We start from the raw sequence: 72,089 nt of genomic DNA on the forward strand, positions 1-72,089 counted from the left end.
TGCTGTGTGTTGATTTGGACCACACGGAGATTAAGACAGTACATGCTATACCATACTACTTGGCTCATATCAAAATTAGATCCATTAAAATACATGATGGAATCAACGGCTCTAAATGGTAGAATGGCGAAATGGCAAATTTTGCTTTCAGAGTTCGATATAGTCTATGTAAGTCAAAAGGCTATCAAAAGAAATGTGGTGGCAGACTTCTTGGCCAGTAGAGCTTTGGAGGATTACGAGCTATTGAATTTTGATTTTCCAAATGAAGAGCTAATGTGTATAGCGGCAACTGAAGATTCTCCATGGAAGCTAAATTTTGATGGGGCTTCTAATGCAGTCGGAAATGGAATTGGGGCAGTCTTGGTATCCCCGAATGGTGACCATTACCCATTCACGTGCAAGTTGGATTTTGACTATACAAATAATATGGCTGAATAAGAAGCATGCATCATGGGGCTCCAAGGAGCCATAGAAAGAGGCATAAAAACCCTAGAAGTATATGGAGATTCTGCGTTGGTAATCTATCAGCTAAGAGGTGAATGGGAGACAAGAGACCCTAAGTTGATCAATTATCGAATGGTAGTTTTGGGGTTACTAAGAGAGTTCGATGACATCACCTTCAACTATCTCCCACGAGATGAGAATCAGATGGCAGATGCTTTAGCAACCTTGGCTTCAAAGACTAAGGCAAACAAAGAGGAAGAGATAAGACCAATTCAAATGAGTGTCTATGAATTTCCAGCTAGCTGTTGTAACCTTGAAGATAAAGAAAAGGATGACAATCCTTGGTATCAGGATATATTGCGATATGTAAGAGATCGTAAATATCCAGCACAGGAATCCGAAAACGACAAGCGAACCCTGAGAAGATTAGCTTGTGACTATGTTTTGGACGGGGATGTTCTATACAAGAGAAGGAAAGACCAAGTACTTTTGAGATGTGTCGATGCTGTGGAAGCCAAGCTAATTCTAGAAGAGGTTCATGAAGGTGTATGTGGTATGCATGCAAATCGGTTAATGATGGCAAGACAAATCATGAGGTTTGGCTATTACTGGGCCACTATGGAAGGAGACTGTATCAACTATGCCAAAAAATGCCATAAGTGTCAGATTTATGGGGACAAAATTCATGTACCACCCTCACCTTTACATGCCATGACATCTCCATGGCCATTTTCCATGTGGGGCGTGGATCTCATCAGACCAATATCGCCTAGAGCTTCGAATGGACATCGGTTTATTTTCGTAGTAATTGACTACTTTACAAAATGGGTAGAGGCTACTTCTTACGCAAATGTTACCAAGTCAGCTGTAAGTCAATTTTTGAAGAAGGAAATCATTTGTCGGTATGGAATGCCTGAGAGAATCATATCCGACAACGCATTGAATTTGAACAACAAAATGATAGCAGAGGTTTGCGACCAGTTCAAAATCAAGCATCACAACTCTTCACCCTATCATCCAAAGATGAATGGGGTAGTCGAGGCTGCCAATAAGAACATTAAGAAAATAGTGGGAAAGATGACTGAGACTTATAGGGATTGGCATGAAAAGCTACCGTTTTCACTCTTGGCTTATCGAACGTCCGTTAGAACTTCTACTGGGGCAACTCCATTCTCGTTAGTTTACGGGATGGAAGCAGTTTTACCTATTGAAGTGGAAATACCTTCCCTCCGAATTTTAATACAGATAAGGTTAGATGAAGCTGAATGGGTTCAGTCTCGATATGACCAGCTAAACTTGATTCAGGAAAAGAGGCTGAAGGCTATCCGACATGGTCAGATGTACCAGAAGCGTATGATACGAGCTTATGATAAAAAGGTTCGTCTAAGGGAATTCCATGAGGGGGACCTTGTGCTAAAGAAAATCCTTCCCATTCAGAAGGACTTTAGAGGAAAATAGATGCCAAATTGGGAGGGGCCATACATCGTGAAGAAGGCTTTTTCTGGTGGTACATTGATTTTGACAGAAATGGATGGAAAAAACCTACCCAATCTGGTGCACTCAGACTTAGTCAAAAAGTACTTTGTCTAAAAGCGAAAAGAATCCAAGGTGAAAACCCTCAAAGGGCGCCTTGAATTTTGAAAAAAAAAAATGATGGAGAGGCCAAGGTGAAAACCCACAAAGGGCACTTTGTGACCAAAGGGATTTTGAGTTGAAAACCCAAAAGGGCAGCTCAAATTCTGAAGGGTATACAGCAACCTTTCTATATTTGACTTGACAGAGAGTGAGGCACAGTGTACATTGGGGCATCAACAAAGTACTTTGGATCTTTTAAACACATGTCGAACTCAAGAAAGGCTTCGGGGAACTAATGTATAGATGCTCAAGCGGCGATATTTAGAGCATCTGATTTTTATCCTGTTTGCTATCTTTAGATTCTATTTCTTCTTAAAGATATGCTATTAGACTTATTTCCTTTGTACTATTAACAATTCGAATCCAATTATTCTCAAAGATTTACTCATCTCTCGATATTTTTAAAGTATGTTGCATTAAAATAATGATAGATGAACTAAAATATTTTCACAAACGAAGTTTTGCACATTACTTTGGAATTTCTAGATAATACAAGAAACTAAAACAGGACAATTGTTATAGAAATTCACGTAAGTAAGGAATGAAGGAACTCGAGGGATTTCTTTCTTCCAGTTCAAAAGAAATAGATGATTCAATTCTTACAGACATGCTCAGTACATCATAGCATTGGAGGAAGGCTTACAAGCTGAGTAAGAATAAAGTTTTGAGAAAGAGAAATGAAAGAATGAATAATGACACCTGAGATAGGGGTCATATTCACATCACTTTGCGTCATAACATGTTAAGGGCATTCGACTCATTTCATTCATAGCATACTTAGGCATAGGCACATACTCATCTTACAGGTCATGAAGATCAAAGATTTCAACATGGCAGCCCTATGATTATGGGAAATAAATTGAAGACAGCAGATCTAGACTTCAGACATTTATGTTGAAGCAGATCCACGATGATTTGGTATTCTTGTGTTTACAAGAAACAAGTCGAGGACATAGCAGATTTGACTCTCAGACGTTCTCAAAGATAGCAAATCTAACCTTCAGATGTTTATACTAAAGCAGATCCAAGATGATTTGGTATTCTTGTGTTTACAAGAAACAAATCGAGGACATAGCAAATTTGACTCTCAGACGTTCTCAAATATAGCAGATCTAACCTTCATATGTTTATACTGAAGCAGATCCAAGATGATTTGGTATTCTTGTGTTTACAAGAAACAAATCGAGGACATAGCAGATTTGACTCTCAGACGTTCTCAAATATAGTAGATCTAACCTTCAGATGTTTATACTGAAGCAGATCCAAGATGATTTGGTATTCTTGTATTTACAAGGAACAAATCGAGGACATAGCAGATTTGACTCTCAGACGTTCTCAAATACAATAGATCTAACCTTCAGATGTTTATACTGAAGCAGATCCAAGATGATTTGGTATTCTTGTGTTTACAAGGAACAAATCGAGGACATTGCAGATATGACTCTCAAATGTTCTCAAACAGACTCAAGATGATTTGACATCCTTACAAATCGAAGAAGCAGAATTAGTGTCTCTATGTTCGGCAGAAAGCAGATTGAAGATCATAGAACCGATCAAATTTGGGTCTTTCTATGAGTCTTTGCTTGATTCCTGTTACACAACAATAAGCAAAAAGGGGCAATTGTAATATCCCAAATTTGACCGGGTTTAAATAAAGAAAAATTAGATAAATAAATAAACATTTATTAAAAAGTCCATTGAAAGTCCAGGCCTACTGTCACTACCCAAAGCCCAAATACAAAAACCCATATCCGGGTATAACCCAATAGCTAAAACAATACCTAATACCCCTAAGCTAAACCCAAACCCAAATAAGACCCGTTACACCCAGCAGCCCGTCAGACTCATTATCCCTGCTAGTCTAAGTCAGACCTAACCCATTACATTACAAACCTTGACCCAAAACAAAAAAGCCCAAAAGGCCTAACAGACTTAAGAGAAACAGGGAAAAACCTAGGGTTTCATGAATACTGTGGCGCCGCAAACATTTTTGGAAGCTTCGGGGAGTGTCTAGCAACCCCCAAATCAAGGCCACTGTTTAATGAGTTGTCCCAAAGGGCTTCACTGCTCATCAACGCCCCGATCATCGGTCGTCCTTTGGTCTGGCCCCAAATTATGTCATGAATGTCATGACCATCACCAAGGCTCCATCAGCGCCGTGATCAGTGCACGCGTCTACACCAGTATGGTCACTGCCGATCCCTCGCTCGATTGCCTGCAAGAAAAGGAAACAAACAGCAGATACGCAAAAAAGCAGAGTAGAAAATGGCAATGAAATCACAGCACATCAGTCAAAGATACAAGAAATTAGAGATTTCTTTCCTTATGTAACAAATCAGTAGGCTATAAAAAGCCTTTGTAACCCTTGTAACGATTACACAGATACGGAAATAAAAAACGAATACAAACAGTTTCAAAGGTGATAATCGAGTGACTTGTTCTCTAATTTTTTTTTTGCCCATATATACGAACTGTTTAGCAAAATACTAAGGGTATTTGAAAAGGAGAAGAACTACCTGTTTTGGATCTTGAGAGACGAGGATTTTTAAACCCTTCGATCTTCATATACAGTGGCCCTTAGGGCGGCGCGTGGGTGCGTGGACCGGCGCGTGGCGTACGAAGACCAGAACCGGAGCTCCCTTCCTCTCTCTCTTTCAGAGAGAATTTTTTAGTTTTTTTTTTTAAAATCGGGGTTCAAATGAATTTTAAGCTGAGAAGGTAGCTTACACAGCTTGAATGAAACGGCGTCGTTCTGCGACCCCCAAGATCCGCGTGTTGACCCGATTACCCGGGGAGGATCCGCACATTTTTTAAAATTGGGTTAATTTCCCAATCGGTCCTTCTACGTTTACAATTAAACTTTATTTAATTTATGATTTGGCCCTATTATTTTATTTTAGTTTTAATTAGGCCCTGACAGTTGTTAAATTATATTTTGAGAAACGTGGCCGTTTTGGGAATAGGGTATTTTGCCCAATGAGTCCCTCTAATTTTACGCGCGTTCTAAATAGGGCCTCAATTCAGTTTTGTTTCTTTGAAATTCGCCTTGTAATTTTGTTAAACTTTAAATTTAGTCCTATATTTATTATTCTATATATATATTTTATTATTTGCTTTATTTTAATTTTACTTTTATATTATATATTATAAAATTATTTTATTATAAGTATTATTTTAATTATATATTATTATTACTTATTATGTATTATTTTTCTTAAATATTCTTTTACATCTCTTTTATATATTATTATATTTTCACATATATTATATTTATTAATTATATATATATTGTTTTATATGTTACTTTATATTATATCTATTATTTTTCTTATATGTTTATATTACATTTTATTATATAATCTTTATTATGTTTTATTTTTATGTTATTTATTGTTTTTTTATATATATCATTTATCGCAAATTATATTATTTATGTTTATATTATATATATATTATTTTAAAATGTATATTATTATTATTAAATCATATTTTTAACTCACATTATATGCACATTTCATTTTTTTATATTTATTGAATATATATATTATTTCATTTTAAACTAATATTGTTATATTATGAAATCTCTTACATACTTTCAAACCAATATATTATTATATAATTATTATTCTTTTATTCTTGTTACTATGTTATTATATTATATATTATATACTATTTTAAAATGGTTATGAAACGTCTTGTTTTTTAATTGTATGTATATTTTGCTAGCAATCAATTACTTTTTTTATTAGTTCTTCTATATGTTTTATATTGTATGTATCATGTATGTGTTAAGTTTATTTTATTATAATTATATGCAAATTGACACTATTGGTATATCATACATTATTTGATTATGTTTTTATGTCATGCATCATTTAAATATTATTCCGTATGTTTATATACTTTGTTTATTCATTTTCAATACATGCTATACATATATCTTTGTTTGCATTCTTTTTCTTTATATATATTATTCTTTTTATCGTAGTATTCATTTTTTATCTACCTAGTACACTAATATATTATTATGATTTATAATGTAGTACACTTCTCCATACATCATCTTTAAAAAGACAAGGCTCCAAAATTTTCAAAAAAATATAAAGGCAATGCTTGGTGTTTGGAAATTTCGAAAAAGTAGTGCCCTAACTTATTGGGTTGCAACTTTCCTCGGTAAGTTAGAATAGTCAAGTACCCTTCTAAGTTTTTAAGATTTTCAAAATACGAGCAACTGTCTTGGAATTTCAAAGCGTTGTGTCCTAACTTATTAGATGTGGCGATTTGTCGTTTCGAGATAGGGATTTCCAAAAGGTTAACTTAGTGTCAATGTTTTGATACGAGTTCACCCAAATTTTCAAAATCAAAGAATTTTAAAGAGGATTACATCTTAAAATTTTTTTAAATTTCCGACATTAAAGACATTTGATAATCAATTAGGTACCAATTTTTGGGCGTTACGAGGGTGCTAATCCTTCCTCGTATGTAACCGACTCCCGATCCCGTTCTTTTATTTCGTGGACCAAAACTAATGATTTTAAAACAAAATGTTTTAAAGGTGATCCAATCACACCTAAAAAGATTGGTGGCGACTACCGTTTTCGTTTTTAAAATCGATTCCCATTTTCCAAGACTCGATATAGAAAATGGTTTCGACACTGAAAATTCAGTTTTCAAAATTAAAATTTTTGAAATTTTCATTGTGAGGATTAAGTAATCACTTAGTATTTTTCCGTAAAGAATTAAATGGTTTTTAACGTATGTTTGTCTTGGTTTTGGAAATGATCTACCTAGTACAATAATATATTATTATGATTTATAATGTAGTACACTTCTCCATACATCATCTTTAAAAAGACAAGGCTCCAAAATTTTCAAAAAAATATAAAGGCAATGCTTGGTGAAAAAGTAGTGCCCTAACTTATTGGGTTTTAACTTTCCTCGTTAAGTTCGAATAGTCAAGTACCCTTCTAAGTTTTTAAGATTTTCAAAATACGAGCAACTGTCTTGGAATTTCAAAGCGTTGTGTCCTAACTTATTGGATGTGGCGATTTGTCGTTTCGAGATAGGGATTTCCAAAAGGTTAACTTAGTGTCAATGTTTTGATATGAGTGCACCCAAATTTTCAAAATCAAAGAATTTTAAAGAGGATTACATCTTAAAATTTTTTAAATTTCCGACATTAAAGACATTTGATAATCAATTAGGTACCAATTTTTGGGCGTTACGAGGGTGCTAAACCTTCCTCGTACGTAACCGACTCCCAAACCCGTTCTTTTATTCCGTGGACCAAAACTAATGATTTTAAAACAAAACGTTTTAAAGGTGATCCAATCACACCTAAAAAGATTGGTGGCGACTCCCGTTTTTGTTTTTAAAATCGATTCCCATTTTCCAAGACTCGATTTAGAAAATGGTTTCGACAGCTTGGCGACTCCACTGGGGACTAATAAGAGAGTCAAGCCGTGTAACTGATTATCTCTTGTCTTAATGTCGAAAATTAAAAAAATTTTAAAATTTAATCCTCTTTGCATTACATATGTTTGTATTATTGCATGTGTTCAGATACGCATTGCATTTGCATGACCGTTGTGGTCACACCCTTAAGTGGGAGTGAGAAGCTATGCCTTCGTGAGGTTTTCGCCTGCAAGGTGATAGTGGATCACTTTGGGATACATCCGTACCTATGGTTTCGTGAGATTTTCATCTCCGTGTAGCCATAGGGAAATGTATTCCCTTGAACTGAACTCGATTCAAATAAGCCTATAATGGGTGAGGATTGAGGAATCTGCTGGTTCAGGTACCTCAAACTTTAGAACCAACCTCATATAGAAAAAAACCGTAAGAGCCCAACTTAGTTAGAGTTAAACTTTAGATACTACCCTTATAAATTATTGTTGAGATTTATTGATATCATGTGAAACTGACTATTTCTTTTCTTTTGTTTACATGACATTTTGCATTTTCAAAGGTATCGATTCACGGTCGGTGTCTAAATTAGAGAGTTTTATTATAGAGAACGGACTTCTTGATAGAGTGGAGGGCAACGCCAACGTCCATAGATGGTCTGAGCAAACTCAGTTAGAAAAGGGAGATAGTATAGCTGTAGGATATGTGTCGGAGCTGTCAGGATATACTCGCATCAGTGTTACGCAGAATAATCTCCAAGAGCTTAAGGAGATTTGGGATCAATGGGGCAACGAGACTAAACAGTTATTCTACGGTAATTACGGAGACTTACCTTACTTGCTCGATGTTCAAATAGATGAGCACTTGTTCCGAGCCCTCGCTCAGTTTTGGAATCCAGCGTACAGTTGCTTTACTTTCTGGGAGGTAGATTTGGTGCCTACCGTATAGAGTACAACGCCTACATTCGTTGTCCTGTGTTCCGTGAAGATAGAATCTATTCTAGAGCTGTTAATGTCCCTACTTTTTGGAAGAAAATGATGGCTATTACAGGGATGAGCAAGCAGTGGATTACTGCCAGAATTAAAAGGGCAAGTGCAAGTGCATTTCATGGGATGCTTTGAAGGATCTGATTTTGACACACCCTGATGAAGCAAAGAGGGTAGATGTTTTTGCCTTAAGTTTGTACGGATTGATGGTGTTCCCTAGGGCTTTGGGATATGTGGATGAGGTAACCACGAATCTTTTCCATAGACTCAGTAAGAGAGTCACCTCTGTCCTTGCAATATTGGCAGAGACATTCAGGTCCTTAGGCGCATGTAGGAAAGCTGGCGCAGACAGGTTTGTTGGTTGTGCGCAATTGCTTCTAGCTTGGTTCTATAGTCATTTTCGGTTGATAGATAAGGTCGTTTGTCGGGTTTTCTTCGAGGATTACTCACCGTTAAAGGACATAGTCGCTTCAATTAGGAGAGTTGATGTTCCAGAGGAGAATTGGATTGCACTACTTCAAAATCTTCAGTCGAAAGATGTTGAGTGGAGAGCTCCGTGGATGATTCCTGGTGAGATTCTTTACCGTTGCGGTAGTTTCAATTGCGTCCCTTTATTGGGAATTTGGGGTGCCATTGGTTATGCCACTTTGCTCGCGTTAAGGCAATTCCATTTGAGGCAGTTCGTGCTAGCAACTCATGGGCTAACTCAAAGTGAGTTCGCATATAGAGGAGCCGATTACAAGAAAAAGGTCGGTGAGATCTCTAGCGCTTGGAACAAGACGTGCCGATTGAAAGGAGTAGCTATTGGCCCTGCTACGACTCCAGAATATGTTGAATGGAGAGGAAGAAGGACCAATGATAACATTCCTGAGCCAAATATGGAAGGAGCTCAACTGATGGAGGAATATCTGCAAGTGATGCCCTCGGAGTTAGAAATTATGAAGCAAGAATTTGGGAGGAAAAATTTGGAGCTCGAGAAAAGGATAGCAAAGCTTGAAGAAGAAAAGATGTACTTGAGTTTAGATATTGATGTCCAGAAGATAGAGGTCAAAAAAGAAAGAAAGGAAAAGAGGAAGATTGAAGAGGATAGAGATGACTTGAAGGAACACTACAAAAAGGCACAGGTATCCTTGAGAAGAGCGAAAATAGAAGGGTCTTCAGATCAATTACAGAAAGAGGTCCAAGAAGGAAAGGCTAGAGCTGAGTACTGGGAGAAGAAGTTTCAGGAGATGCAATCGCGGAATTTGGCATTAGAAGAAGAGAATAAAGGGTTGAAGTCTAAAGTAACTGAGCTTGGAAGATACCTTCGTTGGCATCGCAACCATGATTTTAAAAGAGCTAAAGAGTAAAATTGAAGATTTGGAAGCAGCATTGCAAGAAGTAAACTTCAGATCGAGCAACTCGAGACGCAAGGAGATTATCTAAAGGGAGAGCTTCATCAGTCTAGAGGGCAGATTAGAGAAAGGGATCATGTCATGGAAGAAGCCATAGCTCAGATTCGAGAGGTTGCTGAATATGTGCAAGACTTGGTTGTATGAGCCGATGTATTGAGTATGATGTGTGGGTCGTCATCAGACATAGGAAGAGAGTTAGCCCTTTTATTAGATAGAGTTAAAACTTTGGGCATTAAGGTGAAAGCGTACTTGTAATCCATTTATATGTAAAGATATTCTTTTTCTAAATAAAGTTTTCTAAATGAGATTGAATCGAGATTGATGCCTTTGTTGCATTCATACATTTGCATCACATCATATCATATGCATTCAAGGTTATAGAAAGACCCTAATTAGTTAAAATTTCTTTATAAAGGTAGAAAAGAAAACTGGAAATTACACATCCTTATGGCACTCGTACTAAAACTAAGAACATGGATCAAAGGTTTGAGCAGTTGCAAAAGGATATGAAAGACCAGTTGCAAGAGTAGTTGGCTAAGATGCAGAATGAGATGAAGGAGCGAATGATGGAAGCTCAAAGGAATATAATGGCCGAAATGGCTCAGTTTCTGAGGGCCACTGATAAAGGAAAGGCTCCTATGGTCATCACTGAAGAGGAAAATGAGGGTCTTCCTCCAGGTTTTACACCGCCGCATGTATCATTGCAAACTGAAGCACCTCCTAGAAGGCCATCTACTACTGTGAGGCCTCAGCATGGGCCAATTGAGGCTGGTGTCCATGTGAATTTTTCAGTTGGTTCAGGGCTTAATATGGGTGACAATCTTACTAATCCTCTTGTTCCCGATCTAGATATGGTGGAAAGAGAGGATTTGAAGGCCGAAGCTACAAGGCAATTGGATGAACGCTACAGATGGTTAGAAGAAAAGTTCAAGGCTTTGGAGGGCACTGGTAATAATCATGGGGTTGATACCAAGGACTTAAGTCTGGTCCCAAACCTAGTGTTACCTCACAAATTCAAAATGCCAGAAATTGAAAAGTACAATGGCACTACTTGTCTAGAGGCCCATATCATAATGTTTTGCAGAAGAATGACGAGGTATGTAAACAATGATCAGCTGTTGATCCATGGTTTTCAAGATAGTTTGATAGGAGCGCCAGCCAGATGGTACAATCAGTTGAGCCGGTTTAGAATAAGTTCATGGAGGGATCTTGCACAAGCCTTCATGCAACAGTACAATCATGTAACAGACATGACCCCTGACAGGATCACCCTGCAAAACATGGAGAAGAAGCCTAATGAGAATTTTAGGCAATATGCACAGAGGTGGAGAGAGGTAGCGATGCAGGTTCAACCTCCACTGTTAGAGAAGGAGACCACTATGTTCTTTATTAATACTCTGAAAGCCCCATTTATTACTCATATGATTGGAAGCACTACTAAAAGTTTTGCGGACATAGTTATGGCACGAGAGATGATAGAGAATGCCATAAGAAGGGGAAGAATTGAAGGGGAAGTAGTCAAAAGATCAGCCTCAAGAAGAAAAGACAATGAGGTAAACAATACAGGTGGTTTTAATTCAAAAGCAGTCACAGTTAGCCAGCCCAAAGTAGCCACAGTTGGGTAACAAGACTCTCAAAAGCAGGAATCCAACACTAGGCATGAAAGGATGCAATTTACACCTATACCTGTGACGTATAGGAAACTCTATCAAAATCTATATGATGCTCATGCTATATCCCCTTTCCATTTAAAACCATTACAACCTCCGTATCCTAAATGGTATGATGCAAATGCCGATGTGAGTATCATCTTTGGAATATCGGGCACTCAATCGAGAATTGTCTTGGATTCAAGAAAGTCAGAGAGAGGTTGATCAAGAATGGGGTTTTGAAATTTGAGAGTACCTCAAATCGAGAATCTTTTGCGAACCATGACAATCGGGGTAAATGCCATTGGTGAAGCTGGTGAAAAAGGAAAAGGAAAATGTTGATGAGATAAGGACGCCTATGAGGGTAATCTGGGAGGAGATGATGAAGAGAGGTATGTTGACCTCTAAAATATGAAAGAAAGAACGTGGGACTACGGTGAGTGTCGTGAAGATTGCGAGAATTCAAGGCCTTGGTGCAAGGCTTCATAGATAGCAAAGAGCTGCTGTGTTTATGAAGGTAGCTCTCGTGAAAAGCAAGTATGTGTGCTGGAAAATGAACAGCAAAGAACTAGCAGACCAATGATCATTATCTCCCTGCCAGGGGATAATGAAATGGGGACACCAGCAGTGCCCAAGGTTATTATCCATACATCTACTCCTTTCCCTTACAAGGATAGCAAGAAAGTACCATGGAGTTATGAATGTAGTGTGACGATGCCGGGAGAAGGAAATATAGCCAGTGCATCTAAAGATGTACGAGATGAGGGTTCCTATACGCGGAGTGGGAAGCGTTATGATATGGGGGACGTTAGAGTAGAGCCCATAAAATCCAAGAATATTGAAGTCGAGAAAAAGAGTGAAGTACCTGTTAACGAGCCAGTGAAGGAGGAGGAAGCTAAGGAATTTCTAAAGTTCCTTAAGCATAGTGAGTACATTGTGGTCGAGCAGTTGCGTAAGCAACCAGCACGCATATTGGTTTTAGCCTTACTGCTAAGCTCTGAAGTGCATCGAGATGCGTTGTTGAAAGTACTCAACGAGACATACGTCACTCATGATATATCTGCCAATAAGTTGGACCGGTTGATAAATAACATCAGTGTTGATAATTTCATCTACTTCAATGATGATGAAATTCCACCTGGGGGCATAGGGTCAACTAAGGCTTTGCACATCACCACTCGTTGTAAAGGATACACGCTTCCAAGTGTACTCGTTGATAATGGGTCCGCTTTGAACGTCCTTCTATTATCTACATTGAACAGATTACCCATCGACAGTTTGCACATGAAGACATGTCATAATGTGGTAAGAGCCTTTGACGGAACTGAAAGGAAAGTAATGGGACGAATTGACATCCCTCTGGAGATTGGACCAGATACGTATGAAGTGGACTTCCTGGTAATGGATATCAAGCCCTCCTATAATTGTTTGTTGGGGAGGCCATGGATACACTCGGCAGGAGCGGTGCCATCTTCACTACACCAAAAATTGAAATTGGTGACAGATGGATGCTTGATAACCATCAATGTAGAAGAGGACATCATAGCAGCCGTCACTAGTAAACCTCCTTATGTGGAGACAAACGAGGAGGCTATCAAGTGTTGTTTTCATTCTTTGGAAATTGTTAATGCTACCTTCATTTCGAAGGGAAGCAAGGTGTCGGTTCCCAAAATGTCTGGAGCTAAAAGGATGGCCCTGCAAATGATAATGGGAAAGGGGGCATCACTGGGAAAAGGACTAGGAAAACAGTTGCAAGGAGGGATTCAAATCCCAAAATTGACGGAGAAAAAGGATCGCTTTGGTTTGGGTTTCAAGCCAGGCCATAAACACAAGGGACAGGAGATGGAAAAGCGTCGAGCAAGAAAGAAGGTGCGTTTGAACGGAGGAGAAGTAGAGTGGGAACCGATGACATTCCCACCTATATCCAAAACCTTTAAGTCGAGGGTTGCTAGTAGAAAAAGTCATCAAATCAATGGTTTACATAGTGAGTGGTTGGGACAGGAAAACCTTGAGGGTACTCACCCTTACGAACCGGGGAGCTCTCTAAACAATTGGACTGCGGAGGATCTTCCTGTAATCTTTAGAAATTTTTCAGAGTAATTCTCGAAACATGTTTATTACACTAGGGCCTAGGAGTAGTAAGATTACATTTGTGAAAATAGGCTTATGTTCATCTATTATTATTCAAATAAAACATAACTTTTACCAATTTAAAAGAGTATTGTCACATTTTTATCAACCAATATTCCTGTAAATTCTAACAATTCTTATTCTTTTATTCATAACACATAAACGATCATTCTCAAATTCATTCATTATTTGTATATTCTTTCATAACCCTCACAGGTCTCTAGATATCAATGATATGAGCGCTAATACTGCCGCTCCTGATTTCTCTTGTGAGCAAGACATGTGTTTAGTGGAGCCTCAGGATTTTGAAGAGGTTCAAGATTGTGACGTATCCCTCGATCTGTTAAGAATGGTAAAACAGGAGGAGAAACAAATCATGCCACATGAAAAAGAGGCAATAGAGAATATAGCCCTAGAGGAAGGGAAGGAGGTGAAAATTGGAACACTGATCGCTAATGACACAAGGCGTAGCTTGATTGAGTTGCTTCAGGAATTCAAGGATAACTTTGCATGGTCTTATCAGGATATGCCCGGATTGAGTACTGACATTGTAGTACATCGTCTTCCAATAAGACAAGAATGTAGACCGGTCTAACAAAAGTTGGGAAGGATGCGGCCAGACATTGTCCTGAAAATAAAAGATGAGGTCAAGAAGCAGTTTGATGCAGGATTTTTGCAAGAAGTGAAATACTCTGAATGGGTAGCTAATATTGTACCTGTCCCTAAGAAAGACGAGAAGGTACGAATGTGCATTGATTACAGAGATCTAAACAAAGCAAGCCCAAAGGATAATTTTCCTCTGCAACAAAAACACTTTAGTAGACAACACAGCGAGATATTCGTTGTTCTCCTTCATGGATGGCTTCTCAGGATACAATCAGATAAAGATGCATCCAGAGGATATGGATAAAACTACTTTCATAACATTGTGGGGCACCTTTTGCTATAAAGTAATGCCGTTTGGGTTGAAGAATGCAGGGGGCAACATATCAATGAGCCATGGTAAACTTGTTTCACGACATGATGCATAAGGACATTGAGGTATACGTTGATGATATGATCGCCAAGTCGTGAATAGAAAAAGAACACATTGAGGTCTTGAGAGGATTGTTCTTAAAGTTGAGAAAATTTCAGTTGAAGCTCAATCCAGCAAAGTGCACCTTTGGAGCCAGATCGGGGAAGTTATTTGGCTTCGTAGTCAGTGAAAAGGGAATTGAAGTTGACTCGGACAAGGTCAGAGCCATACGGGAGTTGCCTCCACCACGTACTCAAAAAGAAGTTTGAGGATTCCTAGGAAGGTTGAATTACATTGCTCGGTTCATTTCACAATTGACTGAGAAATGTGATCCTATCTTTCGTCTCCTCAGAAAGCACAATCAAGGTGCTTGGGATGAATAATGCCAGAATGCTTTCGAGAAAGTCAAGCAGTATTTGTTGAAAGCTCAAGTGTTATCTCCGCCTAGTCTAGATAAACCGTTAATACTGTACTTGTCAGTGTTCAGCAATTCTATGGGATGTGTGCTTGGTCCGCATGACGAGTCGGGGAAAAAGGAAAAGGCAATTTATTATCTCAGTAAGAAATTCACTGACTGTGAAATAAGATATTCGCCAATCGAAAAGCTGTGCTGTGCGTTGATTTGGACCACACGGAGATTAAGACAGTACATGCTATACCATACTACTTGGATCATATCAAAATTAGATCCATTAAAATACATGATGGAATCAACGGCTCTAAATGGTAGAATGGCGAGATGGCAAATTTTGCTTTCAGAGTTCGATATAGTCTATGTAAGTCAAAAGGCTATCAAAGGAAGTGCGGTGGCAGACTTATTGGCCAGTAGAGCTTTGGAGGATTACGAGCCATTGAATTTTGATTTTCCAAATGAAGAGCTAATGTGTATAGCGGCAACTGAAGATTCTCCATGGAAGCTAAATTTTGATGGGGCTTCTAATGCAGTCGGAAATGGAATTGAGGCAGTCTTGGTATCCCCGAATGGCGACCATTACCCATTCACGTGCAAGTTGGATTTTGACTGTACAAATAATATGGCTGAATATAAAGCATGCATCATAGGGCTCCAAGCAGCCATAGAAAGAGGCATAAAAACCCTAGAAGTATATGAAGATTCTGCGTTGGTAATCTATCAGCTAAGAGGTGAATGGGAGACAAGAGACCCTAAGTTGATCAATTATTGAATGGTAATTTTGGGGTTACTAAGAGAGTTCAATGACATCACCTTCAACTATCTCCCACGAGATGAGAATCAGATGGCAGATGCTTTAGCAACCTTGGCTTCAATGATTAAGGCAAACAAAAAGGAAGAGATAAGACCAATTCAAATGAGTGTCTATGAATTTCTAGCTAGTTGTTGTAACCTTGAAGATGAAGAAAAGGATGACAATTCTTGGTATCAGGATATATTGCGATATGTAAGAGATCGAAAATATCCAGCACAGGCATCAGAAAATGACAAGCGAACCTTGAGAAGATTAGCTTGTGACTTTGTTTTGGACGGGGATGTTCTATACAAGAGAAGGAAAGACCAAGTACTTTTGAGATGTGTCGATGCTGTGGAAGCCAAGCTAATTTTAGAAGAGGTTCATGAAGGTGTATGTGGTACGCATGCAAATAGGTTCACGATGGCAAGACAAATCATGAGGTTTGGCTATTACTGGGCCACTATGGAAGGAGACTGTATCAACTATGCCAAAAAATGCCAGAAGTGTCAGATTTATGGGGACAAAATTCATGTACCACCCTCACCTTTACATGTCATGACATCTCCATGGCCATTTTCCATGTGGGGCATGGATGTCATCGGACCAATATCGCCGAAAGCTTCGAATGGACATCGGTTTATTTTCGTAGTAATTGACTACTTTACAAAATGGGTAGAGGCTGCTTCTTACACAAATGTTACCAAGTCAGCTGTAAGTCAATTTTTGAAGAAGGAAATCATTTGTCGGTATGGAATGCCTGAGAGGATCATATCCGACAACGCATTGAATTTGAACAACAAAATGTTAGCAGAGGTTTGCGACCAATTCAAAATCAAGCATCACAACTCTTCACCCTATAATACAAAGATGAATGGGGCAGTGGAGGCTGCCAATAAGAACATTAAGAAAATAGTGGGAAAGATGACTGAGACTTATAGGGATTGGCATGAAAAGCTACCGTTTGCACTCCTGGCTTATCGAACGTCCGTTAGAACTTCTACTGGGGCAACTCCATTCTCATTAGTTTACGGGATGGAAGCAATTTTACCTATTGAAGTGGAAATACCTTCTCTCCGAATTTTAACAGAGATAAGGTTAGATGAAGCTGAATGGGTTCAATCTCGATATGACCAGCTAAACTTGATTCAGGAAAAGAGGCTGAAGGCTATCCGACATGGTCAAATGTACCAGAAGAGTATGATACGAGCTTATGATAAAAAGGTTCGTCCAAGGGAATTCTGTGAGGGGGACCTTGTGCTAAAGAAAATCCTTCCCATTCAGAAGGACTTTAGAGGAAAATGGATGCCAAATTGGGAGGGGCCATACGTCGTGAAGAAGGCTTTTTCTGGTGGTGCTTTGATTTTGACAGAAATGGATGGAAAAAGCCTACCCAATCTGGTGAACTCAGACTCAGTCAAAAAGTACTTTGTCTAAAAGCGAAAAGAATCCAAGGTGAAAACCCGCAAAGGGCACCTTGAATTTTGAAAAACAAATAATGGAGAGGCCAAGCTGAAAACCCACAAAGGGCACTTTGTGACTAAAGGGATTTTGAGTTGAAAACCTGAAAGGGCAGCTCAAATTTTGAAGGGTATACAGCAACCTTGCTATATTTGACTTGACAGAGAGTGAGGCACAGTGTACATTGGGGCATCAACAAAGTACTTTGGATCTTTTAAACACATGTCGAACTCAAGCAAGGCTTCGGGGAACTAATGTATAGATGCTCAAGCGGCGATATTTAGAGCATCTGATTTTTATCCTGTTTGCAATCTTTAGATTCTATTTCTTCTTAAAGATATGCTATTAGACTTATTTCCTTTGTACTATTAACAATTCGAATCCAATTATTCTCAAAGATTTACTCATCTCTCAATATTTTTAAAGTATGTTGCATTAAAATAATGATAGATGAACTAAAATATTTTCACAAACGAAGTTTTGCACATTACTTTGGAATTTCTAGATAATACAAGAAACTAAAACAGGACAATTGTTCAAGAAATTCACGTAAGTGAGGAATGAAGGAACTCGAGGGATTTCTTTCTTCCAGTTCAAAAGAAATGGATGATTCAATTCTTACAGACATCCTCAGTAGATCATAGCATTGGAGGAAGGCTTACAAGCTGAGTAAGAATAAAGTTTTGAGAAAGAGAAATGAAGGAATGAATAATGTGACACCCCTAATTTGACCCTAGTCGGAAAGTGGTTTCGGGACCACAAAACCGAGCCACAAAAATAATTAATTGTTATATTTTATGCTTATTATTTATGAATAAGTATGTGTGAAAATTTCATGCTTTAATTTTGTCATTTGGATGTGAAATAAATAAAAAGCGGCTTATGTGAAAAATCTTGAAAATGTCATAGGTTAATTGGTAGTGGCTAAAAATTGCATGGTTTGAAGCATGAGGGACTTGCATGTCAAACATTCCTTTTTCTTGGTAGTGGACGGCAAGGATGGGCATGAATGACACATTTTGGCATTTTGTATGTTATATTTTAGTTAAATAATATCAAATAGTTTTATAATAAATCAAGTTATTATATGTCATAAATTATAAGAGGAATTAAATAATTAAAAGGGTGAGAAAAAAAAAAACAAAGTTGGGTCTTTTCTTCTCCTCCATTGCCGTAGCCTAAAGGGAGGGAGGAGAAAGTTTGGTTGCTTTGATTTTTGGCTTAGAAGATGGCTAGAATGAGGTATGTATTGAATGATTCTTGAAAATCTATGCATGTTTGAGATGATTAGTTCAAACTCTACTTATCCCATAGATTAAACTTAGAATTTTGAGGTTTGAGATTCGGTCAATAAGCTTGAAACTCATAGTAGTTTGTTTTGGTAAGCTTGGTATACGGATGATAGATGTGTTTTGGTTTTGGTTTGATAATGATGTTAATGATGGTGATTTTCGGTCATGCATTAACTTAAATTGTAAGTATGATTTATGGTATAATTTGTGTGATGGAATGGTCTTGAGATTTGGCTTGATTAAATGGGTAAAATGCTAAGTGTTTTAAAGATGATGTAATGGTTATTTCGGTTTATGTGAAGTAAATATAGATGATGGTTATAAGCTGTTTTATGATTTGATAATGGTGATTAAATCTTGTAGTTAAGTGTTTAGATATATATATATATATTAATAATGAATTTAGTTGTACTTGCTATGTGAGAAATGTGCAATGCTATAGGTATTTGATTATTAGATATGGTTATTTTAAGTTGATTTGTAATGGTATGATTGCATTGATGAATTGGTTTGGAAATGGTGGGAAGAATTGGCTATTATGCTTGATACTAATGCCGAATATGAGAATGTTGTACTTGAAAAATGTAGGTGAACATGACAAGTGTATTCGGCTTAGGGCATAAAGGATATGAAAATTTGGTATTTATTTTTGATTGTGTGTGTATGACCATGGATAATTGGCTGCACAAATATTATGAATACATAATGTATGTTAAATTTATTAAGCTACAAAACATTATACATGATCGGCCAATGTAAATTATTTGAGTAAAGTATATATTGATGGTACATTTCGGCTAGTATAAAATGTATATGGATGTCGTATGACTATGTTTAATTTGGGAAGTAAATTGTTTGATTTAGCTCAAGAGCCTAGAGGATCAAAGTTGGATAAGGGAAAGGAAAAAGTGATCGAATAGCCGTCGTAATCGTTTGGCAACTTCCGAGGTAAGTTTTAAGTGATTAAACGTTGAGTAAATTCAATCATAATAGGACATAATGAGTTGATTTAATAAGATATGATGAGGCCATGATATGTCTTAAACTCAAATGGTAAGTTCATAAGTGTTTGGACTTGGAAATTTAAGAGCAAATTGTAATAACTTGCTTAGGACCGCAGCAGTAACGTGATTTTAGAAAATCACTATAAATTGTTAGTGTGGAATTATAGGCCGAATAAAATATGTAATCAAAGCTTAATTAGTCTAGTTTCTTATAAAAGAGACCGTGTAAGCAAAGAAATTTCCTATAAAGAGATATTTAAATTTGTGTGAGATAGTGTCAGAATGACTCCGAAATCCCCTGTTCTGTTTTTAGAAAATCATTATAATTTGTACAAAAATGGTTATAAGATAAAATTTATATTCTTAGACTCCTTAATGAGTCTAGTTTCAAATGAAATCAAATATAAAATATTTTGAATTCTGTACAATGAGAAATTTGATTCGTAGTAAAGAGTGGTCAGATTAGTCAAACAGTGAAACAGGGGAAATTTTAAGAAAAATCTGGTATTGATTGGCCAAACCTAAAATTCTGAAAATTTTATGGATGGAAGATATATGAGTCTATATTCAGGGAAAATTAACGACAATTGATTTTGAGTTTTTTAGCTCCAGTTATAAATAATTTAGTGACTATTGCTCAGGAAAACAGCTTGTAGTGAATATGTGAATTTGTTGTAAACATTGATGAAACTATTTGAGTTGCTTATGAGCTATTGCTGAAATTGATGTACAAGATAAATATATATGTGTGTGGTAAAGCCGAATGGCTAATGTGAAATATGTATGAGATATGTATATGTGGTAAAGCCGAATGGCTAGTGTGAAATATGTATGAGATATGTATATGTGGTAAAGTCGAATGGCTAGTGTGAAATATGTATGAGATATGTATGCGTGGTAAAGCCGAATGGCTAGTGTGAAATATGTATGAGATATGTATGCGTGGTAAAGCCGAATGGCTAGTGTGAAATATGTATGAGATACGTATGCGTGGTAAAGCCGAATGGCTAGTGTGAAATATGTATGAGATATGTATGAGTGGTAAAGCCGAATGGCTAGTGTGAAATATGTATGAGATATGTAATATGTATGAGATATGTATGCGTGGTAAAGCCGAATGGCTAGTGTGAAATATGTATGAGATATGTATGCGTGGTAAAGCCGAATGGCTAGTGTGAAATATGTATGAGATATGTATACGTGGTAAAGCCGAATGGCTAGTGTGAAATATGTATGAGATATGTATACGTGGTAAAGCCGAATGGCTAGTGTGAAATATGTATGAGATATGTATACGTGGTAAAGCCGAATGGCTAATGCGAAATATGTATGAGATATGTATATGTGGTAAAGTCGAATGGCTAGTGATTCGGCTAGTGTGAAATATGTAGGAGATGTGTGTATATTGTGGCCGAATGACCAAATGTGAAAGGTGTGTATTATTAGATATTTGATGAGGCAAATGAATTACAAATATGACAGTCGATGTGAATGTTGTAACATGTGAATAAATATACATGAAACTTGGAAATATATTCCGGGTAAGACCCGATGACTACGTGTGGAGATTTTGTCCGGGTAAGACCCGATGACTACGTGTGGAGATTATGTCCGGGTAAGACCCGATGACTACGTGTGGAGATTTTGTCCGGGTAAGACCCGATAACTACGTGTGGGGACTGTTCGAGCTAAAGGTTTCACTGAAGATTTGAGTAAAGCATAAGATTATACGACTTCACAGTAACAATTGGTAATAAATACGTTCAATGCGTTAAGCTGGTCAGGTATGTATTTTGAGATTATATTTAAGCTTGATTTGGACTAAATCACAAGGTCGTTATGTGATGCATATGTGAGTAAAGCAATAAAACTGTTCTATGATTATTGTGCGTTTGGTCAATGTGGAAAGTTAGGTGAAAATATGTAATGTACCTATGTTTATAAGAGATCACTATCAAGTGAGAATTTATCTGCCTATTATATATGATGAGATGGGCATATTCGGTAAAGGGATGGTATGCCCGAAGGAAGAGTGAAATAAAAATACGAACAACTATGTTATAATTTGATTGTTATCTATTGACACTGCTTAAATCTTACTAAGCATTGTAATGCTTACTCCGTTTACTTTGTTTCCTCTGTTTTATAGATCTCATCTGGAAGCTACAGGCTCGGGATCGTCGACAACTAGTCACACTATCACTATCCACCGCTTATTCTTGTTATGTTTTGAATTATTTTATGGCATGTAAAGAATAGACCAATTGGTCAAGAATATTTTGGTTAATGTATATAAGCTATGCGAAAATGGCATCTTTTGAATGTGTACTTATAGCAGTTAAATTGTATCCCTGACTGTCTTTAGTATTTACCTAAAGGAACGTTCTTAAAAATATATATATATATATTCAAAATTTTTACTGTTCGGATATGAGTTTCAAGTCCGGTAATGCCCCTTTACCTATTTCGGCGACGGATACGGGATAGGGGTGTTACAAATAATGACACCTGAGATAAGGGTCATATTCACAGCACTTTGCGTCATAACATGTTAAGGGCATTCGACTCATTTCAATCATAGCATAGTTAGGCATAAGCACATACTCATCTTACAGGTCATGAAGATCAAAGATTTCAACATGGCAGCCCTATGATTATGGGAAATAAAATGAAGACAACAGATCTAGACTTCAGACATTTATGTTGAAGCAGATCCAAAATGATTTGGTATTCTTGTGTTTACAAGAAACAAGTCGAGGACATAGCAGATTTGACTCTCAGATGTTCTCAAAGATAGCAGATCTAACCTTCAGATGTTTATACTAAAGCAGATCCAAGATGATTTGGTATTCTTGTGTTTACAAGAAACAAATCGAGGACATAGCAGATTTGACTCTCAGACGTTCTCAAATATAGTAGATCTAACCTTCAGATGTTTATACTGAAGCAGATCCAAGATGATTTGGTATTCTTGTGTTTACAAGAAACAAATCGAGGACATAGCAGATTTGACTCTCGACGTTCTCAAATATAGCGATCTAACCTTCAGATGTTTATACTGAAGCAGATCCAAGATGATTTGGTATTCTTGTATTTACAAGGAACAAATCGAGGACATAGCAGATTTGACTCTCAGACGTTCTCAAATACAACAGATCTAACCTTTAGATTTTTATACTGAAGCAGATCCAAGATGATTTGGTATTCTTGTGTTTACAAGGAACAAATCGAGGATATTGCAGTTATGACTCTCAAATGTTCTTAAATAGACTCAAGATGATTTGACATCCTTACAAATCGAAGAAGCAGAATTAGTGTCTCTATGTTCGGCGGAAAGCAGATTGAAGATCATAGAACCAATCAATTTTGGGTCTTTCTATGAGTCTTTGCTTGATTCCTGTTACACAACAATAAGCAAAGAGGGGCAGCTGTAATAGCCTAAATTTGACCGGGTTTAAATAAAGAAAAATTAGATAAATAAATAAACATTTATTAAAAAGTCTATTGAAAGTCCAGGCCTACTGTTGCTACCCAAAGCCCAAATACAAAAACCCATATCCGGGTATAACCCAATAGCTAAAACAATACCTAATACCCCTAAGCTAAACCCAAACCCAAATAAGACCCGTTACACCCAGCAGCCCGTCAGACTCATTATCCCTGCTAGTCTAAGTCAGACCTAACCCATTACATTACAAACCTTGACCCAAAACAAAACAGCCCAAAAGGCCCAACAGACTTAAGAGAAACAGGGAAAACCCTAGGGTTTCCTGAATACTGTGGCGCCGCAAACATTTTTGGAAGCTTCGAGGAGTGTCAAGCAACCCCCAAATCGAGGCCACTGTTTAATGAGTTGTCCCAAAGGGCTTCAATGCTTATCAACGCCCCGATCATCGGTCGTCCTTTGGTCTGGCCCCAAATTACGTCATGAATGTCATGACCATCACCAAGGCTCCATCGGCCGTGATCGATTACGCAGCGTCTACACCAAATATGGTCACTGCCAGATCCCTCGCTCGATTGCCTGCAAGAAAAGGAAACAAACAGCAGATACGCGAAAAAGCAGAGCAGAAAATGGCAAGGAAATCACAGCACATCAGTCAAAGATCCAAGAAATCAGAGATTTCTTTCCTTATGTAACAAATCAGTAGGCTATAAAATGCCTTTGTAACCCTTGCAAAGATTACACAGATACGGAAATAAAAAACAAATACAAACAGTTTCAAAGGTGATAATCGAGTGACTTGTTCTCTATTTTTTTTTTTTGCCCATATATATGAACTGTTTAGCAAAATACTAAGGGTATTTGAAAAGGAGAAGAACTACCTGTTTTGGATCTTGAGAGACGAGGATTTTTAAACCCTCCGATCTTCATATACAGTGGCCCTTAGGGCGGCGCGTGGGTGCGTGGGCGCGTGGACCGGCGCGTGGCGTACGAAGGCCAGAACCAGAGCTCCCTTCCTCTCTCTCTTCCAGAGAGAATTTTTTAGTTTTTTTTTTTAAAATTAGGGTTCAAATGAATTTTAAACTGAGAAGGTAGCTTATATAGCTTGAACGAAACGGCGTCGTTCTGCGACCCCCAGGATCCACGTGTTGACCCGATTACCGGGGGAGGATCCGCGCATTTTTTAAAATTGGGTTAATTTCCCAATCGGTCCTTCTACGTTTACAATTAAACTTTATTTCATTTATGATTTGGCCCTATTATTTTATTTTAGTTTTAATTAGGCCTTGACAGTTGTTAAATTATATTATGAGAAACGTGGCCGTTTTGGGAATAGGGTATTTTGCCCAGTGAGTCCCTCTAATTTTACGCGCGTTCTAAATAGGGCCTCAATTCAGTTTTGTTTCTTTGAAATTCGCCTTGTAATTTTGTTAAACTTTAAATTTAGTCCTATATTTATTATTCTATATATATATATTTTATTATTTGCTTTATTTTAATTTTACTTTTATATTATATATTATAAAATTATTTTATTATAAGTATTATTTTAATTATATATTATTATTACTTATTATGTATTATTTTTCTTAAATATTACTTTACATCTCTTTTATATATTATTATATTTTCACATATATTATATTTATTAATTATATATATTGTTTTATATGTTACTTTATATTATATCTATTATTTTTCTTATATGTTTATATTACATTTTATTATATAATCTTTATTATGTTTTATTTTTTGTTATTTATTTTTTTATATATATCATGTATATAAATTATATTATTTATGTTTATATTATATATTATTTTAAAATGTATATTATTATTATTAAATCATATTTTTAACTCACATTATATGCATATTTCATTTTTTTATATTTATTGACTATACATATATTATTTCATTTTAAACTAATATTGTTATATTATGAAATCTCTTACATACTTTCAAACCAATATATTATTATATAATTATTATTCTTTTATTCTTGTTACTATGTTATTATATTATATATTATATACTATTTTAAAATGGTTATGAAACGTCTTGTTTTTTAATTGTATGTATATTTTGTTAGCAATCAATTACTTTTTTTATTAGTTCTTCTATATGTTTTATATTGTATGTATCATGTATGTGTTAAGTTTATTTTATTATAATTATATGCAAATTGACACTATTGGTATATCATACATTATTTGATTATGTTTTTATGTCATGCATCATTTAAATATTATTCCGTATGTTTATATACTTTGTTTATTCATTTTCAATACATGCTATACATATATCTTTGTTTGCATTCTTTTTGCTTTATATATATTATTCTTTTTATTGTAGTATTCATTTTTATCTACCTAGTACACTAATATATTATTATGATTTATAATATAGTACACTTCTCCATACATTATCTTTAAAAAGACAAGGCTCCAAAATTTTCAAAAAAATATAAAGGCAATGCTTGGTGTTTGGAAATTTCGAAAAAGTAGTGCCCTAACTTATTGGGTTGCAACTTTCCTCGTTAAGTTCGAATAGTCAAGTACCCTTCTAAGTTTTTAAGATTTTCAAAATACGAGCAACTGTCTTGGAATTTCAAAGCGTTGTGTCCTAACTTATTAGATGTGGCGATTTGTCGTTTCGAGATAGGGATTTCCAAAAGGTTAACTTAGTGCCAATGTTTTGATACGAGTGAACCCAAATTTTCAAAATCAAAGAATTTTAAAGAGGATTACATCTTAAAATTTTTTAAATTTCCGACATTAAAGACATTTGATAATCAATTAGGTACCAATTTTTGGGAGTTACGAGGGTGCTAATCCTTCCTCGTACGTAACCGACTCCCGATCCCGTTCTTTTATTCCGTGGACCAAAACTAATGATTTTAAAACAAAATGTTTTAAAGGTGATCCAATCACACCTAAAAAGATTGGTGGCGACTCCTGTTTTCGTTTTTTAAATCGATTCCCATTTTCCAAGACTCGATTTAGAAAATGGTTTCGACACTGAAAATTCAGTTTTCAAAATTAAAATTTTTGAAATTTTCGTTGTGAGGATTAAGTAATCACTTAGTGTTTTTCCATAAAGAATTAAATGGTTTTTAACGTATGTTTGCCTTGGTTTTGGAAATGATCTACCAACATTAGTACTTTTTTGAAAAAACACATGATTTCGAATTCAAATTTTGGGTCCGAGATAAAATATTCCAAACTTAAGTTTTACTAAACATTTGTGAGAGTTTTGTTTGAATTTTATATTTTCGAAGCGCACACTAAGTTTGATTGAATTGGAAGTTTTTAAATAAGTTAATATAATTTCTCAAGATCCGATCGTAACGTATAGGCCGAGTTTGGGGTGTTACAGTCGATACCAAAAAAAATATATTTTTTAATTTTAGGCCAATCAACAGGCAATAATTGCATGATGATGGGAGTTGGCACCGATTGACACGTAGATTTTAGATCATTTTCATTATTGTTTTTAAATTGGATTATTTTCATAAATATTTATATTTTCTGGGTTAGTTGAGTAAAGAGTCCTAAATTTTTCTTTCCCATACACTGCCAAGTGCCAAGCATGATGTCGGTAATTTGAAAAGCAAAATGCATTGTTTGTTAGGTAGGTTTAGCTTGTTCCCACAAAAATAAAAGCATTAGGTACAAATTAAGATATGGTTTCCTTGTTGATGATGGTAGACCCATATGTATGTGATTTCTCTTTTTGAAGCCATCAAAATTGAAAATAGTATATGTTGTGATAACAATACTAACAAAATTTGACAAGATATTGGGTTATAGAGGGTCCATTTCCAGCTCACTTGCATGGTTGACAACCATGAAACTTTGGTCAAAGAGATTATTTCACACCTTTTTTAGTCTCTGTTTTCTTTTCAAATGTTAACCTCAACCAACTTTTACACAAAACTTCATTTTCTATTTTAATCATTACTATTAACATTAAACACTCTAGTTTAAATGAAGGAAAAAATCAATTTTCACACATTAAAGGGTATAATTGGCGATTGCTCTCAGCACACCAATAAAGGGTTCCTCCTTTCATTCATATTCATCATTTCAATTTTTAAACTAAACTTATCTCAAATCATACTCACTTTAGTTAAAAAAAAAAAGTCATACACAAATTTCGGGATATTCAAATAGTTAGGTAATACCCGTAGTTAACTATAATTAATGAGAATTTTAATTTCAATTGCTTCAATAAGTTAATTGAATTAAACAAAATTTGTACATATTTTTTCAAACAAATTTAAAATATGACAAAGGAAATATAAAGATAATGTTACTTTTCTTTGTTTTAATTCAAATATAAAGGATAATTTTATACATAATTAGTTCTAATTTTATGTTTTAATATTCTAAATTTCAAAATAATTACCATGCATGCTAAACAAACCTAAAATCGAAATTCTATACCACAATTCAAATAAAATAATATAGGTCCAAAAATAATTGAAATTTTACATAGTAAATCTAAAATATTTTTTAATAAATAGATCAATCCGAGCCGAGTCCTCCATATGTCGAATCTGCGTTCTAATTTGGTGGGTTTTCTGTAAAGATAGAAATAAGAAGGGTAATGAGCTTACGAAGCTTAGTGTGAGTTCAATCATAAGAAAATCAGTGCAAACAATAGACAAATCGTACAAAATATCAAGTCATAGAATGATCACAATTGAATAGTATTTTATAATTTCGATATTTTGAATAAACTTATCATTAGGGGTGAGAAAAATTCGATTCGATTCGAAAAACTCAATAAAAAATTCAAAATTTGAATTAAATAGTTCGAGTTATTTGAGTTAATCAAGTTATTCGGGTCAACTCGAATAAAAAATTAAGCTTTTCGGTTTAACTCATTACATAATTCGAGTTATTCGAAAATCCGAATAAGAAACGACAAAACTATGTAGTTTTGATAAATGTTTACCTTTTCTAAAGTTAAAAGGCAAAACAATTATATTGTTTTTGTAGTTAAATAATCTTGTAGTTCATCTACTAGTTCATTAATCGGTCTATGAAAAATGCAACATTGACTATAAATAATAAGATTCGTTAACTCGACCTGACTTGAATCAAAAATTTTGACTCAATTCAAAAAAAATTCAAATCAAGTTTGGTTGCTAAAATAGAATTTGTCAACTCGATTAACTTGAATTTTTTTTACTCAGTTCGGCTCGACTCGATTGAATACTCACCCCTACTTATCACTATAATATCTCAATATTCACGTCTATGCAAATGCTTATGAATCCAGTGCAATTGCAATGTCCTACCCCACTGGTACACACCACAGTAGGAGTTCCCCATAATTCCTCTATCTTCACACCACATTGTGGATAAACCACTGTTCGTTGCAGACGAACTGCTAAAGATAATAATATTGGTGGATAGACCATCTGTCTATTAAGATAAAAGTTGCTAATACGTTGTGGATGAACCACTAGTCGTGCAGATAAACTGACGACTAAAAATATTGCTGGATGAACCATCCATGGGTGCAGATAAAAGTTGCTTAATACATTGTGGATGAACTACTAGTCGAGCAGATGACTGTTGACTAAAATACGTTGTAGATGAACCACTAGTCGAGTAGATAAACTGCTGACTAAAATACATTGTGGATAAACTGCCAACTACTTCCTCTGTTCAAATCGTCCCACCCCAGTGCAACATGACATGCTATAACAGATCAATACGATAGCAATGACATGCTTATAACAAATATATATACATTAGCAATTATCATGCTTATAATGGATCATGACCATAGCAATAAACTTGCTTAACATGTATTTGGTTTAATGGTAGCAGTAGGCATGTATGTCATGCAATCAGTAACGCTGTGGTATGAAAAACATTGTTAGATAATCAAAATTACAGTCACAGTAAACATGTAATATTTTCATACCATGTATATATAGTAATAATTCAGTCAATTAGATTCATATATGGGTTCCATTATTTATATTTTCAAGGACTTAGTTGAATAAAATAAAGTACTAAAATAGTTCGGGGTCTATTTAGGGGCTAAACTAAACAATTCATAAAATTCTAGGCAAAACTATAAAAATAGGGGACACACGGCCGTGTGGCCAGGCCGTGTGAGAGGCTATAGGCCATGTGGAAGGGTTACATGGCCATGTGTGTAACGCCCCAATTTTCGGGAATTCTATGAATGTTGGCATAGGTTTAATTATGTTAGTGGGCCTCTAGAAGGCCCAAGCTTAAGATAGAACCTGGCAATTTTAGTTAATTTTTGTTCCATAAGAAAAAGGGGGTGAAATTATGAAATAGGACCTATGTGAAAATGTTTGAAAATGCTATAGGCTAAATTGAAGTGGCAAAATAAATAGGAGTGCAAAATAGGAGGATTTGCATGACAAACCTCCCATTTTACATGAAGTGGCCAGCCATCATGTTGTTGTAGACAATATGAGCACTTGATATCCATAATTCATGGTACAAATTGATAATGGGTTAGGTAAATGTTCCATGATAATGGATTAAGTAAATATTCCATGATAATGGGTTAGGTAAATGTTCTATGATAATGGTTTAGGTAAATGTTCCATGATGGGCATTTCATGTCTTTTGTATTAAAGAATTAAATGGATGAAATATGAAGTTTTATTAAAAGAAAAAGGGGTGAAAAGAACAAAGTTTTTTCCATCTTTGTTCATCATAGCCGAAAGTTAGAGAAGAGAAAGGAGAGGAGAAAGCTCTTGAATGTTCGGTCACTTGGGGAAGAAAATTGAAGGTAAGTTCATGGTAGTTTGCTTCTATCTTGATGTTCATGAGTTCTTCTTAATTCTACCTTAACTCTTGAAGCATATTTTGGTTTTTGGGTGTGTTGTGAGCATTTGGTCATGAATTAAAATGAATGAAATGGTTGTTGTTTCATGTTCTTTTGATGAAAAATGGAAGATAGGTGAAGTTGAGCCACAAATGATCATGCATGTGCCTTAGATGCTAAGGGGAAAAATCGGCCAACATGTTGTGCTTTAAAATGATGAAATGGAGATTATACTTAAGTAAAATCATAGATATGTGATGATTGATTGGTGATATACATGTTTAAATAACAAGCATGCAAGTTAGGTGTGAAAGAGTGTTTTGGTAATAAATCTGCTTGGGACAGCAGCAGTAACATGACTTTGATAAATTGTGGGAGATGAGTTAGAAGCTGCATAAATTATGTAATTAAAAATTAATGAGTCTAGTTTCAAATGGAATAAACTAGAACATATTTTGAATTCTGTACAATGAGAAATTTGATTTGTAATGAAGAGTGGTCAGATTAGTCAAACAGTGAAACATGGGAAACTTTAAGAAAAATCTGGTATTGATTGGCCAAACCAAAAATTCTGAAAATTTTATGGATAGAAGATATATGAGTCTATTTTCAGGGAAAATTAATTGCACTTGATTTGGAGTTTCGTAGCTCCAGTTATAAATAATTTAGTGACTGTTGCTCGGGAAGACAGCTTGCGGTGAAATTATGATTATGTGGTAAACATTGACAAAAATTTGTTAATGAGTTGCTTATTGATTTCTTATAAGCTTACTATGATCTGTAGGTGTGGTTGGCGAATATTGTAAGGGGTTAATCGTAGTTTGTATTTGAATAGTTAGATTAATGTGTTAGTAATCCAATTGTAGGCGGTTCGTGTGTGGATCTCAATCGACATATCGTCATGCAAATGTGTGTAATGACACCCTCTCATAGACTAGATTGGCAAAAGCCGAAAAGCGAAATGCCGAAAAGTCGGTATTTTGGGAATTCTGATGTCTGAATGCTCATAAGGTAGTTGGGTTTGTATATTTGGTAATCTAAAGTAATAAACTGCAGTATGCGCGATTTCGTACATTTTGATAATTTGGGCTTAATGGGCCAAAGATCGGGTTCATGGGCCAACGGGCCCAATTCGGTAAGTATGCACGGTAAGTGTTCTGATAGTACGTAAATAGTTAGGATATGCATGAAAACCCTAAAAGTAGCTAAATTACTATAATACCCTATGTATGGAAAATTACTGTTATACCCCTAGGTGTAAAATTACCGTTATACCCCTAGGGTTAATTTTGACTGAAAAGCATGACGATCTGATTCTGTATGATGTATGCCATGAGTATATATCTGTTGCATGGGGACATGGGTTATATTATGGAGGAAGCATCCTGGTGGTTATGCCACAATTATCTGATCTGGTGGCTCTGCCACATGTATCTGTTCTGGTGGCTATGCCACGATTATCTGATCTGGTGGCTCTGCCAAATATATCTGTTCTGGTGGCTTTGCCACAATATCTATATCTAGTGACTTCGTCACTATATCTGGCAGCCTCGCTGTGATTTCTGTGGTGTGTAGCGGTTGGGTGGGTCGAGTAGTCTCCCCACATGGTGTAAAGGCTGATGCGGGGTGTTATGGATGGATCTGGTTGGGTTTCGCATAAACATGTAATATTTGTTCTGCTCGTTACATTATGGGCCTATGGGCTTTATTCGAATTTACATTGCGGCTAAGGCCAACTTATTCATTTACGTGGTTTGAGTGATATAGGCTATGGTTGGGTTAATTTACACATGAGTTTCCCCAAACTCACCCTTTTATTTCCATCCACGCATGTAATCCCCAACCATAGTGGGCTTGGGTCGTGAGGGAATTGGAGTGGCCACCGCTTCGAAAGTTTGATTTTCTTCTGATGAACTGGACATCCTTTTATTTACGTTTGAAGTTTTGGGTTTTAAAATGTAATAAGGCCGTGTAATTATTTTTGATGGTTTTAATATGTATTACTAAGATAGGTATTACTTATTTTAACTGTTGAAATTGGATAGCTTTAGGGAGCATTTTCAAAAACAACAATTGATTTCAAAATAACACGACAACAAGCAAAGCTTCCGCAATGAAAGTATTTTCCAAAATTAATCACTTTTCCTAAAAATGACTTAATCAAATCGGTTTCCTAGGAATATCCATGACGTTAAGGCGTGGCAATGGCGGTATGCATGTCTAGGATTGGATCCGAAGGGAGCTTGGTACTTAAGCAGTCCGATGGACTCACCACCTCTTTTCTTGTTTCCTACCTGGTGCACAGCTTCCATTCACTTTAACCTATAATGAAATTATCTTTTAAAACACTAAGTAAGTTTTTCTGGATCAACAATATAAAATGTTTTGAACGCTTCGATGTGGCATGTCGAATCCGGTCATAACGTCTGGGCCGGGTTTGTGGTGTTACAATGTGGCTAGGCCTTGTAACAGAGTGTTGCCAGGCCTAATAACATACTATGGTTGTGTGACAATTGCAAAATTAACCCACAGGAGGGACACAGTTGTGTGAGATTTGAACCAGCCCAGGGTTTGCAGGGCACATGGTCATGTGAGGGGTCGCATGGTCCACCCGTGTGGTCCACACGCCTATGAGGGTAACCAGGTGGCCCTAATCCTAGACATGGTTTACCCCAATTCACTTGTAAAAGAAAACACACCTTTCTCTGGGAGTCCAATCGACGTTCCTTACGATCAAATATGGTCTAATACCCCTAAAACAAGTTTGATTTTTGGCAAGGATTAAGGATGCTATTTGACGATAATTCTAACATCATTTAGAATTCAAGAAATGGGGTTGGTTTGATAAGAGAAAGAAAATAATCAATAGTTCAAGGATGCAAATATGCTATAATTAAGAGAGAAAAGAGGAAGAAATAAATAGAGGATGAAAAGGACTTTTACTAAAATTATAAAAAAAAAGATAGTTATTCTAGTCAAACTAGGATTAGGAAAGACTAAATTGCTAGGATTTGTAAACCCTAGGGGTAGCAAGGGTAATTTACCTAAAATTTGGGAAGAATTAAAAGGAATAGAAAGGGAAATGTGTGGCTCAAACTTGGGTAAATGGGAAGGGAACTAGCGTTTTAACCAGTAGCTCAAAGCCTATTTCTAGTTCAATTTTTTCGTCTAATAGTATTTATTTTAGTATGGTTTTTATCATAAGTTGCTGAAAATAAAATGAAAAGAAATGGGAGGAATGGGATTTGAACCTAGGACTTTTAAGATGGATGCAATATCACATAACCATTCATCCTCTGTCTTATTTTTTGTCTATCCATTATGATTAACTCCCTAGATTTTGGGGCGTGACAATTCCAAAAGTAACCTTCCCAACCTGGCCTAGACTTTAGCCTCAATTCGAAAGATTACATTAGCCACCTTAATGGCCCAATAAGCTATCAGAGTTTTTAAAATAGTCATATTAAAAATTTTTTTTATCTAAGAAGAAAACTTAGCCCATTTACAGAAAACTTATGAGTTAACAAACCGATTTACTTTATTTTTTTCTTATAACGGTGACAAATTTCGAAAACTTAGTTAATTTCCAAGTTATCTATTATTCAAAATTTACTTATAATTTAGCAACAGAAAGATGAAATTCAACTTAGTTTAAATTAAGTAAAATCAGGATTATTTTATGCATAATTAATTCTAATTTTGTGTTTCAATATTCTAAATTCATAGTAACTACCATGCATGTTAAACAAACCCAAAATCAAGGTCCCATGCCACAAATAAAATAAAATAATACAAATCGCAGAATAACAAAAATTTCAAATACTAAATCTAAAATACTTTTCAATAAAAAGATTCATTCGAGAAAAGTCCTCCATATGCCGAGTCTATGCCCTAACCTAGTTGGTTGCTTATAAATATGGAAATAATATGGGTGGGAGTGAGCTTACGAAGCTTAATGTGAGTTCAATCACAAGAAAACCAATGCAAAAAATAGAAAATCGTACATAGTATAACTCATAGAATGATCACAATTGAACAGCAATTTAGAATTTTGGTATTTCGAATCAACAACAATTTAGAATTTTGGTATTTCGAATCAACTCATCACCATAATATCCCAATATTCATGTCTATGTGAATGCTTATGAGTGCAATACAATTCCAATTTATCAAAAAAGGTCCTACCCCACTGGTATACACCATAGTAGGAGTTCCCTAAAAGTCCTCTACCTTTACACCATATTATGGATAAACCACTGATTGTTGTAGATGAACTGCTAACGATAAGAATATTGGTGGATGAACCATCTGTATATGAAGATAAAAGTTGCTAATACGTTGTGGATGAACCACTGGTCATGCAGATAAACTGCTGACTAAAGATATTGGTGGATGAACCATACATGGGTGCAGATAAAAGATCTTAATATGTTATGGATGAACCAATGGTCGAGCAGATAATTGACGATAAAAGTACATTGTGGATAAACCATTGGTCGAGTAGATAAACTATCGACTAAAATACTTTATGGATAAACCATTGGTGAAGCAAATAAATTGTTGACTACTTCTTCCATTAAAATCTTCCCACCCCATGCAATACAACATGACAAGCTATAACAAATCAATATGGCAACAATGACATGCTTATAAAAATATATATACACAGTAGTAATTATCATGTTTATGATGGAGCATGACAGTAGTAATAAACTTGCTTAACATGTATTTGGTTTAACAATAGCAGTAGGCATATATGTCATGCAATCAGTAACACTGTGGTATGGAAAACATTGTTAGATAATCAGAATTACAGTGACAGTAAACATGTACTATTTTCATATCATGCATATATAGTAATAATTCAGTCAATTAGATTCATGGATTCTGTTACTCATATTATCAGGGACTCAATTGAATGAAATAAAGCACTGAAATAGTTCGGGGTCTATTTAGGCACTAAACTGAACAATTCATAAAATTCTAGGTAAAACTGTAAAATAGGCAACAAATTACCATGTGGCTAGGCCGTGTGAGAGGCTATAGGCCACGAGGAAGGGTTACATGGCTATGTGGCCAAGCCGTGTAACAAACTATAGTCGTCTGGCAATTGCAAAATTAACTTATAGGAGGGACATGACCGTGTGGAAGGTTCTTGGTCGTGTGAGATTCAAACTAGTTTAGGGTTTGTAGGGCACATGACCATGTGGCTGTGGCCCTTATCCTGTCTTTGGGAGTTTAATCAACATTTCTCCCAATCAAATATGATCTGATGCATCTAAAATAGGTATGAATTTTGGCAATGATAAAGTACGCTATTTGACGATAACATCGTCAAGAAATAAACAAGTGGGGTTGGTTTGATACGAGAAAGAAAATGATCAATAGTTCAAGGATAAAAATATGGTGCAATTATAAGAGAAAAGAGAAGGACAAGAAAAAATGAATAAATAAATAAATGATGAAGAGGAGTTTTACTAAAATTATGAAAAAAATAGTTATTCTAATCAAACTAGGAGTAGAAAGGACTAAGTTTCTAGGGTTTCTAAACCATAGGGGTGGCAAGTGTAATTTACATAAAACTTGGGCTGAATTAAAAAGGAAATGCAAAGGGAAGGGTGTGGCTCAAACTTGGGTAAATGGGAAGGGAACTAGCATTTTAACCATTAGGCCTAAAGCCTATCTCTTATTTTGTTTTTACCCCTAATAGTATTTCTTTTAGTGTGGTTTTTATCTTATGTTGCTTAAAACAAAAGGAAAAGAAATTGGAGGAATGAGGTTTGAGCTTAGGACATCTAGGATGGATGCAATATCACTTAACCATTCAACCTATGTCTTATTTCTTGTCTATCCATTTTGATTAACCCCCTATATTTTAGGGTGTGACTATTCTCTCTTCCTTAAAAAATTTTGTCCTCGAAATTTCCCTTTTAACACATCAATTGTTTAACCACAAATTTCGTTATTCCTCTTTTCAAAACAACCACCACGCTTTCGCTACGCAACTCTAATTTCCATTCAGTTCCATGCAATACTTCTTCTTAAACATCCTATGACCTTACTATGATAATATCAGTAGGGGTTCTCTCTAGCCCGTTTTCTAATTTAACAAGCATATTACGAGCAACTTATGGATAGGTTGGTTTATGTCTATTAGGGTAAAATATCTGTGATGACATAGGACATATCTTTATCTCATGATCTCTAACTATTTAAACAAAGGAAGGTTGTCTAGCCTCAGTTCAGTTTGCACCAGTTGCTATGGTATTTATAGCCTTATTTTGACCTCTACCCTTTGCACTAATTAACATGATCTCCAATTTTGAACCTAATTTTGGGGTGAAGGTTGCGCCTGCTCAATCCGCTGAGGGCAATCCTTAAATTTTTACTCCACCGACCCGCACTTAAGACAAACACCCAATTTCTTCCAACACTCACCCTAGGGACATTTTTCACAGTACGAACAGTGAGGAATCCAACCCCTAGAGTCAGTCACACTAAACTCTTGTTGCAGTCTGCCCTCTTTGGCTCGTTTCATAGGATGGGAATTCAACCCCTTGGAACCGGAGTCTCTCTTAGCCGAGACTTTACTTTTCTCCCATCTTTCTCATTATAACTGTTTGATCTCTTCCATGATTTTGGATTTCTCCACTAGGGTCTAAAAAACTCATTCTTGGTGTTGATCAACCTATATCTTGAGATCCTAATACAATCCTTTTTCGAACCTTATGCACTTACCCTACTTTGTGGTAACCATTCTTTGGGCATAGAGATTGAGCCTCAGAAATTCAGTCTCGTATTCTGACACGGTCCTATCTCCCTGCTTTAACTCAATAACCTCGAGTCTGTGAGCTTCCACATATCTAATACCCACATACATCTTTGGAAAGGCTTCTTGGAAATATTCACAGGTCTAACATTTAACTTGTGTGCACCATTTACAACAGATTGCCACCAACGATAGACTTCTTCTTTAAGCAAGGACACATTTCCCTTTAGTTTTTTTTCTAGAGTATAATCAAGATCCTCTAGAATCCTTTCTGTCAACTCCATCCATTACTCAACCATAATAGGCATTGTTCCAGGAACACCTTTAAATATTTTCACCCCATTCGATTGGAGCCTCTCTGTAATAGATCCATGGCTCCCTAATCCAGTTTGGGCTCAATAACCCTTTGCAAAACCCTCAGTATTGCTTGCGACACTGCATTGTCTCAATTCATATAGCTTCTACCACCATTGGCGATAGAATTTTCTATGTACTCCTCCTTATGGATTGGGTTTTCTCCCTGAAAAATGGGTGGCTCTATAGGTGAGGCCCTACAAGGCCTACCTCTATAACGTCTACCTCAAGTGTTTATAGTGCACTTTTGAAAATCTTAGATCTAAAGTGTATCTACAATTTTCAAACAAAAAGTTTAGGCATTAGCTACTTCTTAAGTATTTATAGTCCAACGATCACAATTTACAGTTTATCTTAAATTTTGAGAGTCAGAGTAACTAGAGTAGGATCGACATTGGAGTCTTGGATTTAATTTCTTGATGAAAATCATTTTTTTTCAAAAACTTGCGGCATGGGTTTCCTAAAATACCTTTTTTTACTACATGCAGACTCATTCAAAAATTCATAGTCTGAGTTTAATAAACCTATGCACTGATACCGTCAAATGTAACCTCCCCAACCCAATCTAACCGTTCGGCCCAATTTTGAAAGATCACATTGGCCATCAAAATGGCTCAGTAAGCTATCAGAGTTTTTAAAATAGTCATATTAAAACATTTATTTATCTTAGAAGAAAACTTAGCCCATTTATAGAAAACTCACGAGTTAACCAAACCTATTTAGTTTTTCTTTCTTGTAATAGTTACAACTTTCAAAAACTTAGTTAATTTACAAGTTCTTTATTATTCAAAACTTACTTATAATCCAGTTGCAGAAAGGTAAAATTCAACTTAGTTTTAATTAAATAAAATCACAATAATTTTATGCATAATTAATTCTAATTTCATGTTTTAATATCATAAATTCAAAATAACCACCATGCATGCTAAACAAACCCAAAATTGAGGTCTTATGCCATAATTCAAATAAAATAATACAAGTCCCAAAATAATAGAAATTTTAAATAGTAAATCTAAAATACTTTTTAATAAAAAGATCAATCCTAGCCGAGTCCTTCGTATGCCAAGTCAGCGTCCTAACATGGTAGGTTGTCTGTAAAGATGGAAGTAAGAGGGGGATGAGCTTACGAAGCTCAGTGTGAGTTCAATCACAAGAAAGCCAGTGCAAACAGTAGACAAATTGTACAAAATATCAACTAATAGAATTATCACAATTGAATAGAAGTTTAGAATTTCAGTATTTCAAATCAACTCATAACAATAATATCTCAATATTTATATCTATGCAAATGCTTATGAATGCAGTCCAATTTCAATTTATGAGAAAAGGTTCTATCCCACCACTACACACCATAGTTATTCATCAAGTGAAATTAAAAGGAGAGTTAAACATGCATTAGAACCACATAGTAAAATTTCGAAACAAATCACGTAGGTATCGATACTATATCAAAGGTATTGATATTTCTCTCAAATAGTATCGATATTACTTGGAAAATTGATACCAAAATAGAATTTTGTTTCTCACTTAAAATCAAAATCTTAGAAATTATCAGCACATTTCATTAAGTATCGATTATTTTACCTCAAGTATTGATACTCGTGAAATGGTATCAATACCAAATTATGTTACTGACTTCCTGCACTTTCACAAATCATGAAGGTATCATTTTTAAATCTTGATTATCAATACCACTACTCTAAACAGCAAAAACACAACATATAAAAGCATATAGTCCATTCCAACTTAAGTCCATTTATCATGCATATCCGACTTTATCAAATAAACATCAAAATGGTTGTAATATCAATTCAAACATAAAAAATGTGTTCGAGCAAGAAATCACTATATCACGATCTAAGTCCATGAATTCTAAAAGTAAATAAGCTATGAAAACATCAAAAATATCATGGAAATAATTAAGTAATAATTCTACCTATTGCCTTTATTTTCCAAAACATAAACAAATAAATAAACACCTACGAAATAATGCAAGTCTTGCTTGGATCACTCTCTTGGAACCACACCACTCACACCGAAACACATCCAGTCTGCAAGGGTTTAAAAAAGAGTGGGTGAGCTTTACAAGCTTGGTGAATGTCAGAGTATCCATAATGTATACACAACATCAAAGGTTAAGCAAGAGCATACTATAACACATTCACAATCATATTCTAACCAAGTTCCAATAACATATTCATGCTTTATTAAATCATAAAACTAGCAACGTATACATGCTTTGATAACTAACAAGTCTAGCTTATATATTCACATGCATTCACAAGTTAAATGAAAATGAGAGAAGATACTAACATTTTCATGAAATTTAAATAAACTCATTTAGCATATTATGCACATGTTCATGCATCCATCTCACATCGTATTATCACAGTATATAAGATCACATTGATAATTTGGCACTTGATCTATGAAACATTAAAGTGGACTCTACCACCACACACCGGATAAAAAATATCCAACACACCAAATGACTCAAAGAGTCGAACATATCCTAAAACTGTAGCATATAGCTCGCACACTCCATCACACCAAACATATCCCGATGAATGGAGCTTAGGTCACATTCCCTTATCTCTCTAAAACTATCCTAGGCCTTTACACCCTAAAAATACAACATATATGGGTGACTACTCACAATTCTATGGCATGCCAACTATATCTAATGGTCTCAAAGTTCACAAGGCAAAATATGTGCAATTAATACACATAATTACTTACCATTTTTTGCATTTTATCACTACATAATTACATTATAAGCACAACATAATCATTGTCATATGGCACATATAACATGCCCACAATCAACTTTTTCACAATAGCCATCATAATATTATTTCACATATCATAATATCACATTTTAATCCACAATTTCACATCACACATTCACATATTAAATCAAGAGTATGAGAAAGCTTACACTCAGAATTTAGAGTTGGGGTTTAGGCTACTTTTAAATTCCTAATTAATGCAATGAATCATTTCTAAAAGCAGTGATTCAAAACACTCATCAATTACGCTTTTGGCGAGATGTCGAAATCTCAAACTAGCCTTTCCTTAACTCGTAGAAAGTCCTAACGAATCTAAAGCTTCAGAAAAATAAATCATACAACAACACAACCAACATTTAGCTAAAGACTCATTTCAAACAATCAAAACACAAGCCTAAGCTAAATTCTCTTGTAACCGAAACCTTCGACATAGAAAACTTTAAACTCAATTATCTTGGTCTATACTTAATCTTTTTGCCTAAAACTGATTCCGTTCATCTAATTATTCATGATATCAAATTTTTTTTGACATGTTATGGTAATTTTCATGAAAATTCATTTAATCCTTATAAATCCTTAACAAAAATTTAAAGTAAGTTTAGAAACCTTTTAATTACATCAAAATTAATTGAAAAACACTTTGAAACCATATTTTTACCCAAAATCTTGAAATCCACCATTAACGACTCAATTTTTGGCTTTTATTCAAAACATGTGATTCAATGGCTAAAAACTTAGTTTAAAAGATTAGATAACATCTAAAACTAATAGAAAGATGAATGGTTACCCTCAATGGAAGAAAAATGAGCTTTTGATTAAAAATTGAAAAAACCCACAAGAATAATAATGGAGAAATCTATGGTGTTCTTAGATGTTTTTCTTAGGATTCTATAGAGATTTATGACTTAGAGAATGATAGAAATCAAAGGAATTAAGTTTGCAAAACAAAATTGAATGATTAGGGAGCAAGGAACGACACAAACAAAATAATGGGAAAAACTATCGTGAAACTTGTAGGTGGCAGAAGATATTAGGTTGATTTTACAATTTTAGGCTATTTTCCCTTTTAGTACTCCTAGTTTTAACCTCTATTTCAAAACAACCCTTAATACAAAATTGAGAGTCTTTTCAATTTTATTTTCAAAAATTGATTTGATTTTCTAAAAGCGATAGACGAAACCATCTTTGAGTTACTATGCTACAAAATTTCCAAGCACACTAGAGCTAAAATTCCTAAATTACCCTCGAAACTTCTAAGTACGATTTTGAGGTGTGATAGGTTGTCTTATTAAAAACTCTATTAGCTTTAGAATTAGTGGAATATCTATAAAAAATGCCTTTATCACTTTTGACATCAAATTTTCCTATATTATCTTTTTCATTGTTTAAAACAAAACATTTGAAACCAAAAGGATGAAAATAGCTAATGTTAGGCTTTCTTCTTTTGAAAGTTCATACAGTGTTTTCTTTAAAATAGGTCTAACCATAGGTCTATTGATAATATAACAAGAAGTGTTTATGGCTTTTGCCCAAAAATATCTTAATGTTGTTTTCCCATAACATGGTCCTAGCCATTTCCTCTAGGGTCCTACTTTTCCACTCAAAAACTCCATGTTGTAGAGGGGTTCTAGGTCTCAAAACGTTGTGGCTAATGCCATGTTCATTACAAAATTTTTCAAAGCCATTCAAATTATTTTCTGTGGTCACTTGTTGCATTTGAATTGAATATCCCACTTGATTTTGAATCCTTTTACAAAAAATAATGATATTTTTCTAAAGTTTCATCTTCTGAAAATAAGAAGAAAACCCATATATATCTAGAATAATCATCAATAATAGCAAAGCTAAGCTAATTTTCCTAGTTGGTCTAAAAAGATCAATATGAATAAGTTGAATTAGTCTAGATGTAAAGACTATATTCTTATATTTAAAAAATGCTCCCCTATGTTTACCGTTTGCACATGCATCACGTACTTGATCAAGTTTAATTGAAAATTTGGGCAAACCAATAACAATATCATTTTTTTTTTAAGCTTGGAAATAAAACTCATTCTTGCATACCCTAATCTTCTATGTCATAACCAACAAGCATTTTCATTACTAGCTATAAAACAAATATTTAAGGAATTTAAATCATGCAAATGCACTATAAGAATATTACTTATCCTAAGAATCATATTATTTTAAAAAAATCTATGTAATGCCCTAAAAATTTAAGTTTTGTTTGTTAAATTCTGATATAATTAAATCTCTATATATGTGGCTAAGTGCTCTGTTTATGTGTTGGAGGTCAATGGTTCAAACCTCACTTTTGAAAATTTTTTTATTTTGTTTGACTTGGCCCTTATCCTTGAACATTTGACTTAATTTTATTTATGTGTTAATCTTTATCAAGAATGAGCCTAATGGTTTGATGGTTAAGTTTTTGTATACTTCCTAGCCTTGTGTTCTAATCTCTGCGTAAGCAAAGCAAGGATATGTTATTGCTACTCTACAAAATTTTAAATTTTTTCTTGTACTTTCCTTTTTCTTTTACGTTATTTTTTTCTTTTTCTTCTTTTCCTTTCTTTTCTTTTCTTCTCAGTTTTCTCAATCGTTAAAGTTTGTCTTTAAATTTTTGTCATTGTGTGTTCAAGGAACTGCGCATTTCATTGTTTCTCGACTGAAAGGTTAATTGCGTTAGTTTTATTGTAGAATTTCTGTTAAACTTTCACTTTTATTTGTTTCTATCGAAGTTAGTTTTTTGTTTGACTTGTTTGAATTCTCTATTAAGCGTTCATTTAGTTTTCCTTTTAGGCGAATATATAGAAGGTAACAATCTCCAACACGCTAATTCAAGTAATTGTTGTTGACTCGTCGATAAGAATTAGTTTCACTGGAGAATTTCCGTCGAAGCGTTCGTCATAGTTAGTTAAGAGCTAAATTGTGCGACTATTGTCAATTAATTCATTCAATTGGTTTTGAAAGATCATTTTAGGTTTCAATATTCTTTTGCATAGTTCCTAATTGAAAATTATACTAGGTGTGTAACGAAAACCCAATTTTCTATGATTTTTGAATGCCAAAAAATATTGTTGTCGATGGCATACAGCCGTGTGCAAGGTCGTGTAACTCACTGTTTGTGAATTACGGTCACACAGGCCAAGGATATGGTCGTGTCTCCAGGTCGTTTAACTCACTATTTTGGATTTAGGGATACAAGGGCCAGAGAAACAGGCATGTGTCTAAGCCGTGTGAGACATATTTGAGCTTTGAGTCATATAGGTGTGCGTTAAGCCGTGTGCTAGACTGTATAACTCACTATTTTGAGCCACACGGACGTGTGCCAAGCTGTGTGACAGGGCATATGTGACATTACTCAGGCCACACGGGTATGTGCTAGACTGTGTGAGCCACACGGGCCAACCACCTAGGCTGTGTGAATCTACACAGACGTGTGGGCCAAAATTTAGGATTTTGACCTAGGGCCATAATTGTCGTTCAAATCAAATGTAGGCCTACCGTAGGGTCCATATGATTTGACTTAGACATTGAAACTTTTATCAGATAATTTGTTATTAAATAATATATTATTGTAATATATCCATGCGTTTGTTATGGGATCTGATAAGTAAGCGAGATAATATTACATGAGTACGTTCAAAAATCGTTTGCTTGTATTCTTATATATGTTACCTATTAAATCAACATTTGCATCAGGACTGGGAATGTATAAAGAAGGAAGTGTGGTAGTTTAATGATCTGCCATATCCATTGGCTAAGCCACATATGCTCTGATTCTGGCGAGTTATCACATTTTGATCTGGCAACTAAGCTGCAATTATTCTAAAACATGACATACAGTCACTACGCAGTGTGTAGGGATGGATAGGTACTTGATGCCCTATATGGTGTGTCAAGATAGACAAATATGGTGTGTAGCAGATGGTGGTAGAAATCTGCATCTGTATCTGATATGTTCTGCATCTATATCTGATATTCTCTGTTTTTGTGAAATGACTAATATATGGAAAGTGAAATTACATTTGTATATTAATGATTATTATTGAATGTAAGTTACACACACACTGAGTTGTAAACTTATTTGGGTTGTTTTTTTGAATTTCATCTAACCCATAGACTTAGGCTGGTCGACATGGCTAGAGCTTGGTCATCTCTTTTCTTCTTATTTAATGTTTTATTTAGACCTTTTATGTGTTTAGTTTAGATTTTAATTTATAAATTGGAGTTCTACATTGGTTTGATTATATAGATGATTTCAATTGTTAACTTTAAACAATTAAAGTTGGATTTTTCTAACAGTTTGATGTAGCCTCTAGACTTGGTCTTAACGTTTAGATCGAGTATGAGGTGTTACATTTAGTGGTATCAAAGCTAGGTTCATAACATTCGAGTTGTGTTTTTGGGATCCTATTTTGGGGTGTTACATTTTTTGGACTCCTATTTTGTGTTAGAAAGTGTTTTCAAAATAATGTCTCGACGCAGATCCTGTAAGTACTCCTGCTTTAGCTATATTATTTAGTTGGAAAAAGTTGTAGTAACTGAATTTGTTGGTTTAGTTAAAGTATGTGATATGAATTGTGAAATAAGATATTTGATGAGAACTCTAAACTGATCTGTGAACTTTTGGTATTGTAAATAAGTTAAAATAATGAGTTAATGAGGTAGTTGTGGACATGGCTATCGTAGGCACCATGGACATCGATGAGGAGCATGAGCAGAGTCATCCTCAATAGGCGGTATGCTTAATTTGGAGACCAACGAGACTGTTTGTTCTCCTACTGCTGAGACTAAGTCTCAGACTTCGACAGGCAGGGATGATGTACTGTCCCAAGCTATGTTGCGCGTGTTAAAGAGGGTCGTTGGGCCAAATTATGGGTCTAGGGGCCTAGAGAGGGTTACTAAATAACTCCAGTCAAATGGTGATCAGTTGTTTAGGCGTGTCACTAAAGTCACCCCTACAGTGCCTGAGTACTTGCTAGAGGCCACGGGGCGTATTATGAACGACATCGACTGCACTACCGTAGAGAAACAAGTTATGTGAGATTTCTTCAAAAGTGCCTTCCAGAGCAAGTATGTGGGGGCGAGTTATGTAGACGCTTGTAGACGCAAGTTTATGATCTTAGTTCAATGTGAGAGGTTTGTGGCTGAGGATGAGGCCGAGTTTCTAAGATTGAGTAGGTATGCTCGCAGTCTAGTTCCGAACGACTATGAGAGGATTATCTAGTTCGATAAGGGATTAAGGTATGACCAGAGAGTTCTAATAGCTCTTCAAAGGGAGCAAGTTTTTGTAGCCTTAGTTGACAAGGTGAAGATAACGGAGGAGGTGAAACACACTGAGCAAGAGAGGAGATATCAAGAGAGAGGTCAGAGTAAGCTTAAGAGGGATTCAGGTCCCTCTACTTTTGTTCAACACCCAAAGAAATGGGCTAGATTTGATGGGCCTTCGAGCATTGAAGCTCTAGCTATACACCGACTAAGATTTAGAATTGTAGCGACTATGGGAGATGCCATCCGGGCGAGTTTTAAAGGAAGTTGGGGGCTTGTCTTCGATGTGGATAGATAGAGCACCGTGTTCGGGACTGTCCCCAGCGATCTGATTTGTTGCAAGATTTTTCACGGGCTTCAACTCCAGGTCCCATCCCTTTACCGAGAACAACTCAGCAACCATCTATGGGTCGTGGTACAATCAGAGGTGGTAACAGTTCCGATAGAGGTTAGAGAGCACCAGGCAGAGGTGTGAGTCAGACGGAGGCACGATGGCCTGTCATTATGTATGCGACGAGACGTCATGAGGACAAAGATCATGCCAATGTTATAACGAATACATTCTTTATCTATTATGTTCCGTATTTTTCTCTTATAAATATTGGTTCTACTTACTCGTATATAGCTAACACTATTTCTATAGAACTGGGTATATCTGCTAAGAGTACTGCTACAGAGATATTTGTAATTAGTCCCCTAGGTCAGTCAATCTAAGTTGATAAAGTGTATAGACAGGTTCCATTAGAAATTCAAGGTGTGGTGTTCTTGGATGTAATACCCCGAAAGTTACTATAGTAAGAAAGTGAAATATTGTCCTTGATATGATAAAATAAGGAAATAAAGTGACAAAAAGGAAAATTTTGAGTTATGTCAACAAAATCTATTTGGGAAGTATATTATAGTTTATTAATTTAATAAAGAACTAAATTGCAAAGGTGAGAAAATTTTTGTGCCCCAAGAGTAAATACTCAAAATTTGAAAGGCTAAAATGTACATATGAAAAAGTTGAAGGACCAATAGTGCAAATATTTTAAGGGTGGAATGATCTAGAAACTAAGGAAAATGGATGAATTAGGACCAAATTGAATAAGTGGAAAAAGTATGAGGGGTTAGATCAAAATTTTACCAAAATAAGTGATGAGTCAATGGAGGAATTTTGAAGAATCAAAAAGGGCAAAATGGTCATTTAACAAGGAAGATAATTTTGAAGAGTAATGATGATGTTAGTGATATTTTAAAATAAATAAATAAATATTAGTTTATTAATATTTTGATTTGATTTTTAATTATATTTAATTATTATTTTATTTAGTATAAAAGGGAAGAAAAATGAGGAATTCTTTTCATCTTTCCATGCAACTAACATGAGAAGAGAAAAGAAAAAAAAAGAAATTTTCTTTTCTTTACAATTTGGTCCTTTTACCAAAAATTCACCATTTTCAGTTAGAAATAAAAAGAAGTTTCATAGCTACAAAGAGAGAAATATAATAAGGAGACTATAAGGAGCTAGAATGTCAAGTTAGATTCAAGAAGTAGAAGCTGGAGGACAGAGAAAATCAAGTTAAATATTAAAATCAATAGTACAAGGTAAGAACATCAAGATTTCAATATATTTTTAAGTTTGATATTATTGAAAAAGCATGAAAATGATGTTATAGTAGAGTTTTCTTATATAAGGTTCTATGTTCTTGATATGTTAGTGAAGGGAAATAAGATGAAGTGATGAGAAATATTGTAGAGAAAGGAAAGGAGGTTGTTATAAACTTGGTTATCAATATTTTACACTAAAACAGTTTTGGATAACAGCAGTAGTCTGACTTTGAAAATTCACCAAAAATTGTAGAAATTGAATTAGAGGTTAATTAAAGTATTAAATTAAATCATACTGAGTCTAGTTTTACATAGAATAAATTTTGTAAGCAAAATAATTTCATATTATGAGATATATAATTTTTGTGAGACAAGGTCAGATTGATTTCGAGTTACCCTTTTTTGACTTTGGAAAATCATCAAAAAATGTAAAAAAATAATTAAGAGCTTAAATTTAAATGTTTAAATTTTTAATGAGTCTATTTTAAATACAAACAAATGGAAACATCTTCCAAACCTAGTACTAAGAGAAAATTAATTTTCAGTAAAGAAAGGTCGAAGCTGTTAAACAAAAGAACAAGGATAAATTTGAAGATTTTACTATACTTATTGTTTAAATTATAAATTCTAAAATCTTTATGGTAGAAATTTATTTGAGTCTTGTTTCAAAAACATCAAGTGGATCTTAATTTAGAATTCTGTAGCTCAAGAAACAAATAATTTAGTGACTATGACTCAAGTGGACAACTTTGATATGAACATATAAGTAAATAGTGGAATTATATATACATTAAGGATGTGGAATGGAGAAGAGGAGGAGGAAAATATATATGAATATTCAGCTAGCATGGGTTTACATTAAAAATGGCTAATTCGCATGTTTTAGGCTTAGGGACTAAATTGAATAAAAGTAAAATTTTAAGGGAAATTTTTTTATAAATGTCAAAAATGACCAAATTGCATGAAATGAATTGTTGTCTAAATTAATACATTGAAATAAATTATTAATATCAATTGAGTTTAGAACTTTAATTTTGTTGTATGATGAAATTATAAAGTGATTTTGTTAAATATTAATGTTAGTATCAAATGGTGAAAATAGTTAAATATTAGGGTTTGGTATTAAATTTCTATTTTATTAAGGTTATATGATAGCCTAGAATATTTGGATAAATTATTAATTGAGAAATATTAGTTGATTTGATAAATTAATAAGTTAAAGGACTAAATTGTAAAAGTTCTAAAAGTTTGGGGTAAGTGTGTAAATTTAAAAATTGAAGGGTATAAATTGTGAAATAAATTGGAACTGAAATATATGAATGAACAATTTTATATTTTAGATCAAGATTTCATAGATACTTGTGAAAAAGGAAAAATAGTAGAATAGTCTCTGAACTTCTATAATTATTGTAACACCCCAAACCCGGCCTAGACGTTATGACCGGATCCGGTGTGCCACATAGATGCGTTCAAAACGTTCTGTTTTACTTAGTTTGGAAAACTTAGTTGGGGTTGTAAAAGATACTTTATAAAGCAAGTTAAGGTGAATAGAAGTCATGCACCGGTAGGAAACCGAGAAAGAAGAGGAGGTGAGTCAGCCGACCGCTTAAGTACCAAGCTCCTTCGGATCCAATCCTAGACATGCACACCACCATTGCCACACCCTAACGACTCGTGTAATTTTGAGAAAACCGTTTGGTTATGTCTATCTTAAGAAAATGATTAAGTTTGAAAACGTTTGTTTAGCGGAAGTCTTACTTGTAAACGTGTTATTTTGAAATCCTTAATGTTTTTGAAAACGCGTCCTAAAGCTAACCCATTTTCCTTAGTCATCATAGTTTTTTCATCATAGTAAAATAAAATAATAAAAGTAAAACAAAACCATAAAAATAATTAAAAGGCCTTATTACACTTAAAACCCAAAACCATAGATGAAATTAAAAGGACGTCCAGTTCACCAGAAAGAAACCAGTTCAGAGAAACATGTGGCGATCCAAATCCTCACAGCTCCAAGCCCACTATGGTTGAGGATTACTGCGAGGTGAAAATAAGGGTGAGTTTTGGAAAACTCAGTGTATAATTCAACCCAACCATAGCCTAAATCGGTTCAAACCACGAGACAGAATAAGTTCGCCTCGGCCGAGCAGATATCGAATAAAGCCCGTAGGCCCGAGCAGACGAGCAGATATATCATGCTTATGCGAAACCCAACCATATCCAACCACATACACCCCCATACCATCCTTTCACCATGTGGGGAGACTACTCGACCCACCCAACCGCTACACGCCACAGAAATATGCAGCATGGCTGCCAGATACTGAAAATGTGACAGAGTCACGGATCTGAATATTTTGTGGCGGTGCCACCGAAGCAGAATATATGTGGTAGGGCCACCAGAACAGATAATTTGTGGCATAGCCACCAAGACGCTTCCTCCATAATATAACCCATGTCCCCATGCAATGATATACATTCATGGCATACATCATACTGATTTAATTCATCATGCTTTTGAATGAAATTAACCCTAGGGGTATAAAGGTCATTTTGCATACATAGGGGTATAATGGTAATTTTGCGAACATAGGGGTATAATGGTAATTTTGCATACATAGGGGTATTCTAGTACAGCTAACTATTTCTAAGGTTTTCATGCATATCGTAGCCATTACGTTTAGCCAGAAACTCTTACCGAGTGTTCTTACCGAATTGGGCCCATTGGCCCATTGATCCAGTTTTGGCCCATTAAGCCCAAACTATCAAAACGCACGAAATTGCGCGTCTGCAGTTTTATCACTTTCGATTACCGATAATAATTACCCATCGTCTCACAAGCATTCGCTTTTCATAGCGCCCAAAATACCGATTTTTAGATATTTGACTTTTGACTTTTGCCGATCTAGCCTATGAAAGGGTGTCGATTACACACGATTTGTGACGACTTCTCGACAAGATCCATGCACGAATCGCCTACAATTACGTTGCTACAATTCTTAGATTGCAAATCACAACACTAATCTCCATAATTACTTACCCATATTCGACTCATCCCTAAAAGCCTTTAAAACTTTACCTTCTTGCGAAATCGATGGCTAGATCCAAGTCGATCGCTCCAAAGATCCAAGCCTTGATCCAACCCTTGAGAAGACACTAATCATCAAAATAAATCATCGGTTAAAGACCCATTATGCCCTATGCCCAAATCGATAGCCTCCCTAGATTTTAGGGACTTCGGCTTTTTCCTAACTTGAAAAATAAGACTAGATTCGGAGTGATGAGCACTTACCACTTATTCCTTCCTGCTCTCCACGTAGATCTGATGCAGATTCAACCTTTAAATGACGGTAAAACTTGAATCTAGAAGCTTTGAAGTTTCGGCTACAAGTCCTTAACTCTATAGTAGTTTCGGCTTTTCTAGGTGATATAGAAAATAATGATTTGAGGCTATAACCCTGGGTAATGTTGACGACAGATGCTAGGGGTTTAGAGGAGAGGAATGTTGGTCAAAAAGGAAAACATATTGAGGAATATGGCTTTGGAAAAACGGTACAAGAATATAGCTTTCGGGATTTTGAGATTTGAGGTTCGGCTTTAGTCTGAGAAAATTAATGGAGGAAAGTGATGTAGAGTAGGGTGGAGATGGACAAGAGGTTTGAAAGGTTCGGCTATGGAGAAAGAGAATAAGAAGAAAGCAAAAATGGCTAAAGGGATAAGGTGAGAAAAGCAGCAAACGGCACAACTCCCTCCCTATTGTCGAATTTATACTGGCACTTTAACCTAGCCGAATTTACCCCCTAAAGAAACCCTTGGCCGGCCACCTCTTGCTCCTCAAGAGTCCAAAATTCGGCCAACACAGCTCACCCCAATCAGCTCCTAGATTTTCGTCGTTATCTCTATCCTTCTTCAATCCCTTACCCTCTTAAACTCTTCCTAACAGACTTTTATTTCAGTTCCACTACTTCCCTTTCCTGTACATAAAAATTAATCACTTAATTTGCTGTCATTGTGACTTGAACCTGGGTCCTCCCCAAGCTTCCACACGCCACTACATCCTTCCGAGTGGCGTCACATGCCACTTTACCACTTGCTTCCTTGTGATCCATTTTTCACAAATAATTCCTAAAAGCCTAATTTATCAGAACCCCTTTCTCTTATAGAATTAAATTTAATTAAAACTACCGGGTTTTATCCTAAGCTTGGGTCTTCTAGAGGCCCACCAACATGATTAATCCTACACATAACAAACGAACACGAATTTTAAATTTTACAACTTTTACAGAATTCCCGAAAATTGGGGCGTTACAACTCTACCCTCCTTAAAGAAATTTCTTCCTCGAAATTTACCTGATCCGAACAGATGAGGGTATTGTTGTTGCATTGCCTCCTCTGGCTCCCAAGTAGCTTCTTCTCTGCCATGGTTACGCCAAAGCACTTTCACTAATGGTACCGATTTCCTCCTCAGAACCTTAACGTCTCGATCCAATATTTGTACAGGCTCCTCCTCAAAGGTCAAATTAGTTCGCACCTCAATTTCTGCAACCGGCACGACATGAGTAGGGTCGAACAATAACGCATTAACATGGAGCGTGAAAACATCGTGAATCTGTCTAGCTCGAGGCAATTCCAAGCGATAAGCCATTGGGCCTACTCGCTTCAAAACCCGATAAGGCCCAATGAACCGCGACTCAACTTGCCCTTCTTGCCAAACCTTAGTATCTTCTTCCAAGGTGAAACCTTCAAGAAGACCATATCGCCCGAGTATTCAATCTCCTTACGCTTGGATCGCATCGACTTTTGCCTATCAAACGCTTCCTTTAACCGATCTCTAATTAACTTGATCTTATCCTCAGTATCTGCCACCAACTCAGGTCCAAGAACTTGTCGCTCCCCCAGTTCAGTCCAACAACTAGGTGTTCGACACCTTCGCCCATCTGATGCTTGATAAGGTGCCATTCGAATACTCGACTGATAACTATTGTTGTATGCAAACTCTGCCAAAGGCAAGTAATCCTCCCAACTACCTCGGAAATCAATAACACATCCCCTCAACATGTCTTCCAGAATCTGAATAACTCTTTCCGATTGACCATCAGTTTGGGGATGGAAAGCCGTACTAAAGTTCAATCGCGTTCCCAACGCCTCATGCAACTTTTGCCAAAACCGATATGTGAATCTAGGATCCCGATCAGAGATAATTGAAACCGGAACTCCATGCAGTTGCACAATCTCCGCCACATACAACTTGGCTAACTTCTGAAGAGAAAAGTCTGTTCGAATAGGTATAAAATGAGCCGACTTGGTCAACCTATCCAATGAATTAACACTCATAGACCATGTCCGAATAGCTTAATTAACACCAATCTATAGCCCCTTGAACAATGAATTAAACCCATTCGATTAGCAACAAAAACTAATATTTAACAACTATTGTTTTCTTTTATTTCAAACATGCAGAGACCAATTCCTCCACATATTACAAAGACATTCAAATCAGCATTTACATGCTGGAACAATTTGTTTTCAAGTCTGCAGTTTCAAGATCATTTATGCATTTAATTGTCAAATTGTTACGCCACTACTAACAATTGAAACTTAGTAAGAATAACATAATATTTTAGCTATTAAACTCAATTTATCAACCCTATAACCATAACTTACCTACATGCAAACATTGGAATTTAAACATAAGAATTTACAAAGTTTCCTTTGAAAAACTCACTCACAAGCACATTCAATATGTCCTATTTTGGACAGCACAAGGCAAACAAAATTATATCCATAAGAATACACTTAATAGTACTGAAATTTATTAGCTCATCACAACAAAAATCCATTCTTTTAATCTGTAATAACTCAATTAATTGGTCCCTAAACCGGACAACATAATGCAACAAATAGGATTGCCCATACAACCCCAAATCGGCATGAAAATAGTTAGAATTTAGACTAATCATCCAAAGGATGTATGAACCTCCAAAGCAACATTGAACATACCTTAACCTAGAGAACCACCATAGCTGAATTTCTCCAAGCTCTTTCTCTTCTAGTTACGGCAATGAGGAGCAAAGGTGAAACAACTTTTGTTTCTCCTCCCATTCACTACATGTTTTATTATTCTTAATACATTATTTTATTTTGTAAACTAGTAATGCTAATAGAAAAATACATATTATCATCAATGACCCATACCATGGCCGGCCACCACTTATTATAAATGGAAATTTGACATGCAAGCCCATCATTTTTATAACATGCATTATTAGATCCTTATAGATTAACATATCACATTTTAAAAGTGTCATACATAAGTCCTATTAACTAAATTCACATGCAATCGACTAAATCGAAGCTTAAAACTTTCACACATTCATATTCACATATTTTAGACAATAAATATCATATTCAAATACTTCGGTGACTCGGCTTAGCGGTCCCGAAACCACTTTTCGACTAGGGTCAATTTAGGGCTGTCACAACTCTCCCCCACTTAAGAAATTTTCGTCCCCGAAAATCCTACCGGTAAATAGGTTTGGATATCGTTCTTTCATAGAGTTCTCGGTTTCCCAAGTAGCTTCTTCGATCCCGTGTTTGAGCCATAACACCTTTACTAACGGAACCCTTTTGTTTCGCAACTCTTTTACTTTACGGGCTAGGATACCAATCGGTTCTTCTTCATAACTCATATCGGCTTCAATTTCAACCTCGGAGGGATTTATTATGTGCAAAGGATCAGATTTGTAACGTCGAAGCATCAAAACATGAAAAACGTTGTGAATCTTCTCGAGATCAGGGGGTAAAATCAATCTATATGCCACTGGACCAACTCGTTCAGATATTTCATACGGCCCTATGAACCTCGGACTCAGTTTGCCCTTACGGCCAAATCGAGTATATTTTCAAGGTGAAACTTTAAGAAACACTTTGTCTCCCACGATACTCAATATCTCTTCGTTTTAAATCCGCGTCGACTTCCGACAATCGATGTCGCCTTGGACTTTCATGAATTATTTTACTTTCGCTCGGATCTTTAATCAAATCAACTCCGAAAATTTTACTTTCACCGAGCTCGGTCCAAAACAATGGTGTATGGCATTTACGACTGTACAAAGCCTCGTAAGGTGCCATCTTAATACTTGATTGAAAACTATTGTTGTAAGCGAATTCAATCAAAGGTAAATACCGCTCCCATGAACCACTAAACTCAAGGATGCAACATCTCAACATATCCTTGAGTATCTGAATTATCCACTCGGGTTGACCATCAGTCTGTGGATGAAAAGCGGTGCTAAAATCCAACTTGGTACCCAAAGCTTCTTGCAATTTCTTCCAAAATTGCGAGGTGAATCTCAGATCTCTATCTGACACAATAGAAATAGGTACCCCGTGTAATCTCACAATCTGAGAAACATACAATTCAGCTAGTTTATCCAGTGAATAATTCGTACGTACGGGAATAAAATGAGTCGACTTAGTCAGTCTATCAACAACAACCCAAATCGCATCTTTCTTACTTGACGACAATGGCAACCCAGATACAAAATCCATTGTGACTCGATCCCATTTCCATTCAGGTATCGTGATCGGCTGAAGTAAACCTATAGGCACTTGATGTTCCGCCTTCACTTGTTGACATATTAAACACTTCGAAACAAAATCGGAAATGTCTCGTTTCATACCATGCCACCAAAACTGACGTCTCAGATCGTTGTACATTTTCGTACTCCCCGGGTGAATTGACATTCGGCTACAATGAGCTTCGTTCAGAATCATCGAAATAAGTTCTGAATTTCTTGGAACACACAAACGACTTCTAAACCTCAAACAATCGTCATCATCAATTTGAAACTCTGATTCCCTATCCCAAACACATTCAGCCCGTTTTGCAACCAATTCATCATCGACTTCCTGAGCTTCACGAATTTGATGAATCAACAATGGTTTGGCCTTTAATTCTGCTACTAACACATTGTCGGATAGAACAGACAAGTGTACATTCATCGCTCGTAAAGTAAATAGTGACTTACGACTCAAAGCATCCGCAACCACATTAGCTTTTCCCGGGTGATAGTCAATGACAAGCTCATAATCTTTTAACAACTCAAGCCAACGTCTTTGTCGCAGATTCAAGTCTCTTTGGGTCATCAAATATTTGAGACTTTTGTGATCCGAATATACATGGCACTTCTCACCAAATAAGTAATGTCGCCATATTTTCAAAGCGAATACGATGGCAGCCAGTTCGAGATCATGGGTTGGATAATTTTTCAAATGTGGCTTCAATTTTCTCGACATATAAGCTACAACTCGACCTTCTTGCATCAATACACAACCCAACCCAAGTAACGATGCATCACTGTAAATGACAAACTCCTTGCCTGATTCGGGCTGCACTAGTACTGGAGCTTCAGTCAAATGAGTCTTCAATTGATCGAAACTTTTCTGACATTTTTCAGTCCATTCAAACTTAACATCTTTACAAGTAGTTTCGTTATGGGTGTGGCTATCATCGAGAAACCCTTCTGAACCGTCTGTAACCAAGCAAGTCCCAAAAAGCTTGAACCTCGATAATATTTCTCGGAGGCTTCCAGTTAAGTATGGCTGAAATTTTGCTTGGATCAACTCGAATACTAGATGCAGATACCACATGACCCAATAAGCTAACCTCTCTTAACCAGAACTCACACTTACTGAACTTAGCATATAACTGCTTATCCCGTAAAATTTGCAACACTAATCCCAGGTGTTTAGCATGATCAGTTTCATTTCTCGAATAGACCAAAATATCATCGATAAACACAACTACAAACCGATCCAAAAACGGTCTGAAGATTCGATTCATCATATCCATAAATACCGCAGGGGCATTAGTGAGCCCAAACGGCATCACTAAGAACTCGTAGTGACCGTATCTCGTTACGAAAGCGGTTTTGGGTATATCCGAATCCACGAATTAAATGGCGATAATAGCCCGATCTCAAATCTATCTTTGAAAACACCGAGGCTCCCTTTAGTTGATCAAACAAATCATCAATACGCGATAACGGATATTTATTCTTTATTGTCACTTTATTCGGTGACGATAGTCGATGCACAACCTCATGGTTCCGTCCTTCTTTTCACAAACAATCTTGGTGCACCCCAAGGTGAGAAACTCGGTCGAGCGAAACCTCTATCCATCAACTCTTGCAACCGAGCTTTCAATTCCTTTAATTCCGTCGATTGCCATACGATCACGAGCTATCGAAATCGGTGTAGTCCGGTACAAGTTTGGCGCCAAACTTTACCTCCGAGCAGTGGTAAACCCGGTAATTCTTCGGAAAAACATCCGGATATTCACAAACCACTGTACCGATTCAAGTTTCCTTTACGGTTCATTATTATCAAATCGTATGCGGATCGCTTCACACCCCTTTCTCACATATTTTTGAGCTAACATCGAGGATATTATTGTTGGCAATCCATTCAAAACAGTAGACTCAACTCGGATTATCTCATTATTTGCACTCCTCAAATCAATAGTCTTACTTTTGCAATTCACAACTGCATCATGTACGGTCAACCAATCCAAACCGAGAATAACATCAAATTCGTCAAACGGTAAAAGCATCAAATCGGCCGGAAAACAGGAACCTCGAATTGCTAGGGGACATTTCTTACACACCTTATCAACAAGCACATAATGACCCAAGGGATTCGACACTCTAATAACGAACTCAGTAGACTCAACAGGTAAAGTCTTACTGGATGCTAAAGTCTCACATATATAAGAATGTGCAGAACCAGGGTCAATTAATGAAATCACATTAGTATCAAAGAGAGTGAAAGTACCAGTAATAACATCCGGCGAAGAAGCATCCTCGCGTGTGCGTATAGCATAGGCTCTAGCAGGAGCACGAGCCTCAGATCTGGTGGTAACATCTCTAGATCCTCTCTGACCGCCACTAGCATTCCCCACATTTTTAGATGGTCTACCTCGAGCAGTAGTAGCACCCGGTTTCCCACTCTGATTTACATTCTTTTCAGACAGTCTTGGGCAATCCTTGATAAAGTGGTCAGCTAATCCGCACTTATAACAAGAGCGGTCATGGAATCTAAAACTTCCCAAATGCCATTTACCACAATACTGGCACTCTATTCTGTCTCGACGATCATTTCCAACACTGGCAACCGAAGTGACTCGTGTACTTACAGGGGGTCGATCACGATCTCGTCTAGAAAAGCTCAAGTATTTTTAGATCGGCCTAAATCATCTCTAAATTTCTTCGATGGTATTGAAAGGGCTTTCCGCAGATCTCTTCTGAAACTCCTTTGCTCCCATATCGCCTTTTCTTTTCTCCTTCGAGCTCTTGACTTTGCAAGCTCACTCGACAAGTACCACAAATTCTCGATTTCTAAAATGCCAACACACGTTTTATATCTTCGTTCATCCATCTTGAAACGTTTGTACATTACGGCTTCGAGGAAATGCATTCTCGGCGTCGGCTAAGCCTTACAAACTTTCGTTCATAATCGATAACCGACATGGAACCTTGTTTAAGTTCAAGAAATTCTTTCCGTTTTGATCAATGAATCTCTGGTGATATACTTTTTGAAACTTCGGTTTGGAAAAACTCCCAAGTTACTTGTTCTCTGGGCACAACAGAAATCAACGTATTCCACCAATAATAGGCATAATCTCATAGCAAGGAGATAGTACACTTAAGGCATTCATCGGCTGTGCAAGATAGTTCATCAAGCACCCGAATAGTGTTGTCAACCAAAATTCACTTGCTCGGCATCATCATTGTCTGTAGCCTTAAATTGATAGCCCGTGTTTTTGGATTACATCAGCTGGAGGCTTATTTAACCTTATCCGTCGATTACGGAGGTATCGCAGTCTGAGGGTTGTATTGGTCGGGAATGGGGTTGTGGAACACCCGTATTAGTTCAAATGTATTGGTTGAACCAATCATTCATCACGCTATAAAAAGCTCGTCTAGCTTCATCATTCGATTACTAGCAATAGGTTGAGAGTCCACCGTATTTGTCCCTTGTCTTGAGGAGCGGCGCTACACTCTCAAGATCATCAGCTACCGCTCGGTTGGGATCGGGATCCATTACTATAAACAAACACATTTTTAACTGTCAGAAATCACCACACTATCAAATAAACACACAATGGCATGTATAGCTAGACCCGAACGTATTACGGTAGTCCTAGAATCGACTAAACCGTGGCTCTGATACCAATAAAATTGTGACGCCCCGTACCCGAGACCGTTGCCGGAGTCGAACACGAGGTGTTAACAGACTTAATTCATTTATTTACACAATTCATTTTAAAATTTCTAGACAAGCTAGTTAACTGCATCACAGTCACTTTAAAAATCATATCTCGAGTTCCAAAACTCAAAAACTGATTCCATAAATTTTCACTGAAACTAGACTCATATATCCATCTACAAATTTTTTTCTAGAATTTTTGGTCAGGGCAATTAGTACAGTTTATTAGTTAAAGTCTCCCCTGTTTCAGGGTTTGACTACTCTAACCTTTACGCATTACGACTTAGATATCTCCCTGTACAGGGCTTAAATACTTATGGCGTTTGTTTCTAATGAAACTAGACTCGAAAAGGAATCTATACATATAAAGCATGACTTCTAATTATCTCTGGTTAATTTATAGTGAATTTCCAAAGTCAGAACAGGAGATCCAGAAATTACTCTGGCCTCATAAAATACGGCTCATATGGTCGTTTCGTTACTTTCATATGAAAATAGATTCATCAAGGTTAAATTACATAATTTATTCACTATTTAATTCCATTCCTACTATTTTTAGTGATTTTTCAAATCCACAACACTGCTACTGTCAGCATCTATTTTTAAGGTAAACTTTACCTATTTCATGGTTTTCCATGGCTCAACTAGAATTTGTCATACATAGCACCCAAAATGATAGTGATTAACCATTCCAATGGCTAATCGTTACCAATCATTTCCATACCACTCAATGAACAATATACCAAATGATTATAATGCTATGCTCAAAACATATATAAGCCATTTTCGCATGGCTATACGAATACACATTACCAAAGGGTACTTAATTAACAACAAGGGTCAGCCCTATACATGCCATTTTCAAAATTGAACTAAAAGAGTACCAAAAAGTGGCTTAGATAGTGTGGATGACTTTGACTTTGACACTCCCGATTCCGATAGCTGACGAACAAAATTAATAAAACAGAGAATTAAAGAAACAGAGTAAGCATTTAATGCTTAGTAAGTTTGAGTAATGAAATTATTTTACGACCAAAGTATAGCGTTCATATGACTAAATGAATAATTGCATATATGCATGTTCTCAAAATCATACTTACTTCACGCTTCAACCATTATATTCATACACAGGGAATCAAACCTAGCTAGAGGCCGGAAGCTCGTTGATCAATTGAGAGAATACTATTTAAAAGGAATCGACTTTTTCGTTGCATATACGAACATACCTTATCGTTTGGATTTTATGAGCGTATTAATTGAAATTTTTACAGCAAGATCGCTCACTTCCCAAACCCAAGTATCTTCGAGATTTAGCCGGATATAGCAACTCGCACAAATGCCTTCGGGTCTTAGCCCGGATATAGTCACTAGCATAAATGCCTTCGGGACTTAGCCCAGATATGGTCGCTAGCACAAATGCCTTCGGGACTTAGCCCGGATATAGTCACTAGCATAAATGCCTTCGGGACTTAGCCCGGATATAGCAACTCGCACAAATGCCTTCGGATCTTAGTCCGGTTATCATCCGAATAATCATGCACATATATCAACAAATCATAACACATCTATATTTCGTTTTCATTATTAGAACTCATACACAAGGCACTTATCAACCATTACCATTTTCGGCTCAATAGCCACATACAAAGAGCGTGGTTTTGATTTGCTTTATAACATGATCTCTATACGCATTTGGCTGCCCGTCATAAGTATAAACTAATTACCTCAATATATAATTCAAGTAGAATCATTATATCACCGTTTATTTGTTATGCTTATGTGCCATGACCTAATCAAATCATAAACAAAGTTCCATTACTCGAAAACTTACCTCGGATGTTGTCGAACGACTTCAATGGCTATTCGATTACTTTTTCCTTTCTCTTATCCAACTTTGATCCTCTAAGCTCTTGAGCTAAATCAAATAATTTACTTCCCAATCAAACACAATCATACGGCATTCATATACATTTTAGAACCAATTCATTTGAATTAATTTGCTACTTATACATCAAAATTTCCAATACAAGTATTTAGCACCTATGCACTTAAACTGGATTTGCAAACACTCATAGACCATGTTCGAATAGCTTAATTAACACCAATCTATAGCCCCTTGAACAATGAATTAAACCCATTCGATTAGCAACAAAAACTAATATTTAACAACTATTGTTTTCTTTTATTTCAAACATGCAAAGAGACCAATTCCTCCACATATTACAGACATTCAAATAAGCATTTACATCTGGAATAATTTATTTTCAAGTCTGCAGTTTCAGCGAGTCATTTATGCATTTAATTGTCAAATTGTTACGTCACTACTAACAACTGAAACTTAGTAAGAATAACATAATTTTTAGCTATTAAACTCAATTTATCAACCCTATAACCATAACTTACCCGCATGCAAACATTGGAATTTAAACATAAGAATTTACAAAGTTTCCTTTGAAAAACTCACTCACAAGCACATTCAATATGTCCTATTTTGGACAGCACAAGGTAGCAAAAATTATATCCCGCAAGAACACACTTAATAGTACTAAAATTTATTAGCTCATCACAACAAAAATCCATTCTTTTAATCCTGTAATAACTCAATTAATTGGTCCCTAAACCGGACAACATAATGCAACAAATGGAATATCCATACAACCCCAAATCGGCATGAAAATAGTTAGAATTTAGACTAATCATCCAAAGGATGTATGAACCTCAAAGCAACATTGAACATACCTTAACCTAGAGAACCACCATAGCGAATTTCTCCAAGCTATTTCTCTTCTAGTTACTGACAATGAGGAGCAAAGGTGAAACAACTTTTGTTTCTCCTCCCATTCACCACATGTTTTATTATTCTTAATACATTATTTTATTTTGTAAACTAGTAATGCTAATAGAAAAATACATATTATCATCAATGACCCATACCATGGCCGGCCACTACTTATTATAAATGGAAATTTGACATGCAAGCCCATCATTTTTATAACATGCATTATTAGATCCTTATAGATTAACCTATCACATTTTAAAAGTGTCATACATAAGTCCTATTAACTAAATTCACATGCAATCGACTAAATCAAAGCTTAAGACTTTCACACATTCATATTCACTTATTTTAGACAATAAATATCATATTCAAATACTTCGGTGACTCGGTTTAGCGGTCCCGAAACCACTTTCCAACTAGGGTCAATTTAGGGCTGTCACATTTTCTTTTTATTTTATTATAAATCTAGTCAATTTAGTCACCCAATTTCACCTAACTTTGAACTTACAATTTCTTTGTCCCTGTGATCAACTATTAACAAATTTGTGGTCTATTTACTCAATAAAGACCTCTAATGTAATGTTCCATAGCTATTGCTAGTAGAAAAAAACTTTCGCACTTTATGCGATTTAGTCCTTTTTTGCAATTAAGCATGCAATCGCTAAAATCATTTCACTAAAATTTTCATGTACTCATATAAACATGCTATAACACATAAAATTATATTAAAATAATTTCTCTGACCTCAAGTTAGTTGTTCCGAAACCACTGTTCCAACTAGGCCCGAAATCGGGCTATTACAACGATAGAGTATCATCCTGGTAATACCAATTCTGGTTGATGCTCTTCATCATAGAGGGATAACTGATCTGAGAGCAATGTTTGCTTGTTTGATTTTGTTTGACGATGGTAGTCTTCTAGCTGAATTATGACCAACTCTGGACGTACTAATGGCCGAAGTGTAAATACTACAATAAAATGGAGAATTACGAGGTGATGTTTGCAAGTATACGGGTCAATTTGTAATATAATTTTACAACGAAGTGAGTACTCTAAGGATCATACCTGAGGGAGGCGAGTACTATATCAATCTTAACCTAAACACTTAAAGATCTATTTAATACTTTTAAATAAGTTATAATACAATAGTAAAATAAGATATATATTTTAGGGTTTTTCAATTAATAAAATAAAATAACAAAAAAGAATTAATATTGAAAGAGGTAGAGAGAAATAAAGTGAATCAAATCAAAAGACGGGTGATTAGCTTGCTTCAAAGTCTCAATCAACTTTCGTCTAGGGTTCTTCATCCATCAACTAGTCGCTACCCTAGCAGGATCTTTCGATCTTCCATTAACATAATGAGTTAGCAAGAACTACTTATATTTCAACCTCATAGTCCATACTGGTTTAGGGTGAAGATGTTCACTAACGGGCAATACCAATTTTGGGTTAATTTCCACCTTGATGACTTTCCAAGGTTCTCAAACCTAGAGATTGTTATAACAGCTCAGTTTTAGGTAAATCGGAATAGTGGTTTTGGAATCACAAATCTGAGATCATAAAATTATTTTAATATTATTTTTGGTGTTTAAAGCATGTGAATATATATGTGTGAAAATGTCGTGAGCTAATTTTATCGTTTAATAGCTCAATTTGAGAAAAAAGACTAAATCGCGTAAAATAAAAAAGTTGTATTCTTTTTGATGAAGATGTCTATTTGCTATGGCTTATTACATGGAAGGTCCTTATGTTGATATTAGACCATTGATAGTGGAAATTAACATGAATAGCCATCCATTATGTGTTTTTAACTGTTATTAAATAAGGTTATTTTAGTAATTGGTTTAATAAATCATAATTAAACAAAACCAAAGTTAAAAATGTGTTCATCTTTTCCATTTTCATTTGAAAAAAAAATAAAATAAGGGTTTTGAGAGCTTTGAAGGTTTGGCCATGGTTAAGCTTGATTGAGGTATGTTTTGAGCTTGGTTTTTGATAATTTCTATGTTTTTGTGATCGTTGCTTCGTGTTCTAGCTAGCCCATGCTTCAATTTTTGAAAATTTTGATGATTTTGAAAGTTTCCATTGATGAATGCTTGAGTTCTTGAATGTTTGATGATAGAAAATGAGTATTTGTTGATAGATTATCATGTCTTGTAAAGTGATTTTTAGTGAAATTGCATAAAAAGGGGTTAATTTGTGAAAATGTAAAAATTTGGGGTTAAATGAGTGAATAAATGATAAATATGGGCTAATATGTACACTATGAAAATTTGGCTAGCATAAAATTAGAAAGAAATTGTGTAGTTTGTGATTTTTTGAAATAAGAACTAAATTGTAAGAAATGTAAAAGTTTATGGCCAAAGTGAAAATTGGCTAAATTATGTGTTTGTGGATGAAGTTGTTTGAATTGGTGATTAAATAGATTAATTTTGAATATGTATAGATCCTGAAAGAATGAAATCGAATTTAGATCGAAGAAAGTCAAAAGTTATCGAATAGTCAATCCAGACCATTTATTCCGACTACAAGGTAAGTTCATATGTAAATAAATGTCCTTAGATTGAATTATATGTGTTTACTTACAATTGAATTGTTATGAATTTTGAACGAGTAATTACGAGCAAGAATCTACGAAGTTACGACATCTGAAAGTCTCGTACGAACCTTAGGAATAATATAGGATACGAATGTCATGACATTAGGTTATTAGGATATGATTACATGTAAGACCATGTCTAGGACATTGGAATTGTATTGAGATTACGTGTAAGACCATGTCTGAGACACTGACATCGTTAATTGGTTTCGTGTAAGACCCTGTCTGGGACAATGGCATCGATATGTGATAACATGTAAGAGCATATCTGGGATATGGCATTGTACAAGCTTATGTAAATTTTGAGTATCCTTATTGATTCTTAATGGTTCAACAGGAAAAGTAAAGTCGAGAAAGAATATGTAAATGAGCTAAGTGACTCAGGTACATTCAAGATTCATACGAGTATTGAAAAGAGAAGTAATTGATGAAATCAATTGTGAAATTTGAATATGTGTACCATGAGAAAGAATTGTGATCATATATGTGATTAACTATGCTTAACATATTTGAATTGATATGCAAATGTTCACATGATGGTATTATTTGTATATGGCTTACTAAGCTTTTAAAGCTTACTTTGTGTGTTCTTTCTATGTTTTATAGATTATTGAAGCTAGATTGGATTCAAGGATTGTCGGGAATTCGTCATCGCACTATTGATCATCTCGTTGGTATTTTTGGAGCTTTGTATTTTTGGTATATCGCATGTATAGGCTAGTGTCATTGTGGTATGTTTTAAAACTTGATTCTAGCCATGAGATTTGGCTTGTAAATGTTGGTATGAATTTGGCCATTTAAGTTGGATTAATTTATGTGTTTGATAAGTTATTTATGTGATGTATATAATGCCTTATATGTTGGCTTATTTGGTATAGTTATATGGTTGTTATTTTAATTAGTTATAAATGGGAGTGTCAAGGTTGGAATAATGGTCTGTTATATCTTGATTATGTGATATTGAAATGGTAAGTCTTGTGGCTTGGAATTAGTGTTAATATGATGATAATGAAATGCATTTAGAAATTATGATGTTTGATGGTTTTGACACAATTGTGTTTGAGAATTTAAGTAGTGAAATGGTTGATTATGAAATGACATGAGTTATATGTGATTTGGTATGTTTTGGCTGCCCATATATGTGATAAAATGTTACCATTTTAATGGCTAGGTGTGCATGAGAAAGGGTGGCAAATTGGCTTTGCAAATGGTCTATTTTTGTCCACACGGGAAGAGACATGGACGTGTGTCTCAGCCGTGTGCGACACATGGTCATGTTACATGGCCGTGTGTCCCCTCGAGTACCCTTCGAATTAAAGTCAATATACCCTATAGTTTTGACACGGCCTAGACACACGAGCATGTCTACTAGTCGTGTGTGGCACATGGGCTGGCATGTAACACCCCGTACCCAAGACCGTTGCCGGAGTCGGACACGAGGTGCTAACAGACTTAATTCATTTATTTTCACAGTCCATTTTAAAAATTTCCAGACAAGCTGGCTAACTGCATCACTGTCACCTTAAAAATCATATCTTGAGTGCCAAAACTCGAAAACTAGTTTTGTAAATTTTTCCTGAAACTAGACTCATATATCCATCTACAAATTTTTTTCTAGAATTTTTGGTCAAGCCAATTAGTACAGTTTATTAGTTAAAGTCTCCCCTGTTTCAGGGTTCGACTACTCTGACCTTCATGCATTATGACTTAGATATCTCCTTGTACAGGGATTCAATACTTATGCCGTTTGTTTCTAAAGAAACTAGACTCGGAAAGGAATCAGTACATATAGGGAATGACTTCTAATTATCTCTGGTTAATTTATAGTGAATTTCCAAAGTCGGAACAGGGGATCCAGAAATCTCTCTGGCCCTATTTCACGAAAACTTAAATATCTCATAAAATACGGCTCATATGATCATTTCGTTACTTTCATATGAAAATAGATTCATCAAGGTTCGATTTCATAATTTATTCACTATTTAATTTCATTCCTACCATTTTTAGTGATTTTTCAAATCCACACCACTGCTGCTGTCAGCATCTGTTTTTAAGGTAAACTTTACCTATTTCATGGTTTTCCATGAATCAACTAGAATTTGTCATACAAAGCACCAAAATGATCATAATTAACCATTCCAATGGCTAATCGTTACCAAACATTTCCATACCTCTCAATGAACAACATACAAAACGATTATAATGCTATGCTCAAAGTATATATAAGCCATTTTCGCATGGCTATCCAAATTTATACAAAACCAAAGGGTACATGACCAACAACAAAAAGGGTAGTCCTATACATGCCATTTTCAGAGTTCAACCAAAAGTGTATCAAAAGGGCTTTGATAGTGTGGGCGACTTCGACTTTGACACTCCCGAGTCCGATAGCTGACGAACCAAAATCTATAAAATAGAGATTTATAGAACGGAATAAGCATTTAATGCTTAGTAAGTTTTGAGCAATGAAATTAGGCACAATTGAAGTATAGCATTCATATGACTAAACGGATAATTCATATACACATATTCTCAAAATCATTCCTACTTCACATTTCCAACCCTTATATTCATACATAAGGGATCAACTTAACCAAAGGCCTAAGCTTATTAATTGGTGACGAATAATATTTAAAAGGAATCAACTATTCCAATGCATATACAAAACATACCTCATCATTGGGATTTTACGAGCGTATTAATTGAAATTATTACAGCAGGATCTCTCAATCCCCAACCAAGTACCTTGAGTTTAGCGGACATAGCTACTCGCTCAAATGCCTTGGGACTTAGCCGGTTATAGTAACTCGCACAAATGCCTTCGGGACTTAGCCGGATATAGTAACTTCGCACAAATGCCTTCGGGACTTAGCCCAGATATAGTAACTCGCACAAATGCCTTCGGGACTTAGCCCGGAATTAGTCACTAGCACAAATGCCTTCGGGACTTAGCCCGGTTATCATCGAATATTCATGCACATATCCATAAATCATGACACATCTATATTTCATTTTCATAATTAGAATTCAAACACAAGTCACTTATCAAGCATTACCATTTTCGGCTCAATAGCCACATACAAGAGCATGATTGTGATTTGCTTATAACATGATCTAATCGAACCATAATCTAAGTTCCATTACTCAAAACTTACCTCGGATGTTGTCGAGCGATTTACGGCTATTCGATCACTTTTTCCTTCCCTTTATCGGATTTAGTTCCCTTTGCTCTTGAGCTTAATTTAACAAATAAATTGATTTAATCACTTGAACATCAAAAAGAGAAACTCAAGGTACTTAGCCCATATATACATTAGACATTAGAGTCACATATATATGAAATCATGAATCAAACTCAACATATTAGCCCACACTCTCTTTTAGCCGATTATCTAAGCCAAGATAAAAGCATCAATATGCTTGCCTCTAACCGAATACATGCAACACCAATCTATCTCATGTGGCGAATATGCATGTCTATGTTGAGGCCAATTATATACTAATACATTCTACAAATATGGTTACTTGTATTGACTAAATACCATTTTGTTTCAAATTCAAAACTCGGCTAATACCATATATACACTAGTAATCACATACTAACATTTGCACTTCACCTTAATAGCTAGCTTAGCAAACCTTAATTTAACATATAATTGTTCATAACACAATTAAAGCATCCTCTCCATTCCATCGATTCAAAACACATACATTACTCAATAATGTTCAAAATCATATTCGGCCTTAGTACACCCTTGTTAGCCGATTTTTCTTCATTTAGCAACTAGTGCACATATGTGCTCATTTGCTAGACTCTACTTCACCTAACTACCCTTTCTCATCCAAATAACATGAACAACATTTACTCTTGACATCAAGCATTCTTTAATTCGGCTATTACTAGTATGAGCTTTAACCATTCATATTTTTAGAAAGACCAAGTTCTTTCCTCAATACATTCATCATCAAGATTCAAGTAAAACAATCAGAATTCCTTCCCTTATAACCATAGCCGAAGGCTCTATTCACCCATCCATAGTGGAAATTTTTGCATGGGCTAAGCAAGAACCATGATAATTTACCTAAAACAAGTAATTATTTCACAATTTCAACACAATATACTAACCTTCCTAAGGATTCAAGTGACCGAAATTCTTCCCCTCCTTTGTTTCTTCTATTCGGCCAAGTTGAACAACAAAGAAAGAACTTTGTTTTTCCTCCTCTTTCTCTAGTCATGGCAATGGGGAGTAAGGGGGAGACAACTTTGGTTTCTCCTCCCACTCACCTCATGTTTTATCATTCTTAATTCACTATTTTATTTTCTAAACCCATGATGCTAATAGAAAATTCATATTATCATCTATGACCCATCCATGGCCGGCCACTACTCATAATAAATGGATATTTGACATGCAAACCCTTCATTCTTATAACATGTATTAATTGATCCTTATAGATTAAACTATCACATTTTAAAAGTGTCATACATAAGTCCTATTAGCTGAATTCACATGAAATCGACTATATCGAAGCTTAAAACTTCCACACATTCATATTCACACATTTTAGACAATAAATATCATATTCAAATACTTCGGTGATTCGGTTTAGCAGTCCCGAAACCGCTTTCCGACTAGGGTCAAATTAGGGCTGTCACAACTCTCCCCCACTTAAGAAATTTTCGTCCCCAAAAATCTTACCGGTAAATAGGTTTGGGTATCGTTCTTTCTTAGAGTTCTCGGGTTCCCAAGTAGCTTCTTCCATCCCGTGTTTCAGCCATAACACTTTTACTAAAAGAACCTTTTTGTTTCGCAACTCTTTCACTTCACGAGCTAGGATACGAATTGGTTCATCTTCATAACTCATATTGGCTTGAATTTCAACCTCTGAGGGACTTATTATGTGCGAAGGATCAGATCTGTAACGTCGAAGCATCGAAACATGAAAAACGTTGTGGATCCTTTCAAGTTCAGGGGGTAAAAGCAACCTATATGCAACTAGACCAACTTGTTCGGAGATTTCATACGGCCCAATGAATCTCAGACTCAATTTGCCCTTACGGCCAAATCTGAGTATCTTTTTCCAAGGTGAAACTTTAAGAAACACTTTGTCTCCCTCCTGATACTTAATGTCTTTTCGTTTCAAATCCGCGTACGACTTCTGACGATCTCTGGCTGCCTTCAGACTTTCACGGATTACTTTTACTTTCTGTTCAGCATCTTTAATCAAATCAACTCCGAAAATTTTACCTTCACCGAGCTCGGTCCAAAACAATGGTGTACGGCATTTGCGACCGTACAAAGCCTCGTAAGGTGCCATCTTAATACTTGATTGAAAACTATTGTTGTAAGCGAATTCAATCAAAGGTAAATACCGTTCCCATGAACCACTAAACTCAAGGATGCAACATCTCAACATATCCTCGAGTATCTGAATTATCTGCTCGGATTGACCATCGGTTTGGGGATGAAAAGCAGTGCTAAAATGCAGCTTGGTACCCAAAGCTTCTTGCAATTTCTTCCAAAATCACGAGGTGAATCTCGGATCTCTATCCGATACAATAGAAATAGGTACCCCGTGTAATCTCACAATCTGAGAAACATACAATTCAGCTAGTTTATCCAATGAAAAATCCGTATGTACGGGGATAAAGTGAGCCGACTTAGTCAGTCTATCAACAACAACCCAAATCGCATCCTTCTTACTTGCGACACTGGCAACCCAGATACAAAATCCATCGTGACTCGTTCCCACTTCCATTCAGGTATCATGATCGGCTGAAGTAAACCTGTAGGCACTTGATGTTCCGCTTTCACTTGTTGGCATATTAAACACTTCGAAACAAAATTGGAAATGTCTCGTTTCATACCATGCCACCAAAAGCGGCGTCTCGGATCGTTGTACATTTTCGTACTCCCGGGTGAATTGACATTCGGCTACAATGAGCTTCGTTCGAATCATCGAAATAAGTTCGAATTTCTTGGAACACACAAACGACTTCGAACCTCAAACAATCGTCATCATCAATTTGAAACTCGATTCCATATTCAAACATATTCAGCCGTCTTACGACCAATTCATCGTCGACTTTACGAGCTTCACGAATTTGATGAATCAACAATGGTTTGGCCTTTAATTACATTACTAACACATTGTCGGATAGAATGCACAAGTGTACATTCATCGCTCAGAAAGCAAATAGTGATTTACGACTTAAAGCATCCGCAACCATATTAGCCTTTCCCGGGTGATAGTCAATGACAAGTTCATAATCTTTCAACAACTCGAGCCAACGTCTTTGTCGCAGATTCAAGTCTCTTTGAGTCATCAAATATTTGAGACTTTTGTGATCCGAATATACATGGCACTTCTCACCAAATAAGTAATGTTGCCATATTTTCAAAGCGAATACGATGGCAGCTAGTTCGAGATCATGGGTTGGATAATTTTTCTCATGTGGCTTCAATTGTCTCGACGCATAAGCTACAACTCGACCCTCTTGCATCAATACGCAACCCAACCCAAGTAGGGATGCATCACTATAAATGACAAACTCTTTGCCTGATTCGGGCTGCACTAGCACTGGAGCTTCGGTCAAGTAAGTTTTTAGTTGATCGAAACTTTTCTGACATTTTTCTGACCATTCGAACTTAACATCTTTCTGAAGTAGCTTCGTCATTGGTGTGGCTATCATCGAGAAACCCTTTACAAACCGTCTGTAGTAACTGGCAAGTCCCAAAAAGCTCCGAACTTCAGTAATATTTCTCGGAGGCTTCCAGTTAAGTATGGCCAAAATTTTGTTCGGATCAACTCGAATACCCGATGCAGACACCACATGACCCAAGAAGCTAACCTCTCTTAACCGAACTCACACTTCTTGAACTTAGCATATAACGCTTATCCGTAAAATTTGCAACACTAATCCTAGGTGTTCAAAGATGATCGGTTTCATTTCTCGAATAGACCAAAATATCATCGATAAACACAACTACAAACCGATCCAAATACGGTCGAAGATCGATTCATCAAATCCATAAATACTGGGGGGCATTAGTGAGCCCAAACGGCATCACTAAGAATTCGTAGTGACCGTATCTCGATTACGAAGCGGTTTTGGGTATATCCGAATCTCGAATTCATGGCGATAATAACCCGATCTCAAATCTATCTTTGAAAACACCGAGGCTCCCTTTAGTTGATTAAACAAATCATCAATACGCGATACGGATATTTATTCTTTATTGTCACTTTATTCACCGACGATAGTCGATGCACAACCTCATGGTTCCGTCCTTCTTTTCACAAACAATCTTGGTGCACCCAAGGTGAGAAACTTGGTCGAGTGAAACCCTATCCGTCAACTCTTGCAACCGAGCTTTCAACTCTTTTAACTCGGTTGGTGCCATACGATCTGAGCTATCGAAATCGGTGTAGTCACGTGTACAAGCTAAATACCAAACTCTACCTCCGAGCAATTGGTAAACCGGTAATTCTTGGGAAAAACATCCGGTATTCAAAACCAGCGCACAGATTCAGCTTCTTTTCTAACTCTTTGTCATCAAGTACATACGCAAGGTATGCTTCACACCCCTTTCTTACATATTTCTGAGCCAACATCGATGATATTACAGCTGGCAACCTATTCAAGTCAGTAGACTCAACTCGGATTATCTCATTATTTACACACCTTAAATCGATGGTTTTTCTTTTGCAATTTACAATTGCATCATGTACGGTCAACCAATCCATACCGAGGATAACATCAAATTCATCAAATGGTAAAAGCATCAAATCGGCCCGAAAACAGGAACCTCGGATTACTAGGGGACATTTCTTGCACACTTTGTCGACAAGCACGTAACGACCCAAAGGATTTGACACCCGAATTACAAACTCAGTAGACTCAACAGGTAGAGTCTTACTGGATGCTAAGGTTTCACATATATAAGAATGAGTAGAACCAGGGTCAATCAAAGCAATCACATTAGTATCAAAGAGAGTAAAAGTACCGATAATAACATCTGGCGAGGAAGCATCCTCGCGTGCTGGCGTATAGCGTAAGCTCTAGCAGAGCACGAGCCTCGATCTGGTTGTAGCATCTCTAGATCCTCTCGACCGCCACGAGCATTGCTCGTATTTCTAGATGGTCTACCCCGAGCAGTAGTAGCACCAGGTTTCCCACTCTGATTTACGTTCTGTTCAGATAATCTCGGGCAATCTTTAATAAAGTGGTCAGCTGATCCGCACTTGTAATAGGAGCGGTCATGGAATCTACAACTCCCGAATGCCATTTACCACAATCTCGACACTCGCTCGTCTCGACGATTATTTCCAACACTGGCGACCGAAGTGACTCATGCACTCACAGGCGGTCGATCACGGTCTCGTCTAGAAAAACCCGAAGTGTCTCTAGATCGGCCTAAATCATCTCTAAATTTCTTCGATGACTGTTGAAAGGGCCTCCCCGAAGACCTCTTACGAAACTCCTTTGCTCCCATATCAGCTTTTCTTTTCTCCATACTGAGCTCGTCGGCTTTGCAAGCTCGCTCGACAAGTACCACAAATTCTCGGATTTCCAAAATGCCAACATACAGCTTTATATCATCATTCAGTCCATCCTCGAAATGTTTACACATCACGGCTTCTGAAGAAATGCATTCTCGAGCGTACCGGCTAAGCCTTACAAACTTTTGTTCATAATCGGTAACCGACATGGAACCTTGTTTAAGTTCAAGAAATTCCTTCCGTTTTGATCCATGAATCTCGATGATATACTTTT

At 35.9% G+C, this 72,089-nt stretch overlaps 2 protein-coding genes across 2 annotated transcripts; both read left to right on the top strand.

Annotated features, from left to right (window-relative positions):
- Positions 1 to 8,677: 8,677 nt before the first annotated feature.
- LOC128284213 (uncharacterized) lies at positions 8,678 to 9,820 on the top strand. The gene has a single exon (XM_053022067.1). The coding sequence runs from the start codon at positions 8,678 to 8,680 to the stop codon at positions 9,818 to 9,820; it is 1,143 nt and encodes a 380-aa protein (XP_052878027.1).
- Positions 9,821 to 16,788: 6,968 nt separating this feature from the next.
- On the top strand, positions 16,789 to 23,761 carry LOC128284216 (uncharacterized). Its single transcript, XM_053022070.1, has 2 exons — positions 16,789 to 17,265; positions 23,486 to 23,761. Exons 1-2 carry the CDS (start codon positions 16,789 to 16,791, stop codon positions 23,759 to 23,761), a joined length of 753 nt encoding a protein of 250 aa, XP_052878030.1.
- Positions 23,762 to 72,089: the final 48,328 nt, after the last annotated feature.

The sequence above is a fragment of the Gossypium arboreum genome, chromosome 2 (assembly GCF_025698485.1).
Source record: "Gossypium arboreum isolate Shixiya-1 chromosome 2, ASM2569848v2, whole genome shotgun sequence".
Classification (NCBI taxonomy): Eukaryota; Viridiplantae; Streptophyta; class Magnoliopsida; order Malvales; family Malvaceae; genus Gossypium; species Gossypium arboreum.

Excerpts from the sequence above, each read along its gene's own strand:
- LOC128284216 (XM_053022070.1), top strand. The coding sequence starts at position 16,789 with ATGACTGAGACTTATAGGGATTGGCATGAAAAGCTACCGTTTGCACTC. Across the intron at positions 17,266-23,485 it reads GAAAAAGCCTACCCAATCTG|GGCTTCAATGCTTATCAACG; the intron begins GTGAACTCAGAC and ends GTTGTCCCAAAG.
- LOC128284213 (XM_053022067.1), top strand. The coding sequence starts at position 8,678 with ATGGTGTTCCCTAGGGCTTTGGGATATGTGGATGAGGTAACCACGAAT.